Source organism: Hakea prostrata, chromosome 7 (assembly GCF_041222555.1).
Source record: "Hakea prostrata isolate BN-2017 chromosome 7, UWA_Hpros_2, whole genome shotgun sequence".
Taxonomy (NCBI): Eukaryota; Viridiplantae; Streptophyta; class Magnoliopsida; order Proteales; family Proteaceae; genus Hakea; species Hakea prostrata.
The window spans coordinates 46,545,785-46,617,873 of NC_142606.1; positions in this window are offsets into that span (position 1 = coordinate 46,545,785).

Here is a 72,089-nt window from a genome sequence, read left to right on the forward strand (position 1 = left end):
AATCACAAATAAAAAATTTCCAAAAACATCCCTAGGTAGCAAAATGACCTATTTTGGTTGATGGCATCGACCAAAATAATTCTGCGCGAAAAATCAGATTAAAGGGCCCACTTCCTCATTTCATTTTCATTTCTCACATTTCCATTTCAAGTTTGGCTCTGGGGAAAACGACTCTCTAGGATTCCTAAGGGTTTCAAGGCTTGATTCAAGGCTCCAACAACACTTCCAAGTCTCCTTTGATCATCTACACAAGTAAGTTCTCTTTCTTCTTCTCTTTTCTTGCAAATCTCCTTTACCATAGATGTGTTTCTCTTCAAAACTGAACAATGATTGTTGCTAATGGTTAGAATCATGCTTAGGGATGTTTAGAAACATGTTCCCATTAGTTTCCAAGCAAGACCAAGCTTAAAACACAAGATTGCACACACTTTGGTTCCAAAATCACTATTCATCTCTCAAAAATCCAACTTTGCAAAAACTTGTCCCATTTTCAAACCAAAATTAATTTTAACATGAAACAAATTTCTACATGACTGATTTACCATGGGGAAGGTGTTCCCACTCTCTGTTTGGTCAAACTCCAATTTTCAAAAATTCACAAACGCAAGCTCAAAGAGGAATTTTCTCTCTCCTACTTGCTGAATTTTCACCTTGAAAATGTCAAAATGATAGATTTTCACCAAACGAAGTGTTCCAACATGTTTATCCAAGTCTTATGCATATGTTAGTATGTTCGAATCGCAATTTTACTAAAATCGAAATTTTCCAAAAATTTATGAAAATGCCCTTCATCTAACAAATATTCACTGGGACTAATCCAAATGAAATTTCTTCTTTGTTTCAACAGATTCACTATGCCTAGAGGAGGGCAATGAGCTGACAGGGGTTGAGGACACGTTCCATGATCGGAGGTTACAGACGAGGAGCATTTTCCACTCCTATGGCCGAGTTTCTATTTGAGTACTACTTCCACGACATACCGATAGAGCATGGATGGTTGGTTGACTTGGATGACCTAGAGACATTTCACATACGAGAGAGATTGGAGGCCATTGATTGGTTGCATTTGCACACTACGGCATATCCGGTCTATTCAGATCTCGTCAGGTACTTCTATAGTAACCTGACTTACCGCTTTAAGGATGACCCACGAGATGGTTCTAGGATCGTCATGGAGTCTATGGTTGGGGGTACACAGATCAGTGTATGGTTGCTTAGTGCCCCATTGCACTAGGACACTGTCTCGCATCTTGGATGTCTTGAACGTACCGGATACCCGCTGGTACAGACATCACTGAGGGTCTTCTTCCATATGAGACACACGAGGTATGCATGACTCTATGGGATGACATTGGCTGTTATATGCCCTGCAGTGGCACTGCAATGCATCCTTCAGCTCGGGTTATCGCTCGCATCGTCGGGCGAAACATCCTTCCGAAGGTAGGGCACCACAACAAGGTGTCAGCGATGGAGGCATTGGTTATCTACAGCATGTACACTGGAGTGCAGATAGACTTAGCCTACACCATACAGAATGTCATGATAGATCGAGTTGAGTTTCCTGGGGATAGGAACTTGGCTTTTGGTCGACTCTTGACACGCATTTTCGAGCACTTTGATGTGAACTTGGAGGATACACCAGTGATTCAGGGCCGAGACATAGGTGAGGACATCGGCTCATGGTTGATCAGGAAGATGGGGCTCCACAATGCCACCAGATTGGAGGATGAGGGTGACACTGATGAGGCATCAGGGGATGATGACTCAGAGGATGAGGATACCGATGATGATGATGATGATGATAGTGATGATGATGATGATAGTGATGATGATGATGATGAGCATGGGGATGATGATGATAAAAGAGATGAGGATAGGGGTCAGGATGAGATTTCGAGACATGAGGAGATTCCTACTCCACGATTCTCCGAGGTTGGAGGTCCATCTCACACGACTTCTGAGGCTCCAGGTGTGGCTTCTCATCAGTCATCGATTCATTCCATACTTGAGAGGATCGAGGCTCGTCATGAGGCTATAGAGACTGGATAGAGGAGGATGGAGTCATACATATGCACCCTAGGTGAGAGGTTTGCACGACTGCAGGAGGAGTTCAGATCTAGGAGGGATCAGACAGATCGTCAGAGTCGATCACCTAGATAGATAGTACTAGGAGTTTACTTTTATGCTTTCCCAGATGTATTTCTTTTCAGACTTGTAAAAATCTCTTATGTGATTAATGAAGTTCAGTTATTTTGTTTATATTATTGTGTCTTATTCAAAAATTTGTGCTTCATTAATTTTGTTGCTAGTCCAGGTTATCTATTATTTACCTCTAATAGCACTTGAGTCACTTTTGGAACTGTGACTTGGAATGTTCCGTTATCGTTTCTGTGGTCGGGGTTCCACTTGATCTTGGGCTCTGATACCAATCTGTCACATCCACCCAGCCGGTACCCTATCTGGCATACCCGGGAATGTGATCCACAATCCAAGGATCAAGCGTCGATGGACCATGCCTCCCACATATGCGATAACACAATCATGAACAATGATAATCAAGGTAAAAGCAATAAATAACAGATATCATAAATAAGATCAGATCAAATAATCAGAGTGCGGAAATAAATGATACCAAGTGTATAAGTGTAATCATAAGAATGAGAAAATGAGTTAAAGTCACTCTCTCAAAGGCAGCGGAAAAGTAGTAAAATCAAGTTAAGTTACAATCCTATGTTTAAAGAGTAACTCAAGAAAGATAATTACATATCCCAAATGTTTAACAAAATTTCAGGGCAATGGGGCACTAAGTAAGGGTTTCTTCTATCTTAATAATGATCTCCTTAGAAGTATGGATGAAGAAAGCCCAGCACGGCCGCTCCCTCACTACAGTAGGGCTAACCCTGGTACGTAGAGTAATCCTCTTCGGCACCATAACTCTGATCTTCACCGTAGCTACCACCCGGAGGGTAGTATGAGGGATCAAAGTCCGTCTCGTAGAGTGTGCCATCAGAGTCTTCAATACCTACGGGAAAATCTAACAACATTTGCACAAAAGGAATGAGTTCAAAAGAACTCAGCAAGACAATTATTCCATAATTCATAATCATATAAATACAAATCATAACAAAATGCAATGTGATATGAAATATATGATGCGAGTATGATTCTAACTCTATGAATGCTGGTCTCTATGGTAGACAAGATTTAAGCCATAGCACTATACTTCTTTGGGAGGGTCTCAATCACTCAAGCCGGGGAATTGGGTCCTGCATCCATCTCGGACAAATCCATGGTTGGGGTTTCGGTCACCGCTCTATCTCATCACCATTTGGTCTAAGTATTGGTGCATGTCAAGGTAAAGCCTATCCCAATGCAAGTCATCTACTCAGTCGTATCAAGTCAGATCCGGATACGTCCATTCCTCTCCCTGGGCAATCCTTTCCTGTATCCTTCACACTAGAGTCACGGATATTACCCACTGAACTCATCAACCCTATTGGTCATCCACAAATAGTGGACGGGAAGCTCTCACGTCCTCTCACGGATATGACTCACCGATCTTCGAGCGCCTGTGAGCCCAAGTCTAGCTATTTGCAACCCTATCAAATAAATGGCCCCTTTCGGGTATCCGTAGCATGGTTTATGTCCTCCCCTGGGTTGGTTACCGGTCTTGAGCGCCCATTAAACCATACACTACCACGGGTCGTTCGGTCTCAATGCCCTTCCGATTCAGGTCTGACACGACAAGGACAATCCTAGCCACACCACTAGACAATCCTATGTTTGTCATCCAATAACCCAGGAAAGTGTCGATAGGCACCTTTGGAGAACATCCCATACTATTCCCTCTGATGCCCAAGGACAGAAGCGTCAATAGGACACTCCCCAATCCCAAGTTATACCTAGGCAATCACATACCCAAGTCCATCATATCTCATACATTTGATACATCATCATGATAAAAGTTAAATCATAACATCGAAGTTATCCATCATATGTACAAGTAACAAGAATAATAAATCATTATAACAAGAGAAGATGAAATCACATTACTATTGTTCTAAAACATGTATAGCAGTTCTATAATATTCAAAAGCATATAAGAGACTATGTTCACTAAGTTATAAGCATCAAAACATAAGTACATAGCCTATGTGTTTATGGCGATAACCATCCTTATCTTAGGTTGAGTTGATGACGAATCAAGAGTTACCAAGGAATGATCCAAAAGTAGTGTTAAGACCCTAAACAAACATAAATAAGAGATTAAAGAAGAAATCAGGAAGATCGGATGTCGAACGGGTCAAAACTAGTTGAAGTTGTTGTCAGCAACAAGTTTGGTCGATGCTCTTTGTCGATTCGCATTGACCAAAGATGATTGACCAAAACTGTCTTCGGGGCTGCATAATGGGTTTTGGGAATTTTGGTCTTCCGGGGTTTAGATCGATCAGGAACTTGGAGGGATGCTTAAGAACAGTATGAGAACACTACAAATCAAGGAATTAACATAATCTGATGGTCTAATTAGAAAGCCCCAAATTAGACTACTAAGTTCAATAGACAAGCATCATAGCATGGATTGAAATCAATTGCATTTGCATTCAAAAGGCATGCATTAGCTAAGGGAACTTATAGGAATTGAATTAGAATCATATGCTAGTGGTAACATAGACATAACACACTATATCCTTCAGTTTTAGACAAGAAAGCATGAAGTTAAGAAGAAAATCAAAGAATGCATATACAAGGCTTCAAATGAGAGCATAACATCAATGTACAAGGGAGAGAATCATAGGTTAAGCAAGAGTGGACACTTGGAGTGATGGTTGCAAGGTTGCAGCACCATCTCCAAGGTCTCAATAGCAAAAGAGGGATAGAAAAGAATAGAATAGAGAGTGGGAGTGATGAATCATACCTTGTAGTTGTTGATGGAGACAAGGAACAATGATTAGCAATGATTTGGGTGGAATCTTCTTCACAAATGCCTAGGAGGTGCTTTGGGAAGCTCTCCCCACGTTCTCAGGAGTGATAATGATTGGAATAGGGCTCAAAACACGAGGCTAGTATAAATAGAATAGGGAATATTCCAAGGAATCATTAACTTCGAGTCTGGGAAACTTTGGTCGATGGTCCTTGGTCGATGGCATCGACCAAAGAGGATCGACCAAAATAGAATTCAACAGAAAATCAGAATTAGTTCAGCAACTTCGGACAGGGATTTGGAGGGCTATACAGGGTCAAATTGAATGGGGTTTTCTTCTACAATTCAATCAAGAAGTCTAGTTTCTGGAAATACCTTTGGATTGTGCATGGGAGTCCATTAGGTACTTCAACTAATTCACTCTTCTTCAATGCGCAGATTCTCACTAAACACCGACAATGTACTCAAGTAAGGGGTATCATCGTCAATGTCCATGGGCTCAGACTCCGACTCATAATTATCAATCAAAAGGGTCCACAAGTCTCTTCTACCACCACTTTGGGTCTTCGGACCTATAAACAACAATGGATCCGGGTTAGGGCCAGGGTTAGGATAGGGCTGGATTTTACAAGTAGTATCTGTAGAAAAGTCTAACAAAATATGTTGCAAAAGGAGTGTGTTCAAAAGAACTCAGCAATGCAGGTTATTCCACAATAACATAAATCACATGATGCACAACATAGCATGATGCAATATGATGTGAGACATATGATACATGTATGAATCTAACTCTATGTATGCTGGTCTCTATGGTAGACATGCTTTAAGTCATAGCACCATACTTCTTTAGGTACGTCTCAGTCACTCAACACCGGGGGGAATTGTGTCTTGCATCCCTCTCGGACAATCCATGGATGGGTTTTCGGTCACCGCTCTCTCACATCACCATTTGGTCTAAGTATTGGCGCATGTCAAGGTAAAGCCTAGCCCAATGCAAGTCATCGACTCAGTCATATCATGTCAGATCTGGATATGTCCATTCCTCCCATCCTGGGATCCTTTCCGGTATCCTGCACACTAGAGTCACGGATATTACCCACCGAACTCACCAACCCTATTGGTCATCCTCAAATAGTAGACATGAAGCTCTCACATCCTCTCCCGAATATGACTCACCGGTCTCGAGCGCCCGTGAGCCCAAGTCTAGCTATTTGCAACCCTACCAATAAATGGCCCCTTTCGGGTATCCGTAGTATGGTTTATGTCCTCTCACGGGTTGGTTACCGGTCTTGAGCACCCATCAAACCATACCCTACCACGGGTCGTTCGGTCTCAATACCCTTCCGATTCGGGTCTGATACGACAGGGACATCCCAGCCAAACACCACTAGAACGTCCCATACTATTCCCTCCGATTCCCAAGGACAAAAGCGTCAATAGGACACTCCCCAATCCCAAATTATACCTAAGCTATCACATGCTCAAGTCCATCATACCATATACAAATGATACATCATCATAATAGAAGTTAAGTCATAACATTGCAATGATTCATCATATAAATAAGTAACAAGAACGACTAATCATTATAACAAGAATATATATATATATATATATATATATATATATATATATATATATATATATATATATATATATATATATATTATTGTTCTAAAGCATGTACAACAGTCCTATGATGTCCAAAAGTAATAAAGAAACTATGTTCACTAAGTTATGAACATCAAGACATAATCACATAACCTATGTATTTATGGCGATAACCATCCTTACCTTAAGCTGTGATGATGATGATCCAAAAGTCACAAAAGAATGATCTAATGATGGTATTAAGACCCTAGACAAACATAAATGAAAGATTAGAGAAGAAATCGGGAAAATCAGAGGTCGAACGGGTCAAAATGGCGAAAAACAAAGTTTAGCACCTGCTTGGTTGATGCTCCTTGGTTGATGGGATCGACCAAGCAGGATCGACCAAGGAATAGTATCGGGCAGAATAGTGGATTTTGGGATTTTCGGTCCAAAATCAATCTTCCAGGGCTCGGATCGATCCGAGACTTGGAGGGAGTTAATAACAGTATAAGAACACTACCTAGAAAGTATTATCATAATCCAATGGCCCAATTGAAAACCCCCAATTTGAAATCCTATGTTCTATATGCTAAACATCAAGTTTCAAATGAAATAAAATGCAATGTAAGGGAAATCAGGGATTCAATCAAGAGAATGATAACCAATAGATTAGGAATGATTAATAACATATAATCAGACCTAGCATACAATAGGAATCAGTTTAGAAGATGAAATCATGTTGCTATGAAGGAATTTCATAAGGAAGACAAGGTTAAGAATCGATATGAGATGCATAGTATTGATAGAATGAATGGGGGTTTATAGAAATCAAAAGAGACACTAGAAGAGGTGGTTGCAAGGTTGCAACACCTTCTTCATAGCCCCAACAACAAGAATAAGATGAGGAGCCTTCCCACGTTCTCAGGTGTTGAAAAGAGTAAAATAGGGTTCTAGGTTCGAGGTTTCACTTAAAAGAGGAAAGAATATCCAAAAAGCATCTTTTACTCGAATCTGGGCAGCCTTGGTTGATGCTCCTTGGTTGATGGGATTGACCAAGCACAGTTCAGTAGAAAACTCAACAATAGTTCAGCAACTTCGGACAGGGATTTGGAGGGCTATACGGGGTCAAATTGAGTGGGGTTTTCTCCTACAAGTCCATCAAGAAGTCTAGTTTCCAGAAATACTTTCTGAGCATGGGAGTTCATTAGGTACTTCAAATAATTCACCCCTCTTTGATGAACAAGCAGGATTGGCCAGACATAGTTCAGCAACTTCAGACAGGGATTCGGAGGGCTATACGGGGTCAAATTGAGTGGGGTTTTCTCCTACAAGTCAATCAAGAAGTATAGTTTCCAGGAATACTTTTGGATTGAGCATGGTAGTTCATTAGGTACTTCAAATAATTCACCCCTCTTCGATGCACAGATTTTCACTAAGCACTGACAATGTACTCAAGTAAGGGGCATCATCGTCAATGTCCATGGGTTTCGGGTCAAATGCAAAGTCTTCCATAAAGAGGGCCCACAAGGACTTCTACCTTCACTTCGGGACATGAATCTACCTTAAGGGAGAGGTTGGACAAGACTTCCTAAGGCTTTCAAAGGTAGTAACACTGAATCAAGGTCCAACTTCAAGGTCTAACATTGAACAAGCCTTTCTTTAACACAAAACAAATAGGGTGCCCTAGCTAGGTTTGGGCTTGATTTCACACATAGGACTTGTCTAGATGTGTTGGCTAGGATGTCCTTGTTGTATCAGACCCGAATAGGAAGGGCATTGAGACCGAACGACCCATGGTAGTAGTGTGATTTGATGGGCGCTCAAGACCGGTGAGTTATATCCGCGAGAGGACATAAATCACATTGCGGATACCCGAAAGGGGCCATTTATTGGTAGGGTTGCAAATAGCTAGACTTGGGCTCATGGGCGCTCGAGACCGGTGAGTTATATCCGTGAGAGGACTTCCCATCTACTATTTGTGGATGACCAATAGGGTTGGTGAGTTTGATGAGTAATATCCGTGACTCTAGTGTAAAGGATACCGGAAAGGATCGCCCAGAGCGAGGAATGGACGTATCTGGATCTAACATGATATGACTAAGCATATGACTTGCATTGGGCTAGGCTTTATTGTGACATGCGCCAATACTTATACCAATGGTGATGTGAGAGAGCGGTGAATCAAACCCCAGCCATGGATTGTCCCGAGGGATGCAGGACCCAATTCCCACCGAAGAACCCAAGATACCGAGATGGTTGAGGGAAGAGTGATTTGAGACCTACCTAAAGAAGTATGGTGCTATGACTTAAAGTATGTCTGCCTATAGAGACTAGCATACATAGAGTTAGTTTCATACATGCATTGTCTGTCTCATATCATATTGCATCTGCTATGTTTTACTATCATGTTATTTATGTTGTTATGGAATAACTTGCCTTGCTGAGTTCTTTTGAACTCACTCCTTTTTGCAACATCTTTTGTTAGAATTATCTGCAGATACTACTACTGTTGACTATGATGGTCAATACTATGAAGACCAAATTGATGACTCATACACTATTGATCATGGTGACTGTGTCGGTGAAGACTATCAGTACGAGACTGATATTTGTCAGGAGCAGATTCGGCCTTGTCTAGTTTCATATGATTATTTTATTGAGGAAACACTGTATAAGTTAGAAGAAACTATAACTTAGTTGCTTACCTTTCTCTTTCCCTTCTTTTGAGAACCGGTTGTAACCTTTACTTTTATTCGATCTACCTTCCATTGCTATTGTAGAGTGGGTTTCCGCCTCATTCCACATTTTGATTATTTATTTTATTGGTATCTTTTCCGCACTTTGATGTTCTTTGTGATTCTTCTGAGATTCTTTCCTTGACTTTTATTATTAAATTACTTGAATACAAAGATTTGTTCTTGCTTTTGATTATATTATTGTGCTAAGTGGATATGATCGTTCCTAAACTTGATCTTTTGGGCTATGGATCACTCCCCCGAGTAATCCAGAAAAGGGTACCCCCGGGTGGATTTTGCGGGATGTGACACTATCAATCCCTCCAAGTTTTAGATCGATCCGAGCCTCGGAAGCTTGGTTTCGGATCAAAATTCACTATTCAGCCCCACACTGTTCACTTGGTCGACTGGGTTAGTCGATGTCACATCCACCCAGCCAGTATCCTATCTGGCATACCCGGGATGTGATCTACAGCCCAAAAATCCAGATCGAGTGGCCATGCCTCCCACATACACGATTACATAACCATGAACAATATAATCAATGTACAAAGTAAACAATAAATAGATCAAATGAATGAGAAAAGGGTAATTAATCAGAGTGCGGAAACATTAAGTAACAACTTCTAAGTAACAGAGTCTCAAAGAGAAAGAGTGATCAGAAGTCACTCCTTCACCATCAGCGGAACAGTGATAAATCAAGTTAAGTTACAACCAGTGTTATGAACAAATCCATAGGAACTAGAGAGAGAATATCCAAATGATTACAGTCATCCAGGGAAATGGGGCCTACACATAGGTTTCCTCTATCCTAATGATATCCTCTTCGAAAGTATGGATGAAGTAAACCCAACGTGGCCGCTCCCTCACTAATGTGGGGCTAACCCTGGTAGACACTATAATCCTCCTCGGTATAGCAATCTTGACTCTCCGCGTAGCAATCACCCAAAGGGTAGTATGCGGGATCATAGCTCGGGTCATAGGACGTGCCATCAAGGTCTTCTGTACCTGCACTATAATCTAACAAATTGCACAAAAGGAATGAGTTCAAAAGAACTCAGCAAGGCAAGTCGTTTCATAATCCACAGTCCAATCAACACAAGTCACAATATGATGCAATATGATATGAGACAATGATGTAATATGATTCTAATCTTAAGTATGCTAGTCTCTAAGGTAGACATGCTTTAAGTCATGGCACCATACTTCTTTGGGTCGTCAGTCACTCCCCCTCAATCATAAGATATCTTTGGTTTGCCTGGGGAAGTTCGGTAAATTCATCTCAAACCATGGTTGGGGATTTAGTCACCACTCTCTCACATCACCGTTTGGTATAAGTACCAGCGCATGTCACAGTAAAGCCTAGCCCAATGCAAGTCATCTACTCAGTCATATCATGTTAGATCCAGATACGTCCATTCCTCGCCCTCGGCGATCCTTTTAGGTATCCTTCGCACTAGAGTCAGCGTAATCCTGGATTACAGACTCATCAACCCTATTGGTCATCCACATATAGTAAACGGGAAGCTCTCACGTCCTCTCATGGGTTGGTTACCGGTCTTGAGCGCCCGTGAACCCAAGTCTATCCATATGCAACCCTACCAATAAATGGCCCCTTTCGGGTATCCGCAATATAGTTCAAGTCCTCTCATGGAGTGGGTACCGGTCTTGAGCGCCTTTCAACCATATTCTACCACGGGTCGTTCGGTCTCAATACCCTTCCGATTCGGGTCTGATACGACAAGGGAAATCCTAACCATACACCTAGACAATCCTATACATGTCATCCAATAACCCGGGAAAGCGTCGATGGACACCTTCGGGGAATATCCCATACTACTCCCTCCAATGTCCAAGGACAGAAGTGTCAAAAGGACACCTCTCAATCCCAAGTCATACGTAGTCAATCACAATCTCATCATATTATACTAAATCAATGATTCATCATATAAACAAATACATATCATAACATGATTGATCATACATTAATCATAAAGTAAAATTGAACATAATATTCTAAATGATATATACATTCTATTACTGATAAGAAAACACATAAAAATCATGTATAGTAAAGGATTACTCATGTGATCATAACCAATAAGTTCCCATAATGTAAGCATGTTGGTAAAATTAACATACTTGAGTTAACGACTGTCCTTACCTTAATCAAGTTGTAAATAGATTCAATGATTACCAAGTATGGTCCCAAAATCAGTGTTGATACCCTAGATAGTCATACAATTAATGTCAGAGAAGAAAGCAATTGAATTGGGGTTCAAACGGATCAAATTGGCTGAGTACAGGGCCTTAACAACTCTTGGTTGACTGGCTCGGTCGACTGTCAGTCGACCAAGACTTGTTATCTTCAGGACAACAATGGAAACTTGATCCAAAAGTGCCCTACCGGTGCTCCGATCGTCATGAAATTTGGAGGGCATGTTTATAATAGTAAGAGGATACTACACACTAATTTTCATGATGATCCAACGGTTCAATCAAAAATACCCAAATCGAATTTTAGGTTCTATATGATACTTAGCATGAATTAATTTGGAACTTATAGAAATTGAAAAGGATGATAAGAATTAACCAAATGAGTGCCAAGAATCAAGCTAGAATCTTAATTTCATTACAGCCTAAGCTTATCATGCATCCACATATTAGATTAGAATCAAAATAGGCTAGATTGAATAGAATCAAAGTGATGGAGTGTAATTAATCTCATTTGAATCATAGCATAGCAAGAATGGGGAAGGATTAAGAAATTGAAAGGGGGAAACTCATGGTTAAGTGTTTGCAAGGTTGCAGCACTTCAGCCATGGTTTCAAGATTATTAATTGATAGAAACATGAATAGATTAGAAGAGGAATAGAAGAAATCATACCTTGAGTTGATGATTAGTGTATACAATAAAGAATGGAGTCAAAGATCTTCCCAAACACCAAGGAATAGGCCAAGAGAGTGTCCAACCTCGAGCTCTGGAGTGCAAATGATTAGTTTAGGTCCTCATTCACGAGTTCCAAAAAGGTAGGGGCAAAATGGGAAGAGATTTAGTGCAAACTCAAATTTCATTACTCTTGGTCGACTGGCTGGTCGATTGTCAGTCGACCAAGCACTCGACCAAGCTATGACAGCAACTTTAGGAGTGGATTCGGAAGGCTATACAGGGTCAAATTGAGCGGGGTTTTCTCCTACAAGTCAATCAACAAGTCTAGTTTCAGAAAATACCTTCGGATTGATCATGGGGTTCCGGGAAGTGATTCAACTAATTCAATCTTCATCGATGTGCAGATTTTTACTCAACACTGACAAGGTGCACAAGTGAGGGGCATCATTGTCAATGTCCATAGGCTCAGTATCAAGCATCAAATCATCCACTAAGAGGGCCCACAGGTCTCTTCTACCACCACTTCGGGTCTTCGGACCTGCAACAGTATAAAATCCGGGCCGGGTCAGGGTTAGGATAAGGCCGGATTTTCCGGTCGACCAAGTCAGTCAACCAATTGGTTGCTGAACTGTGTAATTCGCCGATTTGATCCGTTCGACCTCTGATTTTCCCGATTTCTTTTCTAATCTTTCATTTATGTTTGTCTAGGGTCTTATTACCTTCTTTGGATCATTCTCTTGTGACCTTTGGATTAGCTTCACATCGACTCAAGGTAAGGACGGTTATCACCATAAATGCATAGACTATGTGATTATTACATTGATGTTGACAACTTAGTAGGTGATACGGAGAAAATATAATCGAACCGGGTTCGATCTTGGTTCGACCCTCGATCCCGGTCGGAAAGAAAGGAACCGACTCGCTTCCCAGCAGGCCGGGTTCAAAAGGTAGCTTGTTGAGGAAGTAAACTGACTTAGTCAACAAGCACGCCTGAATTTGCGATAATCGAAGTAAACGAATCGTCAAGGAGACGGTTAGCAATATTCGCGGAAGATATTGATCGTTATTATATGGATAACCACCATATAACGTTCATATTATCAAAGGAGTTATCTATTAGCCCAACCATAAATGGATCTATCATTAACGGATCTATCCGTTAATATCAGAAGGCTATCCGAAGAAGGCTCAAATACATCCAATGAAGGAGACTCGAAGGTACACACTATATAAGACATCACCTGCCCACAAGGTAGAGATACAATCTGAATCGTATTCTCAATATTAATTCTTTAGCTCTATGCTTAAGCAGAGCCGTTTATGATCAGTTCATCAACTGACTTAGCCTTCGGAGGTATACTCCCGACCCCAACGGTCGGGCCACATCTAACGTTCGTTTTTGCAAGTCATCCACAGGAGATCTAAGGGCTGAGCAGATTTTGGACGCATCATTTGGTGCCGTCTGTGGGAAATGCTTCAGAAAGTCATGGTTACTAGATTAGCAGAAGCTGCAGCGGCCCAGCGAGAAGCTGATGTTCAACTTCTAGGAGGAAATAATCCAGAAGATATTCCTGAGGGAAGTCTACCTCATGAAGTACGAAAAGATGGTGATCAGGGAGGAAATAATCCTCCTGATCCACTCCAGTACCAGCTAGATCAACTGAAGCTCTAGCTATTGGAAATGAATCAGACACTTTGTACGTTGACCAAACAAGTGGTGGTGTCACGCCCTCCCAGCCGGTACCCTATCTGGCATACCCGAGAGTGTGATCCACAGCCCGAAGATCAGGTATCGAGTGATCAACCTCCCACATAAACAATAACATAATCATGAACAATCAAAACAAGAGTGCGGAAGATAAATCATAGATCCAATAAAGAAAGAATGAATCATAAATGAATCAGAATAATAGATATAATCAGAGTATCAAACAGATAAGTAAAGTGAGGCAAAAATTCCACTTTACATCCAGCGGAAAAGTAGCTCTAAAGAATAAACTAGACAAAATCTAATCCCAGTAGCAAGTACACTGGGTAACTAAATTGTTCTCCACTTTATAGACAACATCCTTGTAAGTGTAAATCTCATAAATGGCACAAGGATGCTTCCACTCAATGGTCGGACTAAGCATCGTACGGAGCATAACCACTCGTGGGATCTTCAGAGTAATTGTGGTAACCGCAATCACCTTCCTGGAGATATGCCTCTTCGCCTTGCGCTTCTTCATAGGGACCGTCATAGTACTCAAGACTGCAGGATAGTCTAACAACATTGTACAATAAAGGAATGAGTTTCAAAGAAACTCAAGTAAGGCGATTAAAAATCCATAATAACATAAATGGCAGGATTCCGGAACAAACATAAATGCAATATGATATGAGACAAACAATGAATGAATGAATCCAACTCTATGTATGCTGGTCTCTATTGGCAGACATGCTTTAAGTCATAGCACCGTACTTCTTTAGGAAAGTCCACTCACATCCTCAACCATTTATGATATCTTGGATTCTCTCACGGATCATTTCACCGGTCTTGGGCAGCCGATTGGTAATGGGTCCTTCATCCCTCAGGACAAACCTTGGCAGGGGGTTAAGTCAACACACTCTCTCACAACCATTTGGTATAAGTACTGGCGCATGTCAGGGTAAAACCTAGCCAAATGCAAGTCTTCTACTTAGTTACATCAAGTCGGATCCAGATACTTCCATTCCTCGTCCCCGACGATCCTTTCCGGTATCCTTCACACTAGAGTCGGCGTATCCTATGGCACCGACCAACTCGGACTACGGACTCATCAACCCTATTGGTTATCCACATATGGTAAACGGGAAGCTCTCACGTCCTCTCACGGGTTGGTTACCGGTCTTAAGCGCCCGTGAGCCCAAGTCTAACCATATGCAACCCTACCAATAAATGGCCCCCACAATGTGATTCCTGTCCTCTCACGGGTTGGTTACCGGTCTTGAGCGCCCATGAATCCCCATTGCTACCACGGGTCGTTCGGTCTCAATACCCCTCCGATTAGGGTCTGACATAACAGGACATCCTAGCCAAACACTACTAGACAAATCCTAGATATGTCATCCAACAGTTTAGGAAGGTGTCCAGAGGGCATCTCCGGAAACATCCCATAATATTCCCGTAGTAGTCCAAGGACAGAAGTGTCAAAAGGACACCTCTCCTTTCCAAACCATACTTAAGCATACACATGCATCAATTCATATCATCACATATATGGTAACTTCATATATGGAAAGAAATCAATAATTACAATCACTTGTATATAATTGGTAAGTAAATCATACATGAGTCAATTCAATATGAATAAGTAATGGTACTGTAATCAAAGTTATGCAACAATAGTATATCATTGTAAGAATCTAATTTAGGAATCATATCTATGATATTCAAATATAGAAACTAGATTCATGCTATCTATGTAATTAAGGAAATAACCATCCTTACCTTTTATAACTCGCAAAGGAATCCTAAGAAATCAAGTAAGATCTTGGCAAACTTGAGAAGAAGGTCCTAAACAAGTATATACAACATATTAGGAAAGATCCCTAACAGAAAAGATACCAAAACATCCATCATAGACCAATTCTGGAGTTGTTGTACTCATTGGTCGAGTGGATTGGTCGAGTGGTCCAGTCGACCAATCAGTCGACCAATGCAGACAGTAGCCTAAAAAAAAAAACAGAGTTTTAAGATATGAAATCCGAATTTGTTGGTTCAAAAGGGTACTAATCAAGGGGTAGACTACATCAGTAGTATTCTAACATATAGGGGACCTCAAAACACTAATCCAATCAAGATATCAAGATCCAAATTAGGAAACAAAAAGTTACCATAATTAAATCAATCATGGATCTTGATGAATTTGAAATAGAAAACAAAGACAAGAACAATAGGAGGATGGATCATTGCTTTCGGTAATGGTATCATGAAAACATACATAGATCTTCATGGAATACGGCTTAGAAGCATAAATCTAAATAAGGAAATAAAACCTACCATATATGTAACTACCATGCATCATGAAGAACACATAGTATGGTAGAAGAGAACAACTAGAAATCTATAGATTATGGATCATGGAAAGAAAACACAGTAATTAACTACTAACATGATCAACAAAGAAGATCCAAAGAGATCAGAATTCAGATTAGAAGTTTAATCAAAGATTAGATCATGGTTTGATCATGATTCCTTCAAAAGCTTGCAATGATCATGGTTAAGATCATTGTTCTAGCCTCAAATCCTTAGGATGATCATGAGAACATGTTCAGAGATGTTTGCAACAGAGAATGCAGCATCTCTTCTACTGTCTCAACTCAAAAAGGAAAGAAAAACAAAGATGGAGGAGAAGAAGAGAGAGTAGACATACCTTTTGATGCAAAAAGAAGAGTTTCGACGAAGATCCGTCAAGAAAACACCAAGGATGCAAGAGAGATGACTTGCAGAGGTCTTTGGTTCGTTCCAGAGGGTTTGGAGGCAGAAAATACGAAGTGGACTCGAGATTGGACTTAAATAGAGCAAGAACAACCTAATTGCCAAAGACAGCACTCATTGGTCGAGTGGATTGGTCGATCTGGCCCGATCGACCAATCGGTCGACCAATGCTGACAGCAAGACCAAAACAGGGAATTGAAGGCCCAGATCAAATCCAATCCTAAAGGGGTTTTGCACACAAGTCAAGTGACTTACCTAATAGGTAGAAATGCCTTCAAACCAAGATAGAGAGCACTCCAAGTCCATCAACTAAACCGATCTTCATCAAGATTCAGTTTCCATAAATAGAACCTCATCATCAACTTTCATGGATTCAAAGCCAGACACCAAGTCCTCTACTGGGATGGCCCAAAGCTGACTTCTTACTTTACTTCGGGTCATCGGACCTACAAATAACAAGGTTTCCGGGTCAAGGTTAGGGCTGGGTTTTACAGGTGGCGCTGCAAGCACTTGATCAACGCGAAGCGGGAAGGCGTGTAATACAGAGGGAGGAAGTATTGACTTCACTCCTGCCAGGACGTTCTCCACAAAGGGAGCGAAGATTGATTGATGATCAGAATGTCGGTCAGAATTTCTGGGAATGCGCCCAAAGACAAGAAAGAGAACCTAGGAGAACTGAAGAACTCCTTAGGAGAGATGAGCGGTTCGAAGGACCGCAAGGAAGCACAACTCATTCGATGACAAGGTTGAGTGTAGGAGTGTAACCTCACTCACCAACTGTCAGGCGCACGATTCGGGATAATGATCATATCATCGGTGATCGTATCATCGATGATCGATCAACGCATATTGGTCAAGAATTGGCCAATATCAATCAAAGACTCGGACAATTGGCGAGAGGGAGAATAACTGATAATATTTATTCAGTTATTCAAATGAATCCATTTGCCAAGGCCATAGCCGGATATCAATTTCCTCATAATTTCATGTTACCAACCTTTTCCACGTTCGACGGTTCGGGAGATCCCATCGCTCACATTAGTTACTACCAGTAGACTATGGCTATTGTGAGAAATTCAGATGAAATCCTTTGCAGGGTTTTTGGTTCATCTTTGACTGGAGCAGCACAGAAGTGGTTTTCAAATCTCCCGCTGGGAAGAATTGTGGACTTTGAAGAGTTGGCGTGAAAATTCATCGGACGATTCAAAAGTGGAATCCATATTAAAAAGACCGAGGAAACCTTGTTTACCATCAGACAAGGGAAAAGTGAATCGATTTGGGAATATCTGAAAAGATTTAACAGGGTCACAATGGAGATAGAAAATCTAGATGAATAAGTAGCCAAAACTGCTTTGTTCACTGGACTCACAAACCGGAGACTCTTGGAGTTACTACTTCAAGACATGCCTACCACCTATGCTGAACTGGTACAAAGGTGTCAGAAGCAGGCGGAGGTAATAGAGATCCTGGATGCACGCCAGGGAGACATCAAGGCCACTACAAAAGAACAGAAGGCCCCTGAGAACAAGCAGAGGCCGAAGCAAAATGTTCGTGATCGAGTTGGAAAGCCTCGTCAGGCATGGCTGCAAAGGTCTCCCAACAAAAGTAAGTATACTCCATTGAATACTCCTTGTGTCACATCCACCCAGCCGGTACCCTACCTGGCATACCCGAGTGTGTGATCCACAGCCCCGTAGATCAAGTATCGAGTAAATCATCCTCTCACATAAACAATAACATAATCATGAACATAAATAATCAATGTGCTAAGTATAAATGAGAGATCCACATAAGGAAGGAAATAAAATCATGTATCATCAGAGTACGGAAGGTAACAATAATGTCAAGATTATAAAGTAAAGTGAGGCGGAAATCTCACTCTACCAGCAACGGAAAAGTAGTTCCAAAAAGAAAGGAAAAGAGATAAAAACTAATCCTAATAACAAGTGCAATGAGTAACTAAATCGTTTTCAATCTTATAGAGAACGTCTCTATAAGTGTAAATCTCAAAAATAGCACAAGGGCGCTTCCACTCTAACGACGGACTAAGCACTGTACGCAGCATGACCACTCGTGGAATCTTCAATGTAATCGTCATAACCGCAATCACCTTCTTGGAGATATGCCTCCTCTCCTTGCGCTTCTTCATACGAGCAGTCATAATACTTTGAGCCTGTAGAGAAATCTAACAATACATAGCACAAAAAGAGTGAGTTTCAAAAGAAACCCAGTAAGGCAATTAAATCGATAATAACATAAATGGCAGGATTTCAAAGCAAAGTATGATGCAATGTAATATGAAACATATGATGCATTATGATTCTAACACTATGTACGCTGGTCTCTATTGGCAGACATGCTTTAAGTCATAGCACCGTACTTCTTTGGGAAGCTCTCATCATACAATGCCGTTTGGTAGTGGGTTCGGCATCCCTCGGGACATTCCATGGCTGGGGTTTAGGTCACCGCTCTCTCACATCACCATTGGTCTAAGTATTGGCGCATGTTAGGGTTTAAGCCTAGCCAAATGTGAGTCTTCTACTTAGTTACATCAACTTAGATCCAGATACGTCCATTCCTCACCCTTGGCGATCCTTTCCAGTATCCTTCACACTAGAGTCCTCATAGTCCCTAACTACGGACTCATCAACCCTATTGGTTATCCATATATGGTAAACGGGAAGCTCTCATGTCCCCTCACGGGTTGGTTACCGGTCTTGAGCGCAGTCTATCCATATGCAACCCTACCAATGAATGGCCTCTTTCGAGTATCCACAATGTGATCCATGTCCCTAATGGGTTGGTTACCGGTTTTGAGCGCCCATGAGTCCCCATTGCTACCACGGGTCGTTCGGTCTCAATACCCTTCCGAATAGGGTCTGATATAATGAGATATCCTAGCCAAAAACTTCTAGACAGCCCTTGGTATGACAACCAACAGTTTAGGAAGGTGTCAAAGGGCATCTCCGGAAACATCCCATAATATTCCCGTTGATGTTCAAGGACAAAAGTGTCAAAAGGACACCTCCCCTTTCCAACCATACCTAATCATTCACAACCATGAATCAATCATATCACAAATATAGTAACTCCCCATATGGAAAGTAATCAAGAACATGATCCAACTCATATATAATTGGCAAGTAAAGTCATACATGAACTAATTAACATAAACAAGTAATGCTACTATAATTAGAGTAGTTGCATCAGTAGTATATCATTATAAGAATCTATTTATGGAAATAAATCAGAGAGATTCAGATATGGAAACTAAATCATGCAATCTATGTAATTAAAGAAATAACTATCCTTACCTTAAATAACTCGCACAGAATCCTGAGAATCAAGGAAGATCTTTTCTAAACTTGGAAGGGGATCCTAGACATTGTACATACCTTATTAGGGAAGATCTCCAGAAGATAGGAATCAAATCAACCAAAAATAAACCAAAACAGAGGCTACTGTCTTCATTGGTCGATTGATTGGTCTACTGACTCAGTCGACCAATCAGTCGACCAACAAAGTCAGTGACTGACAAAATCAAGGATTTCTGATTCAAAATCCGAATTTTGTGATTCAAATCGTCACCAAACAAGAGGGAATATGCAATGGTAGTGTATTGGTCTATATAGGACTTCAAAACCCTAATAACACCAAGTCTTCAAGTCAAAAAATAGGAAACAAAAACTTACCATAAATAGGTCAATCAAGGTTCTTGGAGAAATCATGGCAAATTCATGGAAGAGAAACTATAGAATGATGGATTACTAATCTGATAAAGAATTCATGGAAAACTTGTATAGATCTTCTAGAAAAACAGATCTAAGATTGAAGAACTTTGAATCTAAAAAGGAAAGAAGATGAAGACATGGTTTCCTTCAAAAGCAAGTGATGATCTTGATTAAGATCATCCATCAAGCTTTAAGTCCTTAGGAAAATAGAGAAGATGAGTAGAGTGATGGTTGCAACAGAGATGCAACATCAACTCCACTGTTCTCAAACAGAAAAGGAAAGAAAAACTATGGAAAACCAAAGATGGAGAAGAGAGGAGGATGATCACATACCTTGTGATGCAAATGCAAGAGATTTGACGAAGATCCGACAAGAAAACCACCTAGGATGCAGAGGAGATGACTTGAGGAGGGCTCTGGTTCGTTCCAGGAAGTTTGGAGGCACAAAAGATGAATTAGACTCAAAGTTGGGCTTAAATAGAGAAGCCAAGACCTAATTCAGCAAAACAGATCTCATTGGTCGATTGATTGGTCGACTGGCCCAGTTGACCAAGCAGTCGACCAATCAGGACAACAAATCCAAAATAGGGAATTGAAGGCTCATATCAAATCCAAACTTGAAGGGGTTTTGCACACACACCAAGTGACTTATCTAGTATGTAGAAATGCCTTCGAACCAAGTCAGAAAGTACTCCAAGTCCATCAACTAATCCCATCTTCATCAGGATGCAGTTTCCTTTTCAGTCCTGAACAAGTTTCCATAAATGGAACACTGTCATCAACTCCCATGGATTCTAAGCCAAACACCAAGTCTTCCACTGAGATGGCCCATAGTTGACTTATTGCTTTACTTTGGTTGTCGGACCTAAAAACAACAGGGTTTACGGGTAAAGGTTAGGGCCGAGTTTCACACCTCGGGCTGACATATTGAACATTATCAAGAGGCAGAATATCCTGAAGTGGCCACCAAAGCTTCCCATGAAGCCTGGGGAGCAAGATAGAGAAAGGTATTTTCGTTTCCACAAGGATTATGGTCATTATACTAATGATTCCAGGCACTTAAAGGCTGATATCGAGAGATTGATATCGCAAGGCCACCTGTCAAGTTTCGTCAGGAGGAGACGAACGTAACAGCAAGACACATGTAACAAGAGGGAACGTTCAGTAAGTCTAGAACGACCAACCGAAGCTCCTAAACCTACGAAAGGTAAGGAAGTGATCGATGCCACTCGGTCACCCATATTGACAATATTTGGAGGTCCCGAACCTGAGTCGCTCCGGAAGCTAAAGGCCAAATGCAAGTTCGTTGGAACCGGAGAAACGCAGAAGCGGAAACGGCCGAATGGTGAGGGTTCGATCACCTTCGGTGAAGAAGATGAAAGAGGCGACTGTTTACCTCATGATGAGGCCATAGTCATCAAAGTAGAAATTGCATGCCGAGAAGTACACAGAGTGTTAGTTGACACTGGGTCTGCTACAGACCTTTTATCTTATGTAGCTTATCAAAAGCTTAAAGTGGATGAAGACTTGATGGAGCCGTCATCCACGCACCTATATGGCTTTAGCTGGATCGTCCGCAATAGCTGAAGGATTTGTACAATTGGAAGCTTCTCTAAAGAGGCTACTGTTTGGGTAAACTTCTTGGTGGTTCGAGAACTTCCGGCTTACAATGTCATTCTTGGAAGGCCATCCCTATCGAAGTTAGGTGCTATAGTTTCCACAAAGCACCTGAAGATAAAATTCCCGACAGATATGGGAATTGATCAGGTTTCTTCTGACCAAAGAATCTCTCGACAGTGTTATGTGGCATATTTGAAAGATATGGAGGACCCAAGAAAGGTAATTGCATTACCAATAGAAGTACGAGATTTTTTATGAGGCAGAGATGCAAAGACCCAAGCCGGTCAAGAAGTTGGAACGAATCCAGTTGTATCCTGATAATGAAAAAAGAATTACCTACATCGGATCTGAGCAGCTAGAGGAATTCAAGAAGGAACTGAAGTTTTTTCTTTAGCAAAACAGTGATGTGTTCGCATGGTTTGCAGAGGATACGCCGAGAATTGATCGGTAGGTTGCAGAGCACAAACTTTGGATAGATCCAAAGGTAAAACCAGTAATTCAAAAGAGGAGAAATTTCTCCATAGAAAAGCACAAAGCCATTCGAGGTGAGGTTGAAAATTTGAAGAACTCTGGGTTCATTGAACCCATTCAATGCCCAGTTTGGTTGGCCAACGTGGTAATGGTCAAGAAGGCAAATGGAAAGTGGAGAATGTGTACAGATTACATAGATCTCAACAAAGCTTGCCCAAAAGATTGTTATCCGTTGCCCAGGATAGATCTTTTGATAGATGCCACCGCAGGATATGAAACATTAAGTTTCATGGATGCATACTCGGGATACAACCATATCCTCATGAACAAAGAGGATGAAAAGTTTACTGCTTTCATGACCGATCTTGAAAGCTTCTATTACAAAGTTATGCCGTTCAGCCTAAAAAATACAGGGGCTACTTATCAGAGGGTTGTCAACAAAATATTCAAAGACTTGATCGGGAGAAACGTGGAAGCGTATGTTGATGATATGCTGGTAAAGAGCACTGCAAGGTCAAAACATATTGGAGATTTAGCAGAGGTATTTTCAGTACTACGGAAATACCAGATGAAGCTGAACCCGGAAAAGTGTGCCTTCGGTGTCTCGTCAGGCAAGTTCCTGGGTTTTATGGTGTTTCAAAGAGGTATTGAGGCTAATCCAGCCAAAATACAGGCTTTGATAGGCATGGAGGCACCCAGACTATTCGAGATGTGCAATGTCTAACGGGGAGAGTAGCTGCATTGAACCGGTTCATCTCACAGTCAGGAGAAAAGTGCCTACCTTTCTTCAAAGCACTCAAAGATTTGAGAGGAAGTAAGGAGGCAAAATGGTCAGAAGAGTGTCAAAAGGCATTCGAAGATTTGAAGGAAACATTGGAAAGACCACTGCTCCTATCCCATCCGAAAAAGGGAGAAATTTTGCAACTATATTTGGCAACATCCCCCTCGGCAGTAAGTCCGGTGCTCGTTCGGGAAAAAGACAAAAAGCAGTGGCCAATCTATTATGTCAGCCACGTAATACTCGATGCGGAAACACGGTATTCCCAGATCGAAAAGCAGACTTTGGCTCTTATGATAGCAGCCAGAAAACTATGGCCATACTTTCAGGCGCATCCAATCGAGGTATTTACTACTTTTCTTCTTAGTAAAGTTCTTCGTAAACCTGATTTGTCTGGAAGAATGGTGGCATGGTCGGTCGAGCTAAGTGAATTCCAAGTAAGCTTTAAGCCTCGAATGGCAATCAAGGCCCAAGCATTGGCCGACTTCGTAGTAGAGACTACTGCACCGATAGAGGTGATTGTCGAGCCTAGTATTCCAACCATGTGGGAGGTATACGTGGACAACTCGAGCAATAAACAAGGAGCAAGGGATGGGATTCTTTTGAAAAGCCCAGTAGGTTTTATTATTCGGTATGCGTTAAGATTCGCATTCGAAGCAAGTTAATGAAGTGGAGTACGAGGCTCTAATAGCTGGACATCGCTTGTCAAAAGCATTGGCAATAGTGGAGGTAACTATCTTTAGTGACTCGCAGCTTATTTTCAATCAAGTACAAGGGGAGTATGGTGTCAAAGAACCCCGACTACAAAAATATCAAGAGATTGTGCAAGCGTTGTAGAAAGAATTTAGGAATCTGAAAGTATGTCAGATCCCAAGAAAAGAAAATATAATGGCAGATGAGCTATCAAGACTAGCTAATGCCAAGGAAAAAAACTTAGACCCTTCGGTCTATATTGAGGAAGTAACATTCCCAAGCAATCAGGAGAAGGAGATATCCTATATTGAAGCTGAATGATGCTGGATGGACCCAATCGTGGAATATCTAAGAGATGATATGCTACTGGAAGATCTGAAAGAAGCAAGATTAATCAAGGTACGAGCAACATTATTTGTAATTTAGAATGGAAGGATGTACCGAAGGTCCTACGCTGGACCCCTCTTGAGATGCTTGGGTCTCGAAGGATCAAAAATAGCTCTTGTAGAGGTTCATGAAGGAATTTGTGGGGCTCACATGGGCGGTTGAGCTCGGCCCACAAAATTCTTGAGACTTGGCTTGTATTGGCCGAAGCTCCAACAGGCCGCAATGGATTATGTTCGTCGATGTAGCAATTGCCAGATCCATGTTGCGGTATCAAAAAGACCAGCTGAAACCATGACTTCAATTCTAGATCCCATCCCTTTCGCGATGTGGGGAATCGAAAATGTTGGTAATACTCCATATATATCAATTCTATTTAATTGACGGGGGAAAGATTCCTTACCTGGATTCGCTTTCCCTTTTATGAAGTATTCGCAGCGGAAGTAAGTCTGGATCCACGTTCTCGTTCCACCACCAAATCTCTACTGGAATGATTCCACAATCACAAGGAAAGGGAAGTATTTCCACAACCCAAATGCCTGTGGAATAAAAGATGGAAGAAGATCTAAAGCAAGGAAAGAAACCTCCAAGCCAACGATTCTAGGAGAGAGAGAGAGAGAAAGATGGATCCGCCTCTTTTCTGGAAGAAATCTCGTATGAATAAAATCACACTTTTTAACTAATGCGGTGGTTACAAATATATAACCTATATTCTGTAACCACCCTAATTGTGAGTTTTCAGATTTGCCCTTGGGCAACTAATTTATTAATTATATTAATAAATTCCAACAGATATCATGGGAAAAATTCACCAAGGCAGCCAGCGGAAGAGAATATCTAATAGTGGCAATTGATCACTTCACCAAATGGGTAGAAGCTAGAGCTCTGGCGACCATCACTGAAAGAAAGGTGGAGAATTTCATGTTGGAGTCTATATTTATCAGTTCGGGATGCCAAAAATTCTCGTGACTGATCATGGCACACAATTCAATAATCTACAATTTGAACAATTTTGCAGTACATATCTAATCGAGCATCGTATGTCATCAGTAGCATATCCCCAAAGCAATGGCCAGGTGGAGGTTACAAACCGAACACTACTTGATGGGATAAAGAAGAGACTCGAAGCCGATAAAGCTTTATGGGTCGAAGAATTGCACAACGTTCTGTGGGCCTATCGAACTACGGTGCGAACTCCCACAGGAGAAACTCCTTTTAAATTGGCCTATGGGTCTGAAGCATTGGCACCTGTCAAAGTAATGGCAGGAACACTACGGGAAAGAGAGTTCAAGGAAAAAGCAAATGAACAAGGACTGCTAGATAATCTTGAATTATTAGACGAAGTTCGCACAAAAGCAATAGCACAAACTTAGAATTATCAAAGAAGGATAGCGTCACATTACAATTCCCTAGTGAAGAGCCGTCGGTACCGAGCGAGAGTGTAAAACCCAGCCCTAACCTTGACCCGGGAACCTTGTTATTTGTAGGTCCGATGACCCGGAGTAAAGTAAGAAGTCAGCTTTGGGCCATCCCAGTGGAGGACTTGGTGTCTGGCTTTGAATCCATGAGAGTTGATGATGAAGTTCTATTTATGGAAACTGAATCTTGATGAAGATCGAATTAGTTGATGGACTTGGAGTGCTCTCTATCTTGGTTTGAAGGCATTTCTACCTATTAGGTAAGTCACTTGACTTGTGTGCAAAACCCCTTTAGGATTGGATTTGATCTGGGCCTTCAATTCCCTGTTTTGGATTTGCTGCTAAGCCTATTTCCTTGAATATCTAAGTATGTTTTCATGATACCTTTACCTGAAGCAATGATCCATCCTCCTATTGTTCTTGTCTTTGATTTCTATTTCGAATTCATCAAGATCCATGGTTGATCTAATTATGGTAACTTTTTGTTTCCTAATTTGGATCTTGATGTCTTGTTTGGATTAGTGTTTTGAGGTCCCCTATATGTTAGAATACTACTGATGTAGTTTACCCCTTGATTAGTACCCTTTTGAACCACCAAATTCGGATTTCATATCTTAAAACTCTGTTTTTTTAGGCTACTGTCTGCATTGGTCGACTGGACCAGTCGACCAATCCACTCGACCAATGAGTTCAGCAACTCCAGAATTGGTCAGTGTTGGATGTTTTGGTATCTTTTCTGTTAGGGATCTTTCCTAATATGTTGTATATACTTGTTTAGGACCTTCTTCTCAAGTTTGCCGAGATCTTACTTGACTTCTTAGGATTCCTTTGCGAGTTATAAAAGGTAAGGACGGTTATTTCCTTAATTACATAGATAGCATGAATCTAGTTTCTATATTTGAATATCATTGATATGTTTCCTAAATTAGATTCTTACAATGATATACTACTGTTGCATAACTTTGATTACAGTAGCATTACTTATTCACATTAAATTGATTCATGTATGATTTACTTACCAATTATATACAAGTTGATTGTACTTATTGATTTCTTTCCATATATGAAGTTACCATATATGTGATGATATGAATTGATGCATGTGTATGCTTAAGTATGGTTTGGAAAGGAGAGGTGTCCTTTTGACACTTCTGTCCTTGGACTACTACGGGAATATTATGGCATGTTTCCGGAGATGCCCTCTGGACACCTTCCTAAACTGTTGGATGACATATCTAGGACTGTCTAGTAGTGTTGGGCTAGGATGTCCCGTTATGTCAGACCCTAATCGGAGGGGTATTGAGACCGAACGACCCGTGGTAGCAATGGGGATTCATGGGCGCTCAAGACCGGTAACCAACCCGTGAGAGGACAGGAATCACATTGTGGGGGCAATTTATTGGTAGGGTTGCATATGGTTAGACTTGGGCTCACGAGCGCTTAAGACCGGTAACCAACCCGTGAGAGGACGTGAGAGCTTCCCGTTTACCATATGTGGATGATCAATAGGGTTGATGAGTCCGTAGTCAGGGACTATGAGGACTCTAGTGTGAAGGATACCGGAAAGGATCGTCAGGGACGAGGAATGGACGTATCTGGATCTGACTTGATGTAACTAAGTAGAAGACTTGCATTTGGCTAGGTTTTACCCTGACATGCGCCAGTACTTATACCAAATGGTTGTGAGAGAGTGTGTTGACTTAACCCCCTGCCATGGTTTGTCCTGAGGGATGAAGGACCCATTACCAATCGGCTGCTCAAGACCGGTGAAATGATCCGTGAGAGAATCCAAGATATCTTAAATGGTTGAGGATGTGAGCGGACCTTCCTAAAGAAGTACGGTGCTATGACTTAAAGCGTGTCTGCCAATAGACCAGCATACATAGAGTTAGATTCATTCATTCATTTCTTGTCTCATATCATATTGCATTTATGTTTGTTCTGGAATCCTGCCATTTATGTTATTATGGATTTTAATCGCTTTACCGAGTTTCTTTGAAACTCATTCCTTTATTGTACAATGTTTGTTAGACTATCCTGCAGTCTTGAATACTATGACGGTCCCTATGAAGAAGCGCAAGGCGAGGAGGCATATCTCCAGGAAGGTGATTGCGGTTACCACAATTACACTGAAGATCCCGCGAGTGGTTATGCTCCGTACGATGCTTAGTCCGACCATTGAGTGGAAGCGTCCTTGTGCTATTTATGAGATTTACACTTATAAGGATGTTGTCTATAAAGTGGAGAACAATTTAGTTACCCATTGTACTTGCTACTGGGATTAGATTTTGTCTAGTTTATTCTCTTTAGAGCTACTTTTCCGCTGGTTGTAGAGTGGGATTTTTGGCTCACTTACTCATCTGTTTGATACTCTGATTATATCTATCTTTCTGATTTACTTATGATTCATTCTTTCCTTATTGGATCTATGGTTTATCTTCCGCACTTTTATTGTGATTGTTAATGATTATGTTATTGTTTATGTGGGAGGTTGATCACTCGATACCTGATCTTCGGGCTGTGGATCACACTCTCGGGTATGCCAGATAGGGTACCGGCTGGGAGGACGTGACTGATTGGTATCAGAGCCCAAGGTTCGAGGAGATCCTAACTACAAAAGACAATAACTGAACATTCCTGAGTCATTGATCTGAAATGACTCTTCTACTCTTAGAAGTGAATAATAGAACACTGAATTAGAAACTTAACCTTTGAGGCATAACAGAACATTTCAGAATAACATACCATAATTATACTTGAACAAATGTCACTAATGCAAGGAAAAGAAAGGTGCATAATATACAATAATTAAGTGAAACAAAATGAACTTTATTAATTTCAAAAGTTTTTACAACGATTACATCTGAAATGCATAAATGGAAATCCTAGGGTACAGTCTATCTAGGTGATCTTCTCTCGATCTCTCGTATGCTCGAACTCCTCCGCTAGCTGAGTCACCCGATGCTCTATCCTATCCTGTCGTGACTCCATCCTCTCGTACATCTGCTCTGTCCGACCTCCATCCTCTCTAGCATGGAAGTCATCGATCTCATCTGTGCTCCAAGATCTGAAGTCTCCGGAACCGCATGTGAAGGGCCACCCGCCTCGAAGTGTGATGAAGGAAACTCGTGATGCACGGAGGCTCGGCCTCGTGCATATCTGCATCATCTCCGGCCCGATCATCACTATCGGGACCGATATCCTCTCCTCCATCCCTCGACCCCCGATCCTCATCCTCCGATTCATCATCATCCTCACCCTCCGGACCAGGAGATCTCTCTCGATCGCTGTAGTCTCATCCGACGAATGGTCCGAGTCCCAATAGAGTATCCACCGTGAACCGGTGTCCACTGGTGTATCCTCGAAACTTACCCCGAAATGCCCGAAGATCAAAGTCGGTAGCCTCCCATAGCAAAGGTTCCGCATGCTAGGCCGCAGAACTAAGTCCAGCATGACCTGCTGAATAATGTAGGAGAGATCGATCTCGAAGCCCATGTAGATGCGGTAGATGACTAAGGCCTCCATCACCGTGACCCGATGGTGATGTCCGGCTTTCGGCATAATGTTTCGGCCGACTATGCGACCGATAATCCGTCTTTGAATCCGTCATCCGTCCGCTGGTCCACGGAGTGAAGCATCGACGGCTATCCCATAGCGTAGAGCATATCTCGCGAAGCTCGTACGGCATCGGATGGCTGTCCCGGATCTGCTCCTGCGGTATCCACACACACTTGTTGTGGATAGTAAGGAACCTGCAAGATCTCAGCCCAGTGTCCGGGTGGAGAAGCGAATACGAGTCCGGAAGACCCTGCTCCCGAGGACAAGTCTAAGCGGATGTCCTTGGCCTCGAGCCTCCTCTGTGTAGGTAAGGTTGCTGAAGAACAACCTCACTAGTTTTGGGTATACCGGCAGATCCTCGGTGAAGAGATGAGTCCACCGCAATGTGTCGAATCTCTGCCGAATCCTAAAGGCTACGAGCTGGCGTAAGTGAAGTAGACGTCCCATCTCGATATTGCGATGGCGAAGTAGGCCTCGTACGGGAACTCGGCCCGAGGTGTGTCAAACATGTCCGGTCTCCTAACCTCCTGTCTAGGCTCGAAGGAACCCTGACCTCTGCCCCCTAAGAGCACCTACAATGCGACCACGACCTCTACCTCGTCCTCGCCCTCCCCTCTCGCATAGTGAATATCTCGTGAAAGAGACAATTCCGATTAGTGCTACCTTAAGATTTGAGCCAAAAGGGTATTTTCGTAATTTTTCGGAAAATTTCAAATTTGGGGGAAATTTGATTTGAACATACTAGCATGTGCGCTATACTTGGAATTTCATGTTTATGAAGTTCGTTTGATGAAAATCGATCGAAAACTTGGATTAAAGCGAAAAATTCAGCAAGAAGGAAATTTGGGGATTTTGCAATTTAGGTCAAAATTGGATTTTTGAAAAGTTGAAATTGGTTAAATCAAATTGTATGGACCTATCTACAATGTCATCTTGAGCATGTAGCATTTGATCTCGTGCGAAAATTTCAAGCGGTTTGAGAGAAAACAAGATTTTTCTAAAGATATCGATTTCGGTATAAAAACATTGCGAGATGAACACCAATATGTTAAAACTTGTTGTCTATGCATGGCATTGTGTTTAAAACCTAGGGAATATGTTTCTAAGCATTCCTAAGCATGATTTCTAGCATTGGATACAAGTAAAGCATGGTTTTAATTGAAATGCAAGCATGAGAAGATGAAAATGGAAGAAAGAATGAGAGATTTACCTTGTTTGTGAAGATTGTGTGTTGTGGTGTTGTTGTTGAAGCACCAAATCACCTCAAGAACACTTGTGAGAACTCTTGGAGACATTCCCTAGAGCTCTCTCACCTTTGGAAGAAGTTAGAATGAGGTTGGAATGTGAAAATGAGGCTTATAATGCGAATTTTCGCATTCTGTCTGCATTGGTCGACTGGGTCAGTCGACCAATCACTCGACCAATGGTCACAGAGACCTCATTTGCTGTTGAATTCTTGGAAAATGTGATTTTTGCCTTATGGATTATTGTTTGATGACTATATGGATATATTTGAGCATGATTTAAGTTTTCAAATCATTTGGACTTGTGGTTTATGTTGAAACTTCGAAATTCGGTATTTTGATGTTCTCGGTTTTGCAGAATGGTTACTCTGAGAAGTGGGCGTGGTGAATCCAGTGGTCAAGGAGGTGGTGAAATACCTCAGGGAGGTGGTGAAATACCTCATGGTGGTGGTGAGATACCTCATGGAGGTGGTGAGATACCAAATGTTGATCAGGGTACTCATGAGATACCTGGTGTCACGCCCTCCCAGCCGGTACCCTATCTGGCATACCCGAGAGTGTGATCCACAGCCCGAAGATCAGGTATCGAGTGATCAACCTCCCACATAAACAATAACATAATCATGAACAACCATAACAAGAGTGCGGAAGATAAATCATAGATCCAACAATGAAAGAATGAATCATAAACGAATCGGAATAATAGATATAATCAGAGTATCAGACAGATAAGTAAAGTGAAGCAAAAATCCCACTTTACATCCAGCGGAAAAGTAGCTCGAAAGAATAAACTAGATAAAAGCTAATCCCAGTAGCAAGTACATTGGGTAACTAAATTATTCTCCACTTTGTAGACGACATCCTTGTAGGTGTAGATCTCATAAATAGCACAAGGACGCTTCCACTCAATGGTCGGACTAAGCATCGTACGGAGCATAACCACCCGTGGGATCTTCGAGTAATTGTGGTAACCGCAATCACCTTCCCTGGAGATATGTCTCTTCGCCTTGCGCTTCCTCATAGGGACCGTCATAGTACTCGATGCACTGCAGGATAGTCTAACAACATTGTACAATAAAGGAATGAGTTTCAAAGAAACTCGAGTAAGGCGATTAAAATCCATAATAACATAAATGGAAGGATTCCAGAACAATCATAAATGCAATATGATATGAGACAAACAATGAATGAATGAATCTAACTCTATGTATGCTGGTCTCTATTGGCAGACATGCTTTAAGTCGTAGCACCGTACTTCTTTAGGAAAGTCCACTCACATCCTCAACCATTTAAGATATCTTGGATTCTCTCACGGATCATTTCACCGGTCTTGAGCAGCCGATTGGTAATGGGTCCTTCATCCCTCGGGACAAACCTTGGCGGGGGGTTAAGTCAACACACTCTCTCACAACCATTTGGTATAAATCTTGGCGCATGTCGGGGTAATACCTAGCCAAATGCAAGTCTTCTACTTGGTTACATCAAGTCAGATCCGAGATACTTCCATTCCTCGTCCACTGACGATCCTTTCCGGTATCCTTCACACTAGAGTCGGCGTATCCTATGGCACCGACCAACTCGGACTACGGACTCATCAACCCTATTGGTTATCCACATATGGTAAACGGGAAGCTCTCACGTCCTCTCACGGGTTGGTTACCGGTCTTAAGCGCCCGTGAGCCCAAGTCTAACCATATGCAACCCTACCAATAAATGGCCCCCACAATGTGATTCCTGTCCTCTCACGGGTTGGTTACCGGTCTTGAGCGCCCATGAATCCCCATTGCTACCACGGGTCGTTCGGTCTCAATACCCCTCCGATTAGGGTCTCGACATAACAGGACATCCTAGCCAAACACTACTAGACAATCCTATATATGTCATCCAACGGTTTAGGAAGGTGTCCAGAGGGCATCTCCGGAAATATCCCATAATATTCCCGTAGTAGTCCAAGGACAGAAGTGTCGAAAGGACACCTCTCCTTTCCAAACCATACGTAAGCATACACATGCATCAATTCATATCATCACATATATGGTAACTCCATATATGGAAAGAAATCAGTATAACAATCACTTGTATAACATTGGTAAGTAAATCATACATGAATCAATTCAATATGAATAAGTAATGCTACTGTAATCAAAGTTATGCAACAGTAGAATATCATTGTAAGAATCTAATTTAGGAAACATATTAATGATATTCAAATATAGAAACTAGATTCATGCTATCTATGTAATTAAGGAAATAACCATCCTTACCTTTTATAACTCGCAAAGAATCCTAAGAAATCAAGTAAGATCTTGGCAAACTTGAGAAGAAGGTCCTAAACAAGTATATACAACATATTAGGAAAGATCCCTAACAGAAAAGATACCAAAACATCCAACATAGACCAATTCGGAGTTGCTTTGTACTCATTGGTCGAGTGGATTGGTCGAGTGGTCCGATCGACCAATCAGTCGACCAATGCAGACAGTAGCTTAAAAATCAGAGTTTTAAGGTATGAAACCCGAATTTGGTGGTTCAAAAGGGTACTAATCAAGGGGTAGACTACATCAGTAGTATTCTAACATATAGGGGACCTCAAAACACTAATCAAATCAAGGTATCAAGATCCAAATTAGGAAACAAAAAGTTACCATAAATAAATCAAACATGGATCTTGATGAATTTTGAAATAGAAAACAAAGACAAGAACTATAGGAGGATGGATCATTGCTTTTGGTAATGAAATCATGAAAACATGCATAGGTCTTCATGGAATAAGGCTTAGAAGCATAAATCTAAATAAGGAAATAAAACCTACCATATATGTACTATCATGCATCATGAAGAACACATAGTAAGGTAGAAGAGAACAACTAGAATTCTATGGATTATGGATCATAGAAAGAAAACACAACCATTAACCACTAACATGATCAATGAAAGAAGATCCAAAGAGATCGAATTCAGATTAGGAAATTAACGAGAGATTAAATCATGGTTTGATCATGAATCCTTCAAAAGCTTGCAATGATCATGGTTAAGATCATTGTTCTAGCCTTAAATCCTTAGGATGATCATGAGAACATGTTCGAGAGATGTTTGCAACAGAGGATGCAGCATCTCTTCTACTGTCTCAACTCAAAAAGGAAAGAAAAACAAAGATGTAGGAGAAGAAGAGAGAGTAGACATACCTTTTGATGCAAAAAGAAGAGTTCCGACGAAGATCCGCCAAGAAAACTCCAAGGATGCAAGAGAGATGACTTGCGAGAGGTCTTTGGTTCGTTCGAGAGGGTTTGGAGGCAGCAAATACGAAGTGGACTCGAGGTTAGACTTAAATAGAGCAAGAATCAACCTAATTGCCAAAGACAGCACCCATTGGACGAGTGGATTGGTCGACGTGGCCGGATCGACCAATCGAGTCGACCAATGTCGACAACAAGGCCAAAACAGGGAATTGAAGGCCCAGATCAAATCCAAACCTAAAGGGGTTTTGCACACAAGTCAAGTGACTTACCTAGTAGGTAGAAATGCCTTCAAACCAAGATAGAGAGCACTCCAAGTCCATCAACTAATTAGATCTTCATCAGGATTCTGTTTCCATAAATAGAACCTCATCATCAACCTTCATGGATTCAAAGCCAGACACCATGTCCTCTACTGGGATGGCCCAAAGCTGACTTCTTACTTTACTTCGGGTCATCGGACCTACAAATAACAAGGTTTCCGGGTCAAGGTTAGGGCTGGGTTTCACACCTGGTGCCCCGAATGTTGGAAGTTTCCGAGATATTGCCAATATTATGGGCAATATGATGCAGCAGCAAGCAGCTCAGTTCAACCAGATGTTGGTGGGTTTCATGACTCTGCATAATGAGACCCGGGCTGGTGCTAATGTGAATCCTCATGCCGCAGTCCTGAATGCGGGAGGTTTAGCTGGAACTCCTCATACTCGCTTGATGGAGAGTTTTCTGAAGATGCAAGTACCCACTTTCACTGGATTTACCAAGGACCCCTTGTTCCCTAACAAGTGGCTTCGTGAGTTGGAGAAGGCTTTCCGACATCTGCAATGCTCGGAAGTTCAGAAGATTCTGTTCTTTGAGCAGAAGTTGCAACAAGAAGCTGATGCATGGTGGATCTCCACACGGCTTGTTTTGGAAGGTTTGCATGAAGGAGTTGTAACTTGGGAGTTGTTCAAAGAGGCTTTTTGTATGAACTACTTTCCCGAGGCGGTGAAAGATGCAAAGGAAGCTGAGTTCATGATTCTTACTCAAGGAACTCGTCGTGTTGGAGTACCAACGAAGTTCGAGGAGCTTCATTTCTTTGCTCCAGATTCTCTCGAAGGATGACCTCGCCAAAGCAAAGAAGTTCTTCAAAGGACTGCGCCCTGCCATTAAAGCTTACCTCACAGTCTAGCCTATAGTGAGCTATGCTCAAGTGGTGCAGAACTCGAAGAAGTTGGAAGAAACAGAGAAGGAAAGTGCTCGTGTGCAAAAGCCCCGGCGATCAAGGAATTCTGGTTTGGTGGATCGTAATGACCGTCGTTTTGTGAGACCTACACCCTACCCCCACTCCTACCTTTCGGGCTAAGAGTGTAGGTCAAAACACGGGTTTTCAGCAGCCCGGCCGATTTAGACAGTAGATGGCGGAAACCGACCACCAGCAAGTGCAAGTGCAAGTGCAAGGCCTTTTGTTCGAAACCCTCTGTTGCAGCCACCCCTGTTGGATCCAGCAATCCTGTTTGCTTCTACGCAAGCAAGCTGGTCATTTCGCTCGTGCTGTCCGGCGGCCCGCCCAGCAGCCCGCCCCGGTGGTGAAGAGTGCTCCTGCTCCTCCCTCTCGGTAGAGTTTTCGGTATTTCCAGTCTTGAGCGGGATCCAAGCCATGAAGTGATTACGGGTACATTGTTAGTTGCTTCTATTTCTGCATTTGTCTTATTTGATACGGGTGCATCTCATTCGTTCATGTCATCTGCATTCATCAAGAAGACTAACCTAATCCCCGAGAAGTTGTCTAGTTGTTTATTGATTAGTACACCTACTGGTCCTGTTGTGAAACTAGATAAGGGGTTATCTAAATGTCCTGTGTTGATTGGTGAGAAGAACTAGGAAGCCAATTTTGTAATTCTTGACATGAAGGATTTCGATATTATTTTGGGAATCGATTGGTTGACAGCCCACAAAGCTGTGTTCCTTTGTTCCTCAAAGAAGATTCAGTTCCATATTTGTGGAAGTCCTGTCTTAGAATTTCAGGGTGAAAAGAGAAGGGTTTGTAAGAAGGTGCTGTCTACACTGATGCAAGTCTATGCCCTAGTGGATGATGCTTCATCTGAAGGCAAGGGTAAAGTGGAGAAAAGAGTCGATGAAGTCAGAGTTGTCTGCGACTTTGTTGATGTCTTCCCTGATGATCTATCGGGAGTGCCTCCAGACAGGGATGTCGAGTTTTCTATTGACCTCGTCCCTGGTGCCGCTCCAGTATCTAAAGCTCCGTATAGGATGGCTCCTACTGAGTTGAAAGAGTTGCAAAATCAGTTGAATGAGCTCATTGATTGAGGTTTCGTACAGCCTAGTGTGTCACCTTGGGGAGCTCCGTTCTTGTTTGTCAAGAAGAAAGATATCCGCTGAATCTAGTTTCTATATTTGAATATCATTGATATGTTTCCTAAATTAGATTCTTACAATGATATACTACTGTTGCATAACTTTGATTACAGTAGCATTACTTATTCACATTAAATTGATTCATGTATGATTTACTTACCAATTATATACAAGTTGATTGTACTTATTGATTTCTTTCCATATATGAAGTTACCATATATGTGATGATATGAATTGATGCATGTGTATGCTTAAGTATGGTTTGGAAAGGAGAGGTGTCCTTTTGACACTTCTGTCCTTGGACTACTACGGGAATTTTATGGGATGTTTCCGGAGATGCCCTCTGGACACCTTCCTAAACTGTTGGATGACATATCTAGGACTGTCTAGTAGTGTTGGGCTAGGATGTCCCGTTATGTCAGACCCTAATCGGAGGGGTATTGAGACCGAACGACCCGTGGTAGCAATGGGGATTCATGGGCGCTCAAGACCGGTAACCAACCCGTGAGAGGACAGGAATCACATTGTGGGGGCCATTTATTGGTAGGGTTGCATATGGTTAGACTTGGGCTCACGGGCGCTTAAGACCGGTAACCAACCCGTGAGAGGACGTGAGAGCTTCCCGTTTACCATATGTGGATGATCAATAGGGTTGATGAGTCCGTAGTCAGGGACTATGAGGACTCTAGTGTGAAGGATACCGGAAAGGATCGTCAGGGAGGAGGAATGGAAGTATCCGGATCTCGACTTGATGTAACTAAGTAGAAGACTTGCATTTGGCTAGGTTTTACCCCGACATGCGCCAAGTACTTATACCAAATGGTTGTGAGAGAGTGTGTTGACTTAACCCCCTGCCATGGTTTGTCCCGAGGGATGAAGGACCCATTACCAATCGGCTGCTCAAGACCGGTGAAATGATCCGTGAGAGAATCCAAGATATCTTAAATGGTTGAGGATGTGAGCGGACCTTCCTAAAGAAGTACGGTGCTATGACTTAAAGCGTGTCTGCCAATAGACCAGCATACATAGAGTTAGATTCATTCATTCATTTCTTGTCTCATATCATATTGCATTTATGTTTGTTCTGGAATCCTGCCATTTATGTTATTATGGATTTTAACTGCCTTACCGAGTTTCTTTGAAACTCATTCCTTTATTGTACAATGTTTGTTAGACTATCCTGCAGTCTTGAATACTATGACGGTCCCTATGAAGAAGCGCAAGGCGAGGAGGCATATCTCCAGGAAGGTGATTGTGGTTACCACAATTACACTGAAGATCCCGCGAGTGGTTATGCTCCGTACGATGCTTAGTCCGACCATTGAGTGGAAGCGTCCTTGTGCTATTTATGAGATTTACACTTATAAGGATGTTGTCTATAAAGTGGAGAACAATTTAGTTACCCATTGTACTTGCTACTGGGATTAGATTTTGTCTAGTTTATTCTCTTTAGAGCTACTTTTCCGCTGGTTGTAGAGTGGGATTTTTGGCTCACTTACTCATCTGTTTGATACTCTGATTATATCTATCTTTCTGATTTACTTATGATTCATTCTTTCCTTATTGGATCTATGGTTTATCTTCCGCACTTTTATTGTGATTGTTCATGATTATGTTATTGTTTATGTGGGAGGTTGATCACTCGATACCTGATCTTCGGGCTGTGGATCACACTCTCGGGTATGCCAGATAAGGTACCGGCTGGGAGGACATGACAGAGAGACTTGGTATTAAGGAACACCTTAGCTTCAGACCCATGCCACCAAAGGAAATTGGACCCTTTATGGGAAGGTCCATATGTGGTAATTAAACCAGTTCGGCTCGAAGCATATAAGCTGAAGAACACGAAAACAAACAAAGAGCTGGATCGTTCGTGGAATGCTAGACACCTGAAGAAATATTATCCTTGAGAAGATTATCATTTTCATTCATGATGTAACAACATTCAACTCAATCAATACAATTCTCAGTTTTCAACACACAATACTCAAGATCAGAAGATCAGATCCAGTGACAAAATCAAAAGGCATCGGTTTAAAACCCGTGTGGGACCTTCTACAAGGCATCGGTTTAAAACCCGAGTGAGACCTTCTCAAACTTATTGAATTTCTCCGGAAATCCTTAAGTAAAGGCATCGGTTTAAAACCCGTGTGGGACCTTCTACAAGGCATCGGTTTAAACCCGAGTGAGACCTTCTCAAACTTATTGAATTTCTCCAAAAATCCTTAAGTAAAGGCATCGGTTTCAAACCCGTGTGGGACCTTCTACAAGGCATCGGTTTATAACCCAAGTGAGACCTTCTCAAACTTATTGAATTTCTCCGAAAATCGTGAAGTAAAGGCATCAGTTTAAAACCCGAGTAAGACCTTCTCAAACTTATTGAATTTCTCCGGAAATCCTTAAGTAAAGGCATTGTTCTAAAGCAACTAAGACCTATTGCAGTAGAGACTCAAGTGACTGACAAAGTTCAGAGATGAAGTTAATTCTTTATTCCTTTAAATGACCAGAAGGGGTCAACCTTTACATCAAATATACATATGAGATAACAAGTGTTGAGATACAATCTTCATTCGGTCAAGAGGGAAAATCATCATCGGTGATTGTGAAGAATTCCAAAGACAGGATCGAAGTAGCTTTGTCAAAAGCAACACAAAGTCAAGAGAACAGAGTTGGGAAGACATATGATGGCTACTGGCTATGGAGACATAGGTCCTCTCATCATTTGGTTCTCTTCCTTGGGGATAGTGAAGAATTCCGTAAACTCCCACCTACAAAATCCTCTGCAATTCCATACTCTTTATCTAGCTTTTTTTGAAGAGGCCTGGCCTTTGATCAGACCTGCATTCAAGGCAAGCTCTTTATAACTGAATCCTTTAAGAGGAGACAAAGGAGGAGAGTCATCAAGATGATGCATTATATCCGGATCTGGAGGAGGGAGGTCCACCATGTCCTTGGCCCAAGCAGGAAGAGGAAGTCCCAGCTTTGCAAACACTTCGGGATGACAATTTATGCGATGGGGAGCCGTGCTGAAATAAGGATTTCTCCTTAGTATCGATTCCCATACCTCGTTCTCACCATCCCGATATGCCTGCAAGTTATAAGCGTTCAGCATGTCAACAAAAGGCTTACTCTGCAAATATTTGAAGATGCAAGCCCTGCGAACATCAGTTGGAAGGGACTCGGGCAGAAGGGTAACATCTTGCCTTTGTGGCGTAGTTGTAGCTTCAGACCCTTTCGCTCCCACCGAAAGCTTCTCAACTTCCCGCTCCAGCTTTTGGATTTTCTCCCTAGCACCATCTAAATCTGAAAGAAGTTGCTCGTTTTCAGAATTCTTCACTCGGGCAACCTCCCAAGCATTGTCTCTAAGACAAGCAATCTCAGCATCCTTGGCTTTGGATTCTTCCCAAAGCCTGGAAACCTCGTTACTCAGTCTACTGAGTCTAAAAGCTGCTTCTACCTGATTGTGGAAATTACCAGCAAGGCTCCTGCGACAACTCAAGAGTTAGTCAAGAGCAAAAAATCTTCAAGAAGAAAGTTAATGAAGAGAAACTTACATCACCAAGGACTTTACAAAATCCCTATCCGGGACTGCAGAGAAGGCTCTGCTTTCGGCAGGCATTTGAACAGAAGTGCACCATTCTAATGCCTTGTCAAAATTTCCGGTCACCAAGTCAGACCTCCTCAGCGACAAGGAAGGCATGTACACCTCATCATCTAACCGAGGACGCTTTCTAGAAATAGCACCCTCGGCCTCCTCGGAAACCTTCACAACAGTTGGAGGGTTGGAGGAAGATGCCAAACAAGCACTAGAGGCAGGTTCGGGAACCCGAATGGTGACCGCAGGAACCACATCTTCCATAGAAGACCGAACAGTCTTCATCATGGAAGAAGACACCAACCAAGTGCCAGCAGGGGTTCGGCATTGCAAACAGCTACGGAAGGGGCCACATCCTCCTTGGGAGATTGAACGGTCTCCATCATGGAAGGAGAGGCAGGAGAGGTACCAACGGAAACTACAGGAATCTGAACTTTAGAAGATTCACCAACAGCAATCTCCTCGCATGGAACACCTTTTGTCAGCATTGGAGCAGTTTTTTGAGCAGTCTTCTTGAAAGATTTTGCCCTAATATTATCCAAGTTAACTCTTGGAGGCACTACAAAGGAAAAGAAAGCATCATCAATACAAGAGATCAACCAAAAATAAAGAAGAAAAGGGAAAACCCTAGATTTCTGAAGAACAGACGAAGCAAAGAATATCCAACAGAGAACTTTCAAAATAAGTAAACCCAAGTATACTACTTTGGAGATTACTCAGGGAGAAGAAGTTCATCATAAAACTGAATAATAGAGAAGAAACTCACTTGTTCAAGGTTCGATCGAGGTATCATCAGAGGATAAGAGTACAAAGGCAGCAAAGGCAAAACACTACTTTGCAAACGATGAAGACAAGAACGACTTGCAGATAGCGAAGACAAGGATGAAGCACCCCTGAGGAACTTAAAGAGCCTCAGGGAGTGACGTGACGGTTGAAAACCCAAGTAAATCAAGGGTTAAGGCAAAAGGGACGTTTCAAATTTCGAAAAATACAGGATCAATGGTCAAGGGATAATGGCGCTTCAAATTTGAAACTTGAAGGCTGTCCCAAGTTTCCACGTGGAGCAACGTGCACTTGATATGAGAATACTGCCAAATACCAACCGTCGCACCAATATTAAATAAGAGAGTATTTTCAATTCCTTGGGAAGGACAATTTATACACGAATACGAGGAAACATTTAGGTTTCGTCATAAAGAGGGAGCGGTTGGGGGAGAATTGCGCCAGCGTCATAAAGGGTTCGGTTAGAACCAAATAAACTCAAATCAACGCTCCCGAACGTAGCCCTCTAATATCCCGAACGTCATCCTCAATTAAGGTAGGAGTTTATTTCAGAAAAAGCTTAGTTCGTTCCCGAACGCACTTGCAAGAAAGAAAAAAGAAGTAAATTCTCTAAGTATGCTATGAGAAATTACCACTAGATCATTGGCAACAGAGTTCAAAGTAGGGGAAGTAGACATTCATTCCATTATCAACAGACCATGGGGGGCCAACTGTCACGTCCTCCCAGCCGGTACCCTATCTGGCATACCCGAGAGTGTGATCCACAGCCCGAAGATCAGGTATCGAGTGATCAACCTCCCACATAAACAATAACATAATCATGAACAATCATAATAAAAGTGCGGAAGATAAACCATAGATCCAATAAAGAAAGAATGAATCATAAATGAATCAGAATAATAGATATAATCAGAGTGTCAAACAGATAAGTAAAGTGAGGCAAAAATCTCACTCTACAACCAGCGGAAAAGTAGCTCTAAAAAGAATAAACTAGATAAAATCTAATCCCAGTAGCAAGTACATTGGGTAACTAAATTGTTCTCCACTTTATAGACAACATCCTTATAAGTGTAAATCTCATAAATAGCACAAGGACGCTTCCACTCAATGGTCGGACTAAGCATCGTACGGAGCATAACCACTCGCGGAATCTTCAGTGTAATTGTGGTAACCGCAATCACCTTCCTGGAGATATGTCTCCTCGCCTTGCGCTTCTTCATAGGGACCGTCATAGTACTCAGTACCTGCAGGATAGTCTAACAAACATTGTACAATAAAGGAATGAGTTTCAAAGAAACTCGGTAAAGCGATTAAAATCCATAATAACATAAATGACAGGATTCCAGAACAATCATAAATGCAATATGATATGAGACAAGCAATGAATGAATGAATCTATCTCTATGTATGCTGGTCTCTATTGGCAAACATGCTTTAAGTCATAGCACCGTACTTCTTTAGGAAAGTCCACTCACATCCTCAACCATTTAAGATATCTTGGATTCTCTCACGGATCATTTCACCGGTCTTGAGCAGCCGATTGGTAATGGGTCCTTCATCCCTCAGGACAAACCTTGGCAGGGGGTTAAGTCAACACACTCTCTCACAATCATTTGGTATAAGTACTGGCGCATGTCAGGGTAAAACCTAGCCAAATGCAAGTCTTCTACTTAGTTACATCAAGTCAGATCCAGATACTTCCATTCCTCATCCCTGACGATCCTTTCCGGTATCCTTCACACTAGAGTCCTCATAGTCCCCGACTACGGACTCATCAACCCTATTGGTTATCCACATATGGTAAACGGGAAGCTCTCACGTCCTCTCACGGGTTGGTTACCGGTCTTAAGCGCCCGTGAGCCCAAGTCTAACCATATGCAACCCTACCAATAAATGGCCCCCACAATGTGATTCCTGTCCTCTCACGGGTTGGTTACCGGTCTTGAGCGCCCATGAATCCCCATTGCTACCACGGGTCGTTCGGTCTCAATACCTCTCCGATTAGGGTCTGACATAACAGGACATCCTAGCCAAACACTACTAGACAATCCTAGATATGTCATCCAACAGTTTAGGAAGGTGTCCAGAGGGCATCTCCGAAACATTCCATAATATTCCCGTAGTAGTCCAAGGACAGAAGTGTCAAAAGGACACCTCTCCTTTCCAAACCATACTTAAGCATACACATGCATCAATTCATATCATCACATATATGGTAACTTCATATATGGAAAGAAATCAATAATTACAATCACTTGTATAACATTGGTAAGTAAATCATACATGAATCAATTCAATATGAGTAAGTAATGCTACTGTAATCAAAGTTATGCAACAGTAGTATATCATTGTAAGAATCTAATTTAGGAATCATATCAATGATATTCAAATATAGAAACTAGATTCATGCTATCTATGTAATTAAGGAAATAACCATCCTTACCTTTTATAACTCGCAAAGGAATCCTAAGAAATCAAGTAAGATCTTGGCAAACTTGAGAAGAAGGTCCTAAACAAGTATATACAACATATTAGGAAAGATCCCTAACAGAAAAGATACCAGAACATCCAACACAGACCAATTCTGGAGTTGCTGTACTCATTGGTCGAGTGGATTGGTCGATGGCCCGATCGACCAATCAGTCGACCAATGCAAGACGATAGCCTAAAAAAAACAGAGTTTTAAGATATGAAATCCGAATTTGGTGGTTCAAAAGGGTACTAATCAAGGGGTAAACTACATCAGTAGTATTCTAACATATAGGGGACTTCAAAACACCAATCCAAACAAGACATCAAGATCCAAATTAGGAAACAAAAAGTTACCATAATTAGATCAACCATGGATCTTGATGAATTCGAAATAGAAATCAAAGACAAGAACAATAGGAGGATGGATCATTGCTTCAGGTAAAGGTATCATGAAAACATACTTAGATCTTCAAGGAACAAGGCTTAGAAGCACAAATCTAAATAAGGAAATAAAACCTATCATATATGTAACTACCATGCTTCATGAAGAACACATAGTATGGTAGAAGAGAACAACTAGAAATTGATAGATCATGGATCATGGAAAGAAAACACAGTAATTAACTACTAACATGATCAACATAGAAGATCCAAAGAGATCAGAATTCAAATCAGATGTTTAACAAGATTAGATCATGGTTTGATCATGATTCCTTCAAAAGCTTGCAATGATCATGGTTAAGATCATTGTTCTAGCCTCAAATCCTTAGGATGATCATGAGAACATGTTTAGAGATGTTTGCAACAGAGAATGCAGCATCTCTTCTACTGTCTCAACTCAAAAAGGAAAGAAAAACAAAGATGGAGGAGAAGAAGAGAGAGTAGACATACCTTTTGATGCAAAAAGAAGAGTTTTGACGAAGATCCGTCAAGAAAACACCAAGGATGCAAGGGAGATGACTTGCAGAGGTCTTTGGTTCGTTCCAGAGAGTTTGGAGGCAGCAAATACGAAGTGGACTCGAGATTGGACTTAAATAGAGCAAGAACAACCTAATTGCCAAAGACAGCACTCATTGGTCGAGTGGATTGGTCGACTGGCCCAGTCGACCAATCGATCGACCAATGCTGACAGCAAGTCCAAAACAGGGAATTGAAGGCCCAGATCAAATCCAATCCTAAAGGGGTTTTGCACACAAGTCAAGTGACTTACCTAATAGGTAGAAATGCCTTCAAACCAAGATAGAGAGCACTCCAAGTCCCTCAACTAATCCGATCTTCAACAAGATTCAGTTTCCATAAATAGAACTTCCTCATCAACTTTCATGGATTCAAAGCCAGACACCAAGTCCTCCACTGGGATGGCCCAAAGCTGACTTCTTACTTTACTTCGGGTCACTGGACCTACAAATAACAAGGTTTCCGGGTCAAGGTTAGGGCTGGGTTTTACACCAACCCTTACAAAAAATAAAAATAAAAAGACAGGAGATAGCTTCCTATTGTTCTCTAGTAGTTTTGGCCGAAGGATCCTTGTTTGAGGCAGGCTTTGAAGGTTCTTCGGGAAGAGGTGGCAAATCGTTAAGATACTTCTCGATATTTGGATCCACTAGAATAGGGTCCTCTTCCTCCCAGAACCCGGTCAGAAAAGGTAGATCAAGCTTCTCAAACACTTCCTTGTGGCAAACACTCTGGAAGGGATTTGTTTCAAAAGAAGGGTTAGCCTCGAGAATAGCCTTCTAGACGTCATTCTGCCCCGCTCGATAAGCTTGGAGGTTGAACAAAGTCATCAGATGGCTGAAGGGGGCGCTGTTCAGATACTTCCGAATGCAGTCCCTTCGAAGATCTTGAGAAAGATGTTCAGATTTACCGGGAACTGCCATCTCCTTTAGTCGCTCATTCTCTTTGGCTTGAAACTCGAGCCTGTCAGTACTCTCGGTAGCAAGCATTTTCTACTTCTTAGCCTCACGCTCAGCAACAGCAGCACGACTGATTGACAAGTCAAGATCTTTTTTCAAAGAGTTGATAGCCTTGTCATTCTCCTCCTTTAACCCTTCAGCTGCTTTCTTCAGCCGGTCCACCTCAGAATTGGCCTTCACCAAATTCTCTTCACAAGTCTGCAGCAAGGAACTGCTACAACCAACTCAGCTCAAAGCCTCCATGTATTGGTAGAAGCTCAACACGGCATTCCTAAGAGAGCAGGCGAATTATCAAAAATCCCAGGAGAGATTACAAAATAAGTAGCAAAAGACCAAGCGAAATAATACCTTGTGGAAAGACGAACGAGAGAGTCGTCTTGCAGGGTTTCAAAGGCCTGGCGATCGGCCGGCATCAGGCCAAGAGAGCTCCACTTAGCAGCCTTCTCATGATCCTGCGTGACCCGGTTTGACACCACCAATGACCACTGTGGAACGAAGACTTCCTCAGAATCTTGGTTCTTTTTGGATTTCTTCGGGGCAGAAGCATCAACCGAGTCATGTTTCCTTTTGGTTCGAGCTGGAGAAGGGACTTCGACCTCTTCCACCATCGGTCTTTTCCCTTTCCCCGAGGCCTCAACTATTGGCCTCAAGTTTCTGATACCCTGATAGGAAGGGTCTGGAGGAGGCATAGAGGCCACTTGGTCTGTAGTTAATGCCCGAGGAGACCGTTGCTCTGCAGTCACAACGGCCTTGGCAGCTTTAACCCGAAGGTTGTCTAGATTAATTCTTGGAGGCATTGCAAGGAAGGACAAAAGTCAAAAAGTTGAATAGGGCTACAATACACTCAAAGAAGATGAAACGTGATAGTTAGAAAGCTCACATTGAGCTAGCCCCCAATATTGAAGAATGGGGGTGTATTCCATCTCATAACCATGTATCTTTTGATACCATGGAATTGACTTGATCTTCCTGACAGCTGCTCTATCTGCCTTGGATAGTGGAGGGACCCGGTTGCCCTCAGAATATGAAGTGAACAGTTTCCAAGTGGTCGGGAATTTAAGGTCTGATTCAGGCACTCGGCAGAAGAAATACCGCTTGCGCCACCCCTTATGATTGGAAGAACAGGTTCCCTTGGCAAGAATGCTGCTCGATTAGTCATTGTTGCGCTTGGAAAGAACAACCCAACCCGGAGGTGAGAAAGAGACAAAACATGAAAATGTACAAAAAGAGGAAGAGAAGGTGTGATGCCAAGTTTGAAACATAAAACCAAGAAGCCAACGATGAGATGCCAGCTATTGGGAAGGAGCATGCCAGGACAAATCTCCCAGTGATTTAAAATGGCGGAAAACAAAGTATTGAAGAAGGGAAAGCGAACTCTGCTTTCCAGAGTATCTATATACAAGGAAAATTCACCAGGAAGGATCGAATTAACCCTCTCATCAGGAGTGGGAGCTCTAAGATGCAGCAAAGAAGGGAAGTCGAAGCGTTCGATGGCCGAAGGAAGGTTCTCCTCAGTAAAGGAGGAGGGAACAGAACCAGGTTCATCAACGGACTTGGTAGGTTGTTTGGACTGCCCAGAAGACTCGGCAGTCGCCTTTGGAGTTTTGGATGGTCCAGACTCAGGAAGCGCTGAAGGAGCCTCAACACTTTCTTCAGCTCTTTTCTATTGGCTAACTTCTTCGAAGTCACGCCAAAGAGTAGCTAAGGTTTTCTTATCACTATCAGACTGTTCGGGAGGGACAGAAGCAAAGGCTTCATCACCAGAGTCGCCCTTACTAGTGCTATGTTTAGAAGGAATTTCAGAAGAAACCCTACCACCTTCCATTATTGTAAAGGTCTAGTTGGGGTTTTTAACAAAAAAGAAAATGGAGACAAAAGTAAAAGATCGAGACAACAAGAAAAGGGTACAAAGGAGTCAGTAGACTTACTGATTCACCGAAACGGAAAGCCAAAGGGCGAGAAGATTGTTAGAGCGCGAAGAAGACGACGAAGTTTCAAAATCCCAGGCAAAGAGAATGAAACCTATGAAGACAACGAACCACTTTTAAGCACTCACACAGATGATCGGGGACGTGTACGATCGAGATGGATTCAGCATCAACGATCATGATTTGAAGACGGTTCGAAAGTTTGAACTCATGAATCAAAAACAGGCGTTCAGAAACTGTTGTTTTGATTTCGTGAGCGATGATGATTTCCGATGCAGAGGACGCGTGGCGTCACCCCCAGAAAAAGTGAAAACATTCACGATGCTCGAGGAAAAAGCAATATAGCCGCATTAAATGTGATATGACATTTAATAAGCTGAGGATTATGCAAACTGTGAAATCCAGCCCAAACCTAGCCAGGACACCCTATTTGTTTTGGGTAAAGAAGGGTTAGTTTAAATGTTACACCTTAAAGTTGGACCATGATTTCAGTGTTATTATCTTTGAAAGCCTTAGGAAGCCATGCCAGACCTTTCCCTTAGGGTAGATCTGTAATGTCCGGCCTTATCCTAACCTTGACCCGGCTCGGAATCTGTTATGTTTGTAGGTCCTAGACCCGAAGTGGGGGAATAAGAGACTTTTAGACCCTTTTGGTTGATGATTTGGTGTTGGAGCCCAAGCCCATGGACATTGACGATGATGCCCCTCACTTGAGAGCATTGTCAGTGTTAGTTTTGAATCTGCACACCGAAGAGGGGTGAATTAGTTGAAATACCTAATGAACTCCTGTGCTCAATCCAAAGGTATTTCCCAAAACTATACTTCTTGATGGACTTGTAGGAGAAAAACCCATTGAATTTGACCCCATATAACCTTCCAAATTCCTGTCCGAAGTTGCTGAACTATGTCTGGCAAATCCTGCTTGCGCATCCAAGAAGGTGAGATTAGTTGGTGGACCTAATGAACTCCCATGCTTGATCTGAAGGTATTTATGGAAACTAGACTTCTTTATTGACTTGTAGAAGAAAACCTCACTCAATTTGACCCCGTATAACCCTCCGAATCCTTGTTTGAACCTTGCTGTTCTGCTTGGTCGACTGGACCACTCGACCAAAGGTTTGCTAAATCCGAGAAAATGCAATTTTAGGGTTTTTCACTTATATTTAAACCCTACTTCGAGTTTCTTAGTTACGGCAGCCTCCAAAACACTTTTTGAACGTGAGAACACCTCTCCAAAACTCTCTCTGGTGATTTTGAAGATTCCTCTGCAGATCTGAAGCCTCTCTTCTCTGATCTAACAATTCAAGGTTAGTATCTCTTCTGAATTTCTAATTATTCTTTCTTCATTCTTGTTCTTGATTGAGATCAGGAAAAATATGATGCATCCTTGCAACCATCTATTTCATGATCTCATTCTATTATTTGAGATCTATGATCATCATCATGATCTTAACCCTAGCCAAATAAATTTCTTGAAAACCTAACCCTTGTATGATCTTTCTGGAAACCTTTGGCAACCTCCCATGTGAGGGAAACCTCATGGGCAATGTTTCTATTAACCTAAACTATAATTTCTATGATTTCTTGTTATTTTCTTGATAACAATCATTCCCTCTCTTTCCGTGATCATAACCTTTTCATGGGAGCCATAAAGGTTGAAACCCTAGTTTCTTGGGTAAAATCAAGAACCCATATTTTGACCATGACTTGATGATTTTATCTTCCCATATGATTCTAATACATCCTAGGAAGTTCCCCTTCGAATTTCGGATCAATCCGACTTCAAACGAAGAAGTTATGACCAATCTAAATTCTGCAATTCCGTACTGACTCGATTGGTCGACTGCTTGGTCGACTGGGTCAGTAGACCAAGGCACTCGACCAATGAAGGCAGTAGCAATTTTCGCTCAGTTTGATTCGTTTGCTCTTTGATCTTTTAGGCATTTTCCTAATGTTATATATATGATTTTAGGGGTTTATTTGCTAAGTTTGGAGCCTCTCTCTTTGATCTTTGGATTATCTTCCGCGATAATCAAGGTAAGGACAGTTATTTCATAATAACATAGATCGCATACTCTCTGGTTTCTACTTTATGAAACTATGAGTTTGTTTACTGTTCTTATATTTTATACTTCTGATGTACTATTGTAAGTACAGTAGCACTTCACTTATGTTTTCTTTTTATTATTCAAGCTTATATGAATTGCTTATTACTATATTGTTTAGTGATTAGATCATGACTTTATATTCTCTTTTATTTGATGAACTGTTGATTGTGTATGTCATGACTGATCTGAGAATGTGTTTGATTAGGTATGGTTTGGGATTGGTAAGTGTCCTTTTGACACTTCTGTCCTTGGACATCGGAGGGAATAGTATGGGATGTTCTCCGAAGATGCCCATCGACGCTTTCCCGAATCATTGGTTGTCATACTTAGGGCTGTCTAGCAGTGTTTGGCTAGGATGTCCCCGTTATATCAGACCCAAATCGGAAGGGTATTGAGACCAAACGACCTGTGGTAACAATGGGGATTCATGGGCGCTCAAGACCGATAACCAACTCGTGAGAGGACGTGAATCACATTGTGGGGGCCATTTATTGGTAGGGTTGCATATGGATAGACTTAGGCTCATGGGCGCTCAAGACCGGTAACCAACCCGTAAGGGGACATGAGAGCTTCCCGTTTACCATATGTGGATAACCAATAGGGTTGATGAGTCCGTAGTCAGGGACTGTTAGGACTCTAGTGTGAAGGATACCGGAAAGGATCGTCAGGGACGAGGAATGGACGTATCTGGAACTGAGTAGATGACTTGCATTGAGCTAGGCTTAACCCTGACATGCGCCAGTACCTAGACCAATGGTGACGTGAGAGAGCAGTGACTTAACCCCCAGCCATGGAATGTCTCGAGGGATGCCGGACCCATTACCAAAAGGTGTTGTATGATTGACCTACCCAAAGAAGTACGGTGCTATGACTTAAAGCATGTCTGCCAATAGAGACCAACATACATAGAGTTTAGATGCATACATACAGTATCTGTTTCATATTGCATTGCATCTTGTTATGATCTGCCGCATGTTATTTATGTTGTTATGAGTTAACTTGCCTTACTGGGTTTCTTTCGAAACTCACTCCTTTGTACAATATCTGTTGTTAGACTTCTCTGCAGGTTTGGAATACTATGACGGTCCATATAAGGAAGCGCAAGGTGAAGAAGATGAAGATTGAAGAAGAAGAAGAGCCGACTGAAGATGTGGAATAGTTTTCTCTACATTCTTCTAGACTTTTACTTTACTTGTATTAGCTTAGAGCTTTACTTAGATTTTGATCTACCTTCCGCATATGTTGGTGGAGTATATTTCCGCTATACTCTACTGTTGTCTTCTGATTTGGTATCTTGTTATTCCGCACTCTGATATTCTTAGTGATCCTTCTGAGATCCTTTCTTGACTTTTATTATAAATTACTTGAACATTATGATTTGTTCTTGCTTTCGATTATATTATTGTGCTAAATGGATATGATCGTTCCTAAACTTGATCTTTTGGGCTGTGGATCACTTCCCTGGGTAATCCAGATAGGGTACTGGCTAGGGGGATGTGACAAATCCTCTTTCAACAGATAAGTCAAGTTCAAAACCAAGCCCTCGGAATTGCTCGAACGCTTGGTCTGGGGGGCTCATGATACGGAGAAAATATAATCGAACCGGGTTCGATCTTGGTTCGACCCTTGATCCCGGTCGGGAAGAAAGGAACCGACTCGCTTCCGAGCGGGCTGGGTCCAAAAGGTAGCTTCTGAGGAAGTAAACTGACTCAGTCAACAAGCACGCCTGAATTTGCGATAATCGGAGTAAACGAATCGTCAAGGAGACAGTTAGCAATATTCGCGGAAGATACTGATCGTTATTATATGGATAACCACCAAATAATGTTCATATTATCAAAGGAGATATCTATTAGCCCAACCATAAACGGATCTATCATTAACAGATCTATCCGTTAATATCAAACGGCTATCCGAAGAAGGCTCAAATACATCCAACGAAGGAGACTCGAAGGTATACACTATATAAGACATCACCTACCCACAAGGTAGAGATACAATCTGAATCGTATTCTCAATATTCATTCTTTAGCTCTGGGCTCAAGCAGAGCCATTTATGATCAGAGGTGGACTCCCGACCCCAGCGGTCGAGCCACATTTGACGTTCATTTTTGCAGGTCGTCCACAGGAGATCTAAGGCCTGAGCAGATTTTGGACGCATTAGTAGGCTTAGCTTATTGGTTGTATTTGGACATCATATGACTGTTGTAGGTACTTTATGACAGTAGTATCATGTTTATATACTCTTGCTTATCATGGTTATTCATTCTGGTCAATTTCATGTATGATTAATCATGTGATGTTATGACTTATCTTTCAATATGATGAAGTATCATTTATGTATGATATGATGAAACTGAGAATGTGATTGGATAAGTATGATTTGGGATTGGGGGAATGTCCTTTTGACATTTTTGTTCTTGGACATCGAAGGGAATAGTATGGGATGTTCTCCGAAGATGCCCATCGACGCTTTGACATACATAGGACTTGTCTAGTGGTGTTGGCTAGGATATCCTTGTTGTATCAAACCCGAATCGGAAGGGCATTGAGACCAAATGACCCATGGTAGTAGTGTGGTTTGATGGACACTCAAGATCGATAACCAACCCTTGAGAGGACATAAATCACATTGCGGATACTCGTTAGAGGCCATTTATTGGTAGGTTGCAAATAGCTAGACTTGGGCTCATGGGCGCTCGAGACCAGTGAGTTATATCCGTGAGAGGACGTGAGAGCTTCCAGTCTACTATTTGTGGATGACCAATAGGGTTGGTGAGTCCGTATTTGAGAGAGTCGGATACGCTGACTCTAGTGTGAAGGATACCGAAAAGGATCCCGAGAGGGGAAGAATGGATGTATCTAGATTTGACATGATACGATTGAGTAGATGACTTGCATTGGGCTAGGCTTTACCTTGACATGCGCCAATAGTTAGACCAAATGGTGATGTGAGAGAGCGGTGACCGAAACGCCAGCCATGGATTGTCCGAGATGGATGCAGGACCCATTACCAACCAGAGCCGAGTGATTTGAGACCTACCCAAAGAAGTATGGTGCTATAACTTAAAGCATGTATACCACAACGACTAGCATGTATAGAGATAGAATCATATTTGCATCATCTGTTTCATATCATCTTGCATTATGTTATCTTTAGTATCATGTGACTTATGTATTATGGAATAACTGCCTTGCTGAGTTCTCTCAAACTCATTCCTTTATGTGCAATTGTTTTGTTAGATTACTCTACAGGTGTTGAAGAATCTGATGTCTCCTTCATCAAGACGGACCCCAATGCCTCATACTACTCTCAAGGTCTTGGCTACTATGAAGATCCCGAGGGTGGTTACACTCCGAACCAGGATTAGCTCGACCTTAGTGTGGGAGAGGCCGTGTTTGGTCTCATATGTTTATACCTATGAAGACATTTTGTATAAGCTGGAGGAGACCTTAGTTTAGACTTTTATACTATTATCTCTTTGAAACTTGGATCTGTAATCTTAACTTTAACTGATCTACATTCCGCTATTACTGAGGGAGTGATTTCCGCTCACTCTCTCTCTTTTTGAATTATATGTATACATTGGTATCTTTTATTCTGGCACTCGATTATCTTCTTCTTATCTTATTCATGATTTCATTTATTATATGCTTTGACCTTGATTATTATTGTTCATGATTGTGTTATCGTGTATGTGGGAGGCATGGTTGCTTGATACTTGATCCTTAGGACTGTGGATCACATACCCAGGTCTTCCAGGTAGGGTACCGGCTAGGTGGATGTGACAATAACAGTGTGTAAATCAAATCATGAATAACCTACTGTAATTACAGAAGTAAGACAATATAGAAAAGTATACTAATTAGTAGCTATCATAAGTAAACAAGGTCTAACAACGTATAGAATGCATTATGTCAATTGTGAGTGAACGTACTCACCTTATATCCAACTCGGTAACCTTCAAGTAAGAGATCAGAGAACAAGTCCAAAATCACCAAAACAATCCTAAACAAACATGTATAGAACATTAGGAACAAACTCTAATGATTGGAGATGAAACGAAGACAAAATTGAGGTAAGTTTCTGTCAGCAACACCCTTGGTCGATGGTCTCTTGGTTGATGGCAACAACCAAGGAGGATCGACCAAGCATTCTGTGTATGGACAAAAACTCCCAACTTTGGTTGAAAACTCTTCGAAACACATCGGTTGGTCGATGGTCTCTTGGTTGATGGCAACAACCAAGGAGGATCGACCAAGCATTCTGTGTATGGACAAAAACTCCCAACATTGGTTGAAAACTCTTCGAAACACATCGGAACACTTCGAAATTAATAGGAAAATTCTGAAACAACATACTAAGACTATCTATGATGGTCTACACATCTAATAAGGCCATTGGTATAGAATTCCAACAAATCACCTATTAAGCTTAACCGCGAATTCTCATGGAAAGGCTAGAATGAATGGGGATTCATTCAAAAGGTAAGAGAATAGTATATCATGCATAGAAACAACTTAGGAATGAATCTAACATGGATTAGAATAAAAAACTACAGTAAGAGTAAATCATGGTCTCATGCTAGATCAAAATATAGAAAAACACCATAAGGCTTCAAGGAGAACATAAAGTGAATGGAGATTCACTCTAAAACTAAGAAGATCACAGGTTGGGTCATTACAATAGTGTAATACCTTCCTCACAATCAAAACAAATAGCATAGGTAGTAGGGAGAATAGATGAATGAAGTATGACATTGAAAACTAACCTTGTAGAAGAAGATCAATGGAGGAACCTTGCTTGGATGCTTGGAATCAACCTTGGGCTTGAAAATGAGGCTCTAGGGTTCTTCTCACGTTCTCCAAGACTTAAGAGGCAAAGTGTCTCGGTTTAGACCGAGGTTATATATATATATATATATATATATATAGAGAGAGAGAGAGAGAGAGAGAGAGAGAGAGAGATCAAAACCTAAAACTTCCAAAATTAGAACAATTCTGTCCAAAGCTGCCTTGGTCGATGGGATCGACCAAGGATGATTGACCAAAGGGTCTTCCCTTTGAAAGTTGCTGAATTTTGGATCTCAGAGGTTAGAGCCAACACTTGGGTCCTCAACCAACTTAAGGAAGGGTCCTCCCTGACTTCCTAGGACCTTCCTAAGATGTCAACATTGTACTTAAGGTCCAACTTCCAAGTCAAACTTCATTCAAGTCACTTCTTCTTCCAAAACAATAGGGTCATTGGATCTATACTCTGAATTTTTAGATTAGGGTTAGGTGGGATTTCACAACTCCAGGAAGTGGCTTCCCGTGTACTTCCCAAGGGGGACCTCCAGGACCCCTCTGAGAGGTAGCTTCTGGCAAGGGCGTGGACCCACCAATCGTGGTCACCTTTTCTTTGCCTTTATTGGCTGATGGTGACCCAGGATGCTTGTGACTCTTGCTAGGTTGGGACCCAATCTAAGCAAGTCCCCGAGAACTCCCTTCTCGAGGAGCAAAGGAAGCTTTTGCCACAGCCTTGGTAGCTTCTTCTTTGGCCTCACTTTCAATCTTGGCCAAAGTTCATCTCGACTCCAGAGGGCACCCTTGTGATAGGATTGGGCAACACAAAGGCTAGGAGGATTGGCCCATATCCAATACCTCTGGTTTTCTCGCATTCATTCCTCGACGTAGCCTGACCTACCAAATAGCTTTGCATAAGGGTGTTATGATCAACCACCATTGTTGGATCTGCATACACCACACATACGTTAGTTATAAAGCAAGCAAAAACCGATCTAAATACAAAGGTAAAGGAAGGAGGTATAGGGGGCTCATCCATTATCCCCCAGACTAGCAGAGGAGTAGCAAAGCCCATTTTTCTACCATTGATAGTGCGCCAAGATTTCCAGACAGTGCGCCTTCGTGCAAGGATTCTCTCTGTTCGCTACCTGAACCGGAGGCTAGTTCTAGGGAAGATGGTGGGAACCTACCTTCAAAGGGATCCCCACTTATTCCTACATCCTTCCAAGGTTCACTGGGAACTGTCACATCCACCTAGCCGGTATCCTATCTGGCATACCCGGGATGTGATCCACAGCCCGAAGATCCAGATCGAGCGGCCATGACTCCCACATACACGATAACATAATCATGAACAAAATAATCAATGTATACAGAAACAATAGATGGATCAAAAGAATAAGACAAGATAGATAATCAGAGTGCGGAAACATTTAAATATCAACTTCAAAGTGATAACATCTCAAAGAGAAGGAGTGATCAGAAGTCACTCCTTCACAAATAGCGGAAGCAGTAGTAAATCAAGTTTAGTTACAGACAGTATCATAAATAAATCCATAAAAACTGGAGAGAGAAGATCCCAATGATTACAGTCATCTAGGGAAATGGGGCCTACACATAGGTTTCTTCTATCCTAATGAAGACTTCCTCGTAGGTATGGATGAAGTGAACCCAACGTGGCCGCTCCCTCACAAGAGTGGGGCTAACCCTGGAACGAACTATAATCCTCCTCGGCACCGCAATCCTGACTCTCATAGTAGCCATCACCCGCAGGGTAGTATGCGGGATTATAGCTCTGGTCGTAGGACGCGCCATCAAGATTGTCAGTACTTGCAGGAAAATCTAACAAATTCCACAAAAAGGAATGAGTTCAAAAGAACTCAGCAAGGCAAGTCGTTTCATAATACACAGTCCATTCGATATAATTCACATACGATGAAATATGATATGAGGCAAAATGAAATATGATTCTATATTAAGTATGCTGGTCTCTAAGGTAGACATGCTTTAAGCCGTAGCACCATACTCCTTTGGGTAGTCAATCACTCCCCCTCAATCATAAGATATCTTGGGTCTGCCCGGGGAAGTTCGGTAAGGTCATCTCATAAACCATGGTTGGGGAATCAGTCACCGCTCTCTCATATCACCGTTTGGTATAAGTACAGGCGCATATCACGGTAAAGCCTAGCCCAATGCAAGTCATCTACTCAGTCATATCATGTCAGATCCAGATACGTCCATTCCTTGCCCCCGGCGATCCTTTCCGGTATCCTTCACTATAGAGTCACGGATATTACTCACCGGACTCACCAACCCTATTGGTCGTCCACATATAGTAAACGGGAAGCTCTCACGTCCTCTCACGGATTGGTTATCGGTCTTGAGCGCCCGTGAGCCCAGGTCTATCCATATGCAACCCTACCAATAAATGGCCCCTTTCGGGTATCCACAATATAGTTCAAGCCCTCTCATGGAGTGGATACCGGTCTTGAGTACTCTCGCTCATATTCTACCACGGGTCGTTCGGTCTCAATACCCTTCTGATTCGGGTCTGATATGACAAGGAAAATATCCTAACCATACACCTAGACAACCCTATATATGTCACCCAATGACCCGGGAAAGTGTCGATAGGCACCATCGGAGAACATCCCATACTATTCCCTCCGATGCCCAAGGACAGAAGTGTCAAAAGGACACCTCCCAATCCCAATTCATACGTAATCAATCACAAGCTCAATCTCAACACTGACTTTGGAACCATTCTTGGTGATCCTTGAATTTAATTACAACTTGATTAAGGTAAGGACAGTCGTTAACTTAAGTATGTTAATTACATCAACATGCTTACATTATGGGAAGTTAATGATTATGTTAATACGAGTATTTCCTTTACCATACATGACTGTTAAATGTTTCTTATCAGTAATACAATGTCATATATTATTTAGAACATCATGTTCAATTATGCTTTATGAATTAAGTCGACCAAGACTTGTTAACTTCTGGGCAGCAAGGGAAATGTGATCAGAAGCTGCCCTTCCACTGTTCCGATTGACATGAAATTTGGAGGGCATGTTTATAACAGTAAGAGGATATTGCACACCAATTTTCATGAAGATCCAACGGTTCAATCGAAAATGATCAATTCGAAATATTAGGTTCTATATGGTAATCCTCAAGAATCAAAATGGAATTTATAGAAATTGTAAAGGATGGTAGGAATCAATCAAATAAAGGATAAGAATTGAGTTAGAGTCTTAATTTCAATATAGTCTAAGCTTATCATGCAATTACATATTAGATTTGAATCAATTAGGCTAGATTGAATAGAATCAAAGTGATGAAGTGAAATTAATCTTAATTGAATCATAGCATATCATGAGTGAAGATGTTTAAGGAATTGGAGAGGGGAAACTCATGGTTGAGTGTTTGCAAGATTGCAGCACTTCAGCCATGGTCTCAAGATTATCAATGATAGGGAAATGAATAGATTAGAAGAGGATAGAAAGAATCATACCTTGGATTGATGATTAACACATACACTAATGATTAGAGTCAAGATCTTCCCAAACTTCAAAGAATAGCCCAAGAGAGTGTCCAACCTCGAGCTCTGGAGTGCCAATGATTGGGTTAGGTCCTCATTCACGAGTTCCAAGAAGGTAGGGGCAAAATGGGAAGAGATTTCATGAATATTCGGATTTCATGACTCTTGGTCGACTGTCAGTCGACTGTCTGGTCGACTGTCGTCGACCAAGCACTCGACCAAGCTATGACAACAACTTCAGGAGTGGATTTGGAAGGCTATACAGGGTCAAATCGAGTGGGGTTTTCTCCTACAAGTCAATCAACAAGTCTAGTTTCAGAAAATACCTTCGGATTGATCATGGGATTCCGGGAAGGTCTTCAACTAATCCAATCTTCGTCGATGCGCAGATTCTCACTCAAAACTGACAATGTGCTCAAGTAAGGGGCATCATCGTCAATGTCCATAGGCTCCGCTTCTCGCATCGAATCATCAACTAAGAGGGCCCACAGGTCTCTTCTACCACCACTTCGGGTCTTCAGACCTGCAACAGTATAAAATCCGGGCCGGGTCAGGGTTAGGATAAGGCCGGATTTTACAGGAACTCTAGTGTTTGGGTTTCCATAAGCATCGTACTTCTTAACTAATTTTCTACCCACGGCTTCAGTCAAGGAAGAGAACTTACAAGGTTTGAAGGAAGAAGAAGATTTCACAATAAACTTTTTCAAACAGAATAGTTCAGAATTCGCAGTTGCAGTAAGCAGAGAAAATAGTAAAAAGACGAAGTTGTTCAATTTATAAGCAATGCAAATATGAAATAAACGGCTTAGATCTCTTTAGATCAATGGTCATCAATGTGCAACTCTCCCACTTCAATGACGTTACATTGCTCAAGAAACATGGTAACATGGTGGGCGCTTTGAGCGTCGTGCACATCATTGTAGGGTATGCTATTAACTGACACAACCTGTCGAGCAATTAATGCTTCATACGCGTGCTTATCAAGACTTCTTCACTTCTCGAAGGCAATTTTACTTCTCGACAAACTCTTGCACTTCTTTAGATGGCTCCCGACAAGTTACTCTTTGAATCAAGCTTTGCTATAAAGATTAGGGGGCTAATGTTATACACATTGTGGTCTAAACCATTAAAGCATAACAAACCGTGCAAGTCAGAGCATTTGGTTCCTATCCAAGTCAGAGGGTTTGTTTAGCACTTCTCAGCATGGCACTTCTCGGAAGAATGCTTGCTTCAAAAATCACTTCTCTGTGAATACCACGTGGCATATGAGACTTCTCGGATAACCCTTGTCAAGCGCCCGAGAAGGTACATCTCGGAAAAAGTAACGTTGTAAGGGGATTTGGCATATTGTCCAAATGTCAATCAATGCATTAAATTCAACATTGAATGCATTGGGGCTCATTAAATGCTCAATGCTCACCAAGAAGCTTCTCATTCGCTCAAGCTTTCTTGAGTATTGTTTCCCTTACATTTTGTCTGCCAAAGTAAGGGATTGTTGTCACATCTACACCCATGTGACTAAACGCCTGATCAAGCTAGGATAAGGTACAACTGTCCTGAAGCTTATCCGCGAAGATTGAGCTCTTAACTTGGTGATTAAGTAATCTATCATGAGTAATCACAACCCTTCATCTTGAGCTGGAAGATCAGAGGGCTGTAATGGATCTTTGCCACCTCAAGGTATGAATTTGGTATATATGTCAAATACTCAGCACAAATTAGGGTAAGTCCAATCACAATAACTTTGTCATTTATTCTCCTGCAAGTTCCAAAGAAGACATTCCTTCTTGCAGCATTTACTCTTCCATACAAGGAATGTGTTTTCCTGAATCTAACTTAACCATTGGAGGTTGCTTCCTATCCTCAGAGGTTCCCCACTCTCACTCTCTTTGATTCTCAAGAACCAAACATGAACCAATAGTGAACCAGACTACTCTCAGCCAGATTTTGGAACAACAGTGCTAAATTCTAATGTGAAGGTTTCAATGGATCATGTTTATGAGACACCAATGCTACAGTTGATTGGATATGAGGGTACTTCTGATATTAATAGAATTTCTGGTATTTTTTTTCCAGATCCTCCTCTAGAGTTGGTGGAGACTCTCCAAATGATTCCTCAGTCTATTCCTTTCAATAATTTTTTCTTTTCTTTGAATCCTTGACCCTGTTCCTGTATCCGGAAAAAAAAAATACATGCACATGCGATTTCATATATATAGTTGACATGAAAACCATGTCTGCCCTTCAAGAGACAATTAAAAGAAATAACACAAAAAAGCTCTATGGCTCATGCATTGCAAACTGTATGAGAAAGTATATTCGTAGAGCGTACGTATGACCTTTGAAAAAGCATATTCTTTTGAATCCATAATGGCGGAAAGTTTGTCCAAGCATGAGAAAAAATAATTGCTTATTTCTTCTTCTTTCATCTATTAAAGCAGCTTTAGGTTAACCTGCAGGTCCTCTCAGTCCTTGACGAGAGATTTAACCAAACCTTCTCTTTTAGACTTCCAAAGTGGGGTTGGCTGGGGTATACGTTTACTGGACTGGTCGTTGTCTTCTGAGGAAACCTCTGAAGCGAAGGAATCTGTAATAACCCTTCATCTCTAGTTACAGATTTGATCAACGGCAAGAAGAATAGGAGGAAAAAGCACATAAGATTTGTTAAATATCAATGTTGAGCCAACATGTATGGATTTTCCAATCCCTTTCCCATCCTTTTCTCCGGAACTTTTGGATTCTTTATGGTTTTCTATGACACGATTGATGTTTGGAACCATTAGCTAAATAAAATATATTTTCACTATTTGATTTAAATCATTGGTCTTATTCGTGTCGCACGAAACCATCTTTCTTGGAACACAATACGATGGGCGGATCGTACCCACAAAAAAAAAAAAAAAAAAAAAAAACGATGGGCGGAAAATATAATGGAAGACTCATCTTATCGGGAATATTCTTGTGTCAAAAGAAGTATTTTTCTATGTGAAATAAAAAAAATAGAATCTTCTGTTGATTATAATTTGTTTGTAATAAAAGAATATGAAACACTACTAATTATTTCTGAAAGTATAAATATTTTTTAAGCATTTGATAAAACTTATTTCTGGAAACAAAAATACTATCCAATGGGTTTTAACAAAGTTCTTATATTTAAAATGTCAAATTTCTTGAATATCTTTTTAAACTTTTTCACTTAAGCCTAGCTCCCCTGCCAACTTTTGTTTCGAAAAAACAGACTCAACAAAAAATAGTTGTTGCAACAGAATTGTCTCTTGAAACAGAATTTTCGTAAATTTTAATTCATATTTCAAACTGTAGATGAAACAATACAATTATATTGGACAATTTTCAAACAATCTTTTGTTTCTCAAAATAACACCAGAAAAAATAGACTTCATTAACACCACCGAAAGAAAAAACCTATAGACCAACATTTGTCATCAAAGGTTGATATTTTACCAACCAAACTATACCTTGAGTGTAAATAAACTTTTAGTAAGGAAACACAAAATAGTTGAACCCTGATTCTATTAACCTTTTAGTTAGCCAAATTCTTAGCTCTTTTCAGTAAAGGATGGAGGAAGGGAGTAAAGAATGAATATCCCCAAAAGCACTTAAAAGGGAAAATATTTTTTTACATAGAAACGGCTGGGGAAGGTAGCATGTGTATGAAGACAATGTGAAGTTCATTAAAATCGTTGTAATAACTTGTTTACAATAAAGCCAGGAAACCCAATAATCTTATGACACCGTAGGGTAAATTCTAGTGGTGGTTGGTTTTGTTTCAAAAAAACAACTAAATAGGGAAAAAGGAAAAAAATAGAAGAATTCAAAAGGCAAAGATATTCCTTTTATTAGTTTGGATCTTCTCATATGATATTAATCCAACAAGATCCTTTAGCCTTTGAATTTATGTCAAGCAAATTGTATGTGTAAGACCCATATCTTTTAGTGAAGAGGTCTTGGGTTCGACCTTGTAGACAGTGTCACATCCACCCAGCCGGTACCCTACCTGGCATACCGGGTATGTTTTCCACAGGTCCCGAAAATCAAGTATTGAGCAACCATGCCTCCCACATACGCGATAACACAATCATGAACAATAATAAATCAATGTCATAGCATATAAATAATGAAATCACGATAGGGATAAGAAACAATATAATCAGAGCGTGGAAATAAACGATACCAATGTATTTAATCAAAATGAGAGAGAGTGAGCGGAAATCACTCCCTAAGTACCAGCGGAAAGTAGATCAAATCCTAGTTAAGTGTTACAGATCCAAGTCTTGAAAAGGGAAATAACAATATAAAAATCTAAACAATCGTTTCCTTGGTCTTATACAAAATGTCTACGTAAGTATAAAAATAAGAGACCAAGCACGGCCGCTCCCACACCAATGCCAAACTAATCCTGGAACGAAGCGTCACCCTAGGGATCTTCATAGTGATATTCATGGTAGCCAACACCCTGAGGGTAGTATGCCTCATCGGGGTTCGTCTCGGTGTAGGTGCCATCAAATCCTTCCGTACCTGTAGAATAATCTAACAAAACAATTGCACAGAAAGGAATAAGTTCGAAAGAACTCAGCAAGACAATTATTCCATAATACATAAGTCACATGATCCAAAACATAACATGATGCAAGATGATATGAAACAGATGATGCAAATATGATTCTAACTCTATATATGCTAGTCTCTATGGTAGACATGCTTTAAGTCATAGCACCATATTTCTTTGGGTAGGTCTCAATCACTCTTCCCTCAACCATTTAAGATATCTTGGGTTAATCGTTGGTAATTGGGTCCTGCACCCCTCGAGACAATCCATGGTTGGGGTTTAAGTCACCTCTCTCACATCACTATTGGTATAAGTATCAGTGTGAAATCCCCCGGATTTCTACCCCTTTAACCCGTGGTTTCAAGACTGAGAACCCGGGCCTTAAGTCGCCGACAATTGTGGGCCATTTAAGTCAAGCCCGAAGGATTAGAAATTCAACCAATGTTGGTGGATATTGGAATGACCATAGATCGGTGATGGAGAATCGTATTAATGCGATTAAGGTATCAAATCAAAGACCATTGAAAGACCTTTCCAACGAGCCAAAATTCATCAAATTCGGAGTTCGTTTGGAGGTCCAAACATGGACAAAAAGTTGGGTCGTTTGGGTGAACTGACCCTACCCCATTTTCTATTTAGGGGGCAAAATTGGAATTTCGGGTTTTAAGCCCTATTTATATTTTATCTCATCCGTGAACGCATTTTTGGAGGCTAGAATGAGGCGGAGGCTTGGAGAAAAGGAGAAAGGAATGAGAAGAGTATTTCCCATTCAACTAAAGGTGTTCTGCTCCTTGATCATTGCGAAAATATTATGAAATGTTAGTTTTCTTTAATCCTTCTCTTACATGGTTGTGGGAGTAATTTATTTTCTCTTCATTTGGGAGATATTGAAAAGGAAGGTTATTGGATATCTTGGATGATGTCCTTTTCTTGTATTAATGTTTCCCTTGAGTTTGGGAGTAATGGTTTGTTCCCTTGCTTTGATTGACGCATTATGACTTCTGGATCTCCTACAAGTGATTTATGAAAGCCAAATTTGGGACGTTTGAGATGGATCAAATTTAATCAAATTGAAGGTACCTGTAGGATCATTTTGCTGAATTAGACTTTTCCAAAGTTTCATTTCGGATTAGACTTCGAATTTGTGGCAAATTAGAGACCAATTACTAGTAAGGTTGAGAACTACCCTTTGTAAAGTAGTAGTAAGGATTTGGGTTTTTGTGGGAAGATTTTGGGATATCCTTTGAAACCCAAATTGACTCTAATTTGTGATAATTATTTCTTTTGCATGAATAGGTTAATATATATTTAGTCATTAATTTGTGAGAAGGAATTACTGATTTTTTGGAGAAAAGAATCAATTGAAAGGTGAGGAATATACTTAAATTTATATTACATGTATAATGATGTTAGTTAATTTTCATTATTTATATCTTGACTTGCTTTAGTATTGTCTTGTGATTATGTCTTCTATTTTTCAATATCTTTGAATATTGAAATGAGAATGTATGAGATGGATGAGATTGAATGGATTGAGTTTTTCTTCTTGAATCCTAAATTATTGATATAAAAATATATGGATGATATTGAATTAAATTTCTCATTCTATTTCATGTTGCAAACTAGGGTTGTGGGTTCACCCATTGCCCTATTGATATTATGTGATTACTTAGATTGTAATTGGGAATGGGAATGCCCTTTTGGCATTTTTGCCATAGGATACCAAAGGAGGCAGTATGGGACGCATTCCTATGGTGCCCTTGGCGCTTCCCTGATCACTGATTGACATACCTAGGGCATGTTTAGAAATGTTGGGTTAGGTGACCTCATGAGTATTACTACCCTTTCGGCAGGGGTATTGAAGCTGGTTAACCCATGATGTTAGTGGCTGGGTCCTGTGTGTCAAGCAAGCCCACTGTCATCATAGAGAGGTAGGGTTGCATATAATAGATAAGGGCCCATGGACGCTCAAGACCGGTGAAATGACCCGTGAGAGGACATGGAGATCATCCTGTCCATTATATGTGGATGACCGCTGGGTTAAGGGATGGGATCCAACAGATGCCTCCCGTTGAGGATTCCATTCATAGGTGGGAAAGTATCGAACCAAAATGGCACTAGGCATGAGGGGAGATATTGGATATTGAACCGAGTTGGTTGGTGCCATAGGGGAAGTATCCATACCATATGTAGTATGAGACCGTATGACTTTGCATTGGGCCTAGGATTATCCTTGACACATGCCAGATCTTATACCAATGGTGATGTGAGAGAGTGGTGACCTAATCCCCAACCATGGCTTGACAGGACTTTACACAACAACCGCGGAGAACCCAACAGACGTGCTTGAGTGCCATGAGGGAAGAGTGATGAGACTGCAAAAGAAGACTAGTGTGTGACTTTATGCGTGTCTACCATAGAGACTTCATGATAGAGTTAGGAGCATAATCATTCATATATCATGTCATTGTCATTAATTACATTATTATTATTCATGTTACATGTGTGGTGTGCAATCTTGTGGATGAATGCATGATATGATGTTGAGTTAACCTCACTGAGTCCTGTTGAACTCATTCCTTTTATATATTTTTTATTTTTTTATTTCCTTTTTCTACTGGATTATACTGCAGGTTATGAGGACTTCTTCCAAATGGAGGATTCGTTGCCGAAATATCTTCTTGAAGGAGTGGACGCACATGGAGCTTCATGCCAGTATCAAGACTGTTATTTTGGGTTGGATTCCATTAGAGAACTAGTTTAGTTTATTTTCCTGCTGTGAATACAACTACCCTCTTTTCTTTCCAAACTTTGGTGTTATATTTTTATTTTGAAATAATGGATGATTGTAACCATTATTTCGGTTTTGATAACTTAATATGATAAACTTGATTTATTCTTGTCCATTTAATTATGCTATATCATGTTTTGTGTGGATTTGTCACTGAACCTAGATCTTGTGGTGTATCACCCCCCATGGGTATTCGGGTATGACCGGATTCGGCTGAGTGGGGTGTGAAGATCCCGAGGTTGATTACACTATGTTCCAGGATTAGTTTGACCCTGGTGTGGGAGCGGCCATGCCTAGTCTCTTATGTTTATACTTATGAAGACATTTTGTATAAGACCAAGGAAGCAATTGTTTAGATATTCATTTTGTTATTTCTCACTTTTAAGACTTGGATTTGTAACCTTAACTATGATTTGATCTACTTTCCGCTGCTACTGAGGGAGTGATTTCCGCCCACTCTCCTTCTTTTGGATTATATACATTGGTATGTTTTATTTATGTGCTCTGATTATATTGTTCTTATCATTATTGTGATTTCATTGTTTATATGCTATGACCTTGATTATATTATTGTTCATGATTGTGTTATTGCGTATGTGGGAGGCATGGTTGCTCGATACTTAATCTCCGGGACTTTGGATCACATACCGGGTATGCCAGGTAGGGTAACGGCTGGGTGGATGTGACATCCCTTGTCCTCTCCTTTAAATCAATGATGAAAGGCTCGGGAGAAGAAGGACAAAAATACAGATAAAATTCCCTCCACTTTTTGGTGGTGGACGGGAAAGAATCTTGCTGTACAAAATTTCCTTGGAACTCAAGAGTCGAAGACAGTCTCTTGGCCAAGTAATACTAACCCTACTGAGAATGGGGGCTAAGCATGAAGAAGCAGTGGAACAAACGAAAGGTTGGGACAATGCCCAAGTTATAACAAAAGCCACAAAATCCTATGATGTTGCGCTAGCTATTCGAGTTAAGACTAGCTGAGAAAAAAAAGGGAGAAATGATCCAATATTTCAACAAAAAGGGGGTGAAGGGGGAGACGTAGCCCCCCGATAAACGCATCATAATATAAAGGAAAAAAACTCCTTAGGGGATAATTGGCCCAGTTATCTTTACCCGGGAGACGAACCTCATACCCCTCGGGAATATGGAAATACGTAGGAAACCAGCCTAGATCAGATGGAGTGAGGGAGCATGGGTAGAAATCAGGTCCCGAGGTCCCCTGCACATAGTCCACAAGCCAAGGTGTGCATGGCTCGACTTGAGCCCCGAGCCAAGGCATTAGCACTTAACTTTTTTCTATCAAGTTTGGGTAGGAATGTCAACGGTGCGGTTTGGAGCTATTTTGGGCTCGGCTTAACGGTTTTGGGATCAAAAACACTCAGCCCAAACACAGCCCATTAGAAAAATAACGGTTTCAGGCCTGTTTCGATTTGGTGCGGTTTGTGTTCAAGCTAACTAACAGTTTGGGTTAATGGTCTATACTCGAGTTGACTAATGGTTTGGGCTAATAATTTATGGTATGCAACAAAAATAATAAAATGAAATAGTCAAACATCTTGCAACAATAGCCAAAATTCTATGGAAAACAAAATTGCTATTGATCAATTTTCATTAAAAAATGAAATTCATTCCATGTTGTAGAAATCCCACCTACCTTACAGAAATCAAGAACTCAAATGGTAAGTAATAACATAGAAATTGCAAGTTCATTCCTTAGGCTCCACCAGATAGTCCTGAAACAATCTTTAGACCAAAAACCCTTTCAAATTCTAACTTGTGCTATGATTGATTTCCTTGAAATTGGGTTCTTGTTTTGTAAGAATGTTATTTTTCTCCCTTCTATGAAATTCGTCTCTTTTTTGGGTTGGTATTTAGTTGATATGCAAAAGAAATACCTCTGGATTAATATAATCATACTTAATCAACATTCTCATACTTGATAAATATTTACTTAATTTAAACAAACTTTGTACATTCAATTGGACATTCATACTTAATCCTTCTACTTGTCCCTTACAAGTAGTAGAATGACTATTTGATATTTGAATTCATGCTTAATTTTTTCTGATAGTCTATACCAACTACCTTGTGGTAATATGATGATTCAAACAATATTTAATGTAAAACTATAAAACGGGTTGTGGTTTGGGTTTGGGTTGGTGCGAGCTCTGCCACCCTCAACCCAAACACAACCCATTAAGGTTCGGTTTGGGCCGGTTCGGCCTATAACGGGCCGTTGCGGTTAGATTTTAACGGTTTAGGCTGCAAATCGACACCCCTAGGTTTGGGAGGAAAAGGACCACGAGACCCACTTGGGGCGTTGAAATGGAGGACGAGGAACAGAGACCCTGGCTAGGGAAAAAGGATCGGCCTGGGAAGAAAATGAAGGTCCCGAGTGAGAAGAAGTACTCGATGGACCAGCGCAAGAAAAAGGACCACTACGAAAAGAAGTGGAAGGAGAAGCAGACTTGTCCTCAGGAATCGAAGCATCCCGAGAGACCACATTAAGGTTCTCTTCATTCGAGAGAAAAGAAGGACCCGCTTGATCAACTGACTTAGCAAAGGAACGCACTAAACCGATGACCTCCTCAAATTCTCTTGGGTCATCGTCAACGGGACTATAATCGGGAGATTGATCAGACATACCTTTGAGGACTGTTCATGCAAATATTTTAAACGATCTCATGTGAGGTTGACAACTCCCGTTTGGTCACTATCACCCTCACTGGTATAGCCCTCCTGGGCAGGATGAACCTTCTTCCTCAGTTCTTTAGTAAGTCAAACATAAATCTACAGTCGGGACCCAAACTACGTCTCTTAGGCATGATTGAGAATGAACTTACTGATTAGGAAAATATGAAGATGATGGAAGGCAAACATTGATCAAGAGCCTGGTTGAGAGCGATGAAAGCGATGTGTTCTTGCGAATGATAATGAAAGGGGGTATTTATAATGTGAAATCCAATCCTATCCTAACCCTGACCTTGACTCGGAAACCCTGTTGTTTGTAGGTCCGATGACCCGAAGTAAAAGAAGAAGTCAACTATGGGCCATCTCATTGGAAGACTTGGTGTTTGACCTAGAATCCATGGAAGTTGATGATGGTGTTCCATTTATGGAAACTTGTTCAGAAGCTGAAAAGGAAACTGCACCTTGATGAAGATGAGTTTAATTGATGGACATGGAGTATTATTTGATCTAGTTCGAAGGCATTTCTACATACTAGGTAAGTGACTTGATGTGTGTGTAAAAGCTCTTTAAGTTTGGATTTGATCTGGACCTTCAATTCCCTATCTTGGCCTTGTTGTCATGCTTGGTCGACTGATTGGTCGATTGGGCCAATCGACCAATGAGATCCAAATTGCTGATTAGGTCTTGGTTGCTCTATAAATTGATGCCTACAAGTCTAATTCGTCTCCTCTACCTCCTAAGCCCTCTAAGACGTGTGAAGACCTCTCTCAAGCTTTTCCTTTGCAATCGGTGAAGTTCTTTGAAAAGATTCAAGCCTTCCATCTTCCATTCCTACGCTTAAGGTTTGTAGTCTCTCTTATAATGTATTTTACTGTTTTCATCTCTTATGTTTGGGATTATGAGGTGAATGCTGCATTCTTGCAACCATCCCTTCTACGATCTCCTGGCATTTTTTTTGTTTTAATGATTTCATATTGATCTTCACCATGATCATTGTGGAATCATCATGAAACAATTTCTATTCTTGATCCATTTTTTGATTTGAATCTTAGCATGATTAGGACTGCTTTTCATGATGGTTCAGAGTATGACTTCTAATTATTCTTTGTTATTCCCAAATTGACACTGAGAGGGGGGTGAATCAGTGTCTTCAAAAATTTGCTTCGATGTGAAGCTTCTTTAATCTCGAAACAAAATTGATTAGAACATTCTCGTAGCTATCAACTGCACAAGGACACGTCCACCACACACCACAATGTGGCTGGGTCTACCAGACACTGTACCACCACTCTTCAATCAAGGCACTCCAATATGTGCAACAAAGAAAAATAAACCAAAGACACAATGCACCAGAGTTTACGTAGTTCGGCCAAATTGCCTACGTCCACGGAGAAATACCCTACCTAGGGTTTCGTATATTACTCAATACACTTCTAGATATTTTGACTGCTACAACAGTCCAGGAACACCAATCCCTGCTTTAGTCTAAAATGCAATTTAAACAAGGGCACCAACCCCAACCCCCTAGACAAGCTCCAACTTGCTAGGTTACAATGTAAAACAATAATTCAAGTTCCTCCAATTACATTCATGATCTAGGTCTTTCAGTAGTTAACATAGCCTAGAAAATAATAGACAATAACTTGTGAATACGGGTTACCTCACTTGTGTAAGATGCATGGTAACAACACTTGTTTTTTCTTTTTCTTCAATTCTTCTCTCTTTTTAATCCTTCTCTTTTAAAAAAATAAAAACTTTCTGCACCTCTGTTCTCTATTTCAAGCACACCCTTGCCGCACTTTTTCAGACAGGCTAACAGCAGCCCTTTATCTCTCTTGAAAGCAGGTAACAACAACCATTTTCCCTTCTTTTCTTCTTCTGCTGCTTCTTCTTCCTTCTCTTTTCACTTTCTTTCTTATTTAGCAAAACAAAAGACTTTCCTGCAGCATCTTCTTCTTGTTCAAAAAGCAGAGCTTCAACAGCAGCAACAGCAGTTTTTTTTTTTTGTTCAAAATGAAAATCTTCAACAGAAGCAGCAGCAACCTTTTTTTTTTTTTGTTCAAAATGCAAACCTTCAACAGCAGCTTCTTCTTGTTCAAAATTGCAGCAGCATCAACATCTTCCAGCAGCAGCAGCAGAGCATCTTCTTGTTAAAAAAAAAGTTCTTCAATTGCAGCAGCAGCTTCTTCTTCTCTTTTTAAAATTTCAGAAAAAAATGAAAGATATGGAGGAAGAAAGATTCAAATCGTTTTCTGCAATTTCTTCTCTTCTTTCTCTCAAATCTTGTTTTTCAAAATCGTTGCAGCAATGTTCTCTTCTTTCTCTCAAATCATTGCAGCACCATCTTCTTTCTCTTTTTATTCAAATCTGATTTCTCTCAAATCGTTGCAGCACCATCTTCTTTCTTTCTTTTTTTTCTTTCAAATCTGAGTTTTCCCAAATCATTGCAGCACCATCTTCTTTTTATTTTTCTCAAATTTGATTTATTGCTATATAGAAGACCACTATTCTTTTCACGCACAAAAGCCCTCTTCTTTCCAATCTCCAAAAACGATTTTAAAAAAGGAACTTACCTTTTTGTAAAACTATTGAAAAAGACAACTACATTTTTGTGTGTTGCTATACCATATCAAAAGAACCATTGTTGAACTAGTTCCAATACTTGGCTGAACCAACTTGATTTGACCTCAACTAATGAGCCACTCAAACATCTCAATATTCTCACTTAAGTTGCCAACAATGACAACACCTTCATTTTAAGCCAATGGAACAACAATCTCCCCCTTTGGGATTGTTGGCAACTCAACCTTCTTTTCTCTTTTCTCTCCCCCTTTGACAACAAGTACAAAGGGTGCTTTGTGCTCCCCCTACCATAGAGCTCCCCCTACATAGACTCTTCCATTGGAGTGCCCACTGCACCTTCCTATCCTATGGAGAGATGATGTTCTATGTATTTTCTCACTTGCTCCCCCTTGGAGCCACCACCCCAAGATTTACTCTTAATCTCTCAAAACTATGTTTGGACAGTGGTTTTGTGAAGATATCAGCCACTTGATTTTCTGTGGGAACAAACTCCAAGCTCACTTCACCTTTTATCACTTTTTCTTTCAAAAAGTGATATCTTATATCAATATGCTTGGTCCTAGAATGTTGCACTGGATTCTTGGAGATATTGATAGCACTCATGTTATCACACTTGATAGCTATAGGTTTATCACATTTGATGCCAAAATCAGAAATTTGTCTCTTCATCCAAATCACTTGAGTACAGCTGGTTGCAGCTACTATATATTCAGCTTCTGCTCTAGACAAAGATATAGAATCTTGCTTCTTACTATGCCAAGCAACCAAACTTCTCCCCAAGTAGAATGCACCTCCACTAGTGCTCTTTCTGTCATCAATACTTCCAGCCCAATCTGCATCTGAGAAGGCTGCAAGTGTGAAGTCTTTAGACTTAGGATACCATAACCCATATTCCATAGACCCTTTTAAGTACCTGAAAATCCTTTTCACTGCTTGTTGATGAGTCTCCTTTGGGTTTGCTTGAAACCCTGACACAAGACACACTGCTTGTAAAATGTTTGGTCTTGATGCTGTTAGATATAAGAGACTCCTAATCATAGATCTATAGTGAGTTTGATCAATTGAGGGGGACTCATCGCTTGAGCTCAACTTGCATCCAACCACCATAGGAGTTCCCACTGGTTTGCAATCTTCCATCATGAATTTCTTTAATATTTCCTTGACATACTTCATTTGAGATATGAATATGCCACTTGCCATTTGATTTACTTGTAAACCCAAGAAGTAGGATAACTCTCCAAGCATGGACATTTCAAATTCCGTACTCATCTTCCTTGCAAAACCTTGACAGGCTTCATCACAGTGACCTCCAAAGATGATGTCATCCACATACACAACAACTACCAATTTACTACAATCTTTAGCCATGACATAGAGGTTGCTGTCCACGGTTCCTTTCCTTAAACCTAATTGTAGAAAGTAAGTGTCAAGTCGTGAATACCAAGCTCTTAGAGCTCGTTTCAAACCATATTTGGATCATCACCTATTTCAAATCCATCTGGCTGCTCAATGTAGACTTGTTCTTCTAAATCACCATTTAGAAAGGCTGATTTAACATCCATTTGATAAACTTTAAACTCTTTAAAGGCTGCCAAAGCTAGGAACATTCTAATGGATTCTAACCTTGCCACTGGAGCAAAATTTTCATCAAAATCTATCCCTTCTACTTGAGCATATCCCTTACACACCAATTTGGCCTTGTTTCTAACAACTTGCCCTTCTTCATTCATTTTATTTCTAAATACCCACTTGGTGCCGATAACATTCTTATCAGTTGGTCTAGGAACTAGTTCCCAAGTGTTGTTCTTTTCTATTTGGTCAAGCTCTTCTTCATTCATTGCTTTCACCCAATTTTCATCTTTACAAGCTTCATGGACTGACTTGGGCTCTTCTTGAGATATCAGTGAGAAAGTAGTCTTCTTTTTCTTTAACTTTCTTGTTTGCATCTTCATCTAATGTGCCAATGATTTGATCAGGAGGATACACTTTTCTTCATTTGTTATCCTTGGGTCTCCCATCTCTTTCTGGTTCGACATCAGACTCTACTCCATGTGGAGTCTCATTTTCAAACTCTTCATTATCTTCAACATTGTCCAAGGTTGAGTCCTCAGTCACAACAAATTTGGGTTGACGTAGATTCTCATCTATCTTCACATCTGAGCTTTCTACAACTTTTCAAAGTCTTTTGTTGAAGCACCCTTATCCCTTGCTCTTAGAAGAATACCTCAGAAAGATAC